Below are 72,089 nucleotides of genomic sequence, written 5' to 3'. Positions count from 1 at the left end.
TAATACTGAAATTGAAACAAGTTCAAATATATCTATTAGTGTGAAATCCTTTGTAAGGAAATTTGGATTAAACTCTAGAAAGTTTAGACTGTTAACAACATCAATAAAATAGACATATAAAGTCAGGTGAAGAAGAAAATGTCTCTGATTAACACATACAATGTTTTAAATATATAATGCAGGCAAATCTGGAGTCACTACTTAAATTATACCTTCTCATTTTACAGTAGATATAATCTATGTGATATATGGGTGTCCCTGATGTGTCTTTTCTAAATGTTACAGTATAGAAATTTTCAATCACGTAATAAAGAAGAGAGAATAATATGGTAAAGACTCATATACCTACAATCTAGTCTAGATTGGGCAATGGTTACAGTTTGTTATACTTATTCCTCTATATTTTCTTAAATATTTTAAAACATATTATAGATATCATAACATTTCATCCCTATTTCAATGTGTAACAAAAAAATTACTCTACATGGCCGAACTGTAATTTTCACAACCAACAAAGTTAAAAATAGTTCCTTACTATCATAAATACCCAATCCAAATTCAAATTTCCCCCATTGTCTTAATAGTATTTTACAGCTGGTTTTAGTTGGGATCCAATCAAGACCATGAATTCAATGTACTGTCATTTTTATGTCTTTTTAAATTTTTAACAATTGTTTCCTTTTCTCCACTTCCAGCTGTGACTGCAGAGATATGGCAAGTTGTCCTTTAGAAGGTACCGCTTTCTGGAGTTGTTAGATTGTTAACTCATGTTGTCATTTAGCATGTTCTTCTATTTTTTAGAAGAACTTAGAGAAGTTCTCTTTAGAAGGGAATTTAGACCTATAAGATAAATAAGATTCAGGTTAAACACATATGGAAATCTGACTTTATAGTTGGTGGTGGAAGCCAGAAGGGTGATAATTTAGGGGAGGAGGAACTACGGAATTGGCAACACTGGAGAGAGGGGGCAGATTCTGTGGGGCAGACAGTGGTCTCTTTTGTTTCTAGATGTTTGTTATACATGACTGTTCAACTTTGGGAACATTAATCAAGTTCATATCAATCAAGCTGTGAACTTTTAATTTTAAAATGTGCAATTTAAAATTAATTTTTTTTAAAAAAAAGAATACCACATATTCTTCTAATCTATAGCATCATATCATTATATACCTAATGCTTGGTTATCCTAATAGCATTTCTAAAATGATCACACTAGAGCTGTGACGGCCTTAACTTTCCTCTATAATGTTATATTTTTCCCCCTTAAGGACAGGCAGCTATTTGTGGAGTGATGCTTCAGTGCCCTGAAAATATCCAGCTTACCATTAGTCTTCCATCTAATAATTTTAGTAACCACTGATGTCCCTTGCCTAAATCTATTAATCAATTTATTCATTAAGTGTAACAAAATGGTGTTTATTCCCCTATAGTCTTTCAAAGTTTATACACAAATACAAAAGCAACTACAAGCCACTACTTGTATGTATCAATATAGAGAAAGGTACATCTTATTCATATGCATATGTACACATACAAGTGCATGTTTTACTTTCCCCCTTATAAAAATCCATTATATTATAAACTTTTTCATCTTGCATTTCTTATTTAATACACCTCATGAAAATCCCTCCAAGTCTACTAGTATAAAAATTTGATTCATTTTTTAATGATTCTACAACAGTATAGGTATACGATCATTTATTCAGCCACTATTTTTTTCCCATTTTATGTTCCTATCAAGAATCTTTCAATTTATATCCTTGTATGTATTCTTAATCCTTGAAGGGTTTATGTATTTTAAACATTTTTAGATATTTTCATCTTGCTTTCCAAAAAAAAAAATTAAGAACCATGTACATTTTCTCTATCAATGTTTGAGAAAAGCTCTGTATCTTATCTCAAATGGTACAAAATGATATTTGATTGTTACTTTGTCTGTCTAATAGTTTGAGAATCTTTCCTTTTATTTGAAGAATAGTCCAATATATTTGTTTGTGATTAGCCTGGACATATTCTTTTCCTTCCATTTCTTTTTTTTTTTTTTTTTTTTTAACATCTTTATTGGGGTATAATTACTTTACAATGGTGTGTTAGTTTCTGCTTTATAACAAAGTGAATCAGTTATACATATACATATGTTCCCATATCTCTTCCCTCTTGCGTCTCCCTCCCTCCCACCCTCCCTATCCCACCCCTCCAGGCTGTCACAGAGCACCGAGCCAATATCCCTGTGCCATGCGGCTGCTTCCCACTAGCTATCTACCTTACTACGTTTGTTAGTGTGTATATGTCCATGACTCTCTCTCGCTTATTTATACTTTTATACTCAGTTGACAGGAAATCACTACAAACAGCACTGGCAGGATATAGAACTCTAGCTTTAAAATATTTTTAATAATTTTTAAAGTCTTTTAATGAGTTTGTAAGAACCCATTTTAGTAATGGGAAATCTGATGCCTCTGATTTTTATACTATGTTACGTAACAGTTATTGCTGTTTTTCTTTCTGGACTCATTTAGAATTTCAACTTTATCTCTGGAGTTCAGAAATTTCACCAATATAAAAATATTTCAGTTACCTACTTTGTTCTTAAGATATGTTCACTCTTTTATGTAACAATTTTACCAATCTTTTAAAAATCAGCATTCATTCATTGATTCATTCATTCATGAATATTTATCAAATGCATGGGGAATGTATTGGGTGTAATTATACAGAGTGCATGAAGAAGATTTGTATCCCCACCTTCATGGAGCTCACAGAGGTGTAAATAAAATACTATATGCAGTGACACACAGTGATGCCTATTCTGATAGCTCATCTCAGGATAAGAGCATAGCCATAATGCAGGTGTGCAGCTGCAAAGTGAGAAACTATTATGTACTGATAATGCAGAGTGCCTGGGTCAGAGGGGAAAAGCTCACAAGACAACAGATAAGAATGCCTATGTGCTTGCTAGTTGATAAACCTCAGCTGGGTCCTATGTGTGCAACATCTACTAAGATGCTCAGCAAAACTGTAATTAAATACTGATAAGAGAAATGAGTCTCATAAGGGAAATCCCTAACATCACTGGAATTTCTAATTCTCTTCTACCTACTTGTTTCCTTTCCTTTCAAATAAACCACGCTTCCTGGTGATCTCTGGGAGGGTGGTAATGCCATACAATACTGTAGAAAAAGGCAGAAGAGAAAAACTGACACTGACAGGACATGAAGAAAAGTGTGACACAGAAAGGCAGGTTTTCAGAAGTGGACAGATATCATTACAGATAGAGAAAATAATGTAAGTAAAAACTAAAAAGGAAGTGATACAACGGAAACAGGAGAGAGGATGAAGATAATGTGTACAATAGGGAACAGCTGGGAAAATAATGAACAGAAATGGCTCCGGGACTTCACTTGTCTTAGTATCATTGCCCCATCCGCTCTCTAAACTTCCATGCCTTCAAAAGCAGGCGTGAAGAGGAGACCCCCAAAGCTCAAGTGCCCCTGCTAAGACTGCTCTTCTTCCAACTTCCATACCTGCATTGGCTTCTGAGAAGTGTCAAGGCTCCCAATGTTAACCATTACAATTCAGCAGAGGGTAATGGAAAGAACAATGATCTTGAAATGAGCTATGCACTGTGGTTGTAGCTGGGGTACAGAGCCTCTGAAATGGTTTCCAAAGATCCCCATGTCTTCATACCCGTGCCTTTGTGCAGTCCGCACCCCCATTCCCCCCTTTCCTGTTTACCCCATCAATATTCACAGCCTCTTCCATGCAACCTCCCTTAAAGACTCTGAACACTGATTGCATCACACACTCAAATCAATTCCTGACTGTATCAGTCGTCACCAGAAATACAATTGTCCCCAGTAACCCTCATCTCTTATCAGATTTTTATCTCCTGATCCCCAAACCCTTTCACTATGCACTCTGGATCTTACAGTTCATTATTAGAAAAATCTCCCAGATCTTCTATTGCTTCTGTGAGTATTCACTTCTCCTAATACCTGGCTCTTCCCTGAAGACAGGGCTTCCCTTGCAGCTCTCTCAATCAGAGGCTGTTTTCTCTTCTACACCCCTTATCCTACTAGGCCTGGAGGTGGTTTTCCCTTTAAAAACTGGAGGTTTGAAGCTCTAACCATTAGATTATCTCACCCACTATCCTTCCTTGTTGCAGTCCTCTGCAGACTTCAGTTCACTCCCTTTGTTCCTTCAAGACTGTAGCTTCTAATTTAATCTCCACAATCACTCTCATAACTTTGGTAAGTTTTCAATCATCATATAGATAGTTTTTCCAGAACCCCTGTCTCTGAATACTTTGACCTCCACTCCAATGATTACCTTATTATTCACAGTATCTCTACCCATCACACTCATGGTTATACTCTAGCCTCACCTCACACTGGTCAGAATGGCCATTATCAAAGAGTCTACAAATACACCAAGAAGAAAAGACAGAGAACGCAAATAAACAAAGATACATAACTGATACTGCAGAAACACAAAAAAACCCATAAGGGAATTATGAACAATTATGTGCTAAAAAATTGGACAACCTAGAAGAAATGGACAAGTTTCTAGAAACATACAGCCCACCAAAACTGAATCAAGAAGAAATAGATAATTTGAACAGACCAATCACTAGAAGTGAAATAGAATCTATAATTTAAAAACTCCCTACAAACAAAAGTCCAGGACCAGATGGCTCCACAGGCAAATTCTATAAAACATACAAAGAAGAACTTATACTGATTCTTCTCAAACTCTTTCAAAAAAGTGAAGAGGAGGGAACAACCTAAAGACATTCTATGAAGCCACCATCACCCTGATACCAAAAACCAAAGACACCACCAAAAAATAAAAATTGCAGCCAATATCTTTGATGAATATACATAAAAAAGATCATACACCAGACCAAGTAGGATTCATCCCAAGTTCACAAGGATGAGTCAACACAGGCAAATCAAAGTGATACACCACATAAACAAAAGAAAAGACAAAAACCACAGGATCTTCTCAAAAGATGCAGAAAAAGCATTTGACAAAATTCAACATCCATTCATGATCAAAAAAACTCTTACCTAAGTGGGTATAGAGGGAACATATCCCAATATAATAAAAGCTATTTATGACAAACCCATAGCCAATATAATACTAAATGGTAAAAAGCTGAAAGCCTTCCCACTAAACTCTGGAAGAAGACAAGGATGCCCACACTCACCTCTTCTATTCAACATATTATTAGAAGTCCCAGCTACAGCAAAAAGAAAAGAAAAAGAAATAAAAGATATCCAAATTGGAAAGGAAGAGTTAAAACTGTCATTATATGCAGATGATATGATACTATATATAGAAAGCCCTGATGACTCTACACAAAAACCACTAGAACTGATAAATGAATTCAGCAAGGTAGCCGGATACGAGATTAACATACAGAAATCGGTTGCATTTCTTTACACCAACAATGAAATATCAGAAAGGAAATGTAAAAAAACATTATCTTTTAAAATTGCACCCCCCAAAATAAAATACTTAGGAATAAACCTGACCAAGGACGTGAAAGATTTATATGCTGAGAACTGTAAAACATTAATAATAGAAATTGAAGACAACTCAAGAAATAGAAAGATATCCCCTGCTCTTGGACTGGAAGAATTAATATTGTTAAAATGGCCACACTACCCAAAGCAGTCTACAGATTCAATGCTATCCCTATCAAATTACTCATGACATTCTAAACAAAACTAGAACAAATAATCCTAAAATTTATATGGAACCATAAAAGACCCAGAATTACCAAACCAATCCTGAGGAAAAAGAACAAAGCAGGAACAAATCCTCCTAGACTTCAGGAAATACCACAAAGCTACAGTAGTCAAAACAATAGGATACTGGCACCAAAACAGATGTATGGATCAACAGAACAGAATAGAGTCTAAAAATAAACCCACACACCCATAGTCAATTAGTCTTCGACAAAGGAGGCAAGAATATACAATGGGAAAAAGACAGTCTCTTCAGCAAGTGGTGTTGAGAAAGCTGGACAGCCACATGTAAGTCAGTGAGGTTAGAACACACCCTCTCATAATACACAAAAATAAACTCATAATGGCTTGAAGACTTAAATGTAAGACATGACACCATAAAACTCCTAGAAGAGATCATAGGCAAAACATTCTCGGACATAAATCATAGCATTGTTTACTTAGGTCAGTCTCCCAAGGCAATAGAAATAAAAACAAAAATAAACAAATGGGACCTAATGAAACTTACAAGCTTTTGTATCGCAAAGGAAACCATAAACAAAACAAAGACAAGCTACAGAATGGGAGAAAATATTTGCAAATGATGTGACTAACAAGGGCTTAATTTCCAAAATATATAAGCAGTTCATACAACTCAACAACAACAAAAAACAAACAACCCTATAGAAAAATGGGCAGAAGACCTAAATATATATTTCTCCGAAGAAGAAATACAGCCAATAGGTACATGAAAAGATGCTCAACACTGCTAATTATGAGAGAAATGCAAATCAAAACTACAATGAGGTATCGCCTCAAAACTACAATTAGGTACCACTTCACACCAGTCAGAATGGCCATCATTAAAAAGTCTACAAGTAACAAATGCTGGAGAGGGTACAGAGAAAAGGGAACCCCCCTACATTGTTGGTGGGAATGTAAGTTGGTGCAGCCACTGTGGAAAACAGTATGGAGATTCTTCAGAAAACTAAAAACAGAATAACCATAAGATCCAGCAATCCCACTCCTGGGCACATATCCAGACAAAACTATAATTCAAAAAGATATATGTGGTAGTTCTATTTTTAGGTTTTTTTTTTTGGCTGCGTTGGGTCTTCATTGCTGCGTGCATGCTTTCTCTAGTTGCGGTCAGCGGGGGCTACTCTTCATTGCAGTGCGCAGGCTTCACACTGTGGTGGCTTCTCTTGTTGCAGAGCACAGGCTCTAGGTGCGCAGGCTTCAGTAGCTGTGGGACACGGGCTTCAGCAGTTGTGGCTCGTGGGCTCTAGAGTGCAGGCTCAGTAGTTGTGGCACACAGCTTACTTGCTGCACAGCATGTGGGATCTTCCCGACCCCGGGCTTTAACCCGTGTCCCCTGCATTGGCAGGCAGATTTTTAACCACTGTGCAACCAGGGAAGCCCTATTTTTAGATTTTAAGGAACTTCCATACCATTCTCTATAGTGGTTGTATCAACTTACATTCCCACCAACAGTGCAGGAGGGTTCCCTTTTCAGCACACCCTTTCTAGCACTTACTGTTTCTACATTTTTTGATAATGCTCATTCTGACCGGTGTGAGGTGACACCTCACTGTAGTTTTGATTTGCATTTCTCTAATAATTAGTGATGTTGAGCATCTTTTCATATGCCTCTTGGCCACGTGTATGTCTTCCTTGATGAAATGTCTATTTAGGTTTTCTGCCCATTTTTGGAGTGGGTTGTTTGTTTTTTTGGTATTGAGCTCCATGAGCTGTTTGTATATTTTGGAGATTAATTCTTTGTCTGTTGTTTCATTTGCAAATATTTTCTCCCATTCTGAGGGTTGTTCTTTTGTCTTATTTATGGTCTCCTTTGCTGTGCAAAAGCTTTTAAGTTTCATTAAGTCCCATTTCTTTATTTTTGTTTTTATTTCCGTTACTCTAGGAGGTGGGTCAAAAAAGATCTTGCTGTGGTTTATGTCAAAGACTGTTTTTCCTATGTTTTCCTCTAAGAGTTTTATAGTGTCCAGTCTTACATTTAAGTCTTTAATCCATCTGGAGTTTATTTTTGTGTATGGTGTTAGGTAGTGTTCTAATTTCATTCTTTTACATGTAGCTGTCCAGTTTTCCCAGCACCACTTATTGAAGAGACTGTCTTTTCTCCATTGTATGTTCTTGCCTCCTTTGTTGTAAATTAGGTGCCCATATGTGCATGGGTTTATCTCTGAGCATTCTATCCTATACCATTGATCTATATTTCTGTTTTTGTGTCAGTACCATACTGTCTTGATGACTGTATCTGTGTGGTATAGTTTGAAGTCAGGACACCTGATTCCTCCAGCTCTGTTTTTCTTTCTCAAGATTGCTTTGGTAGGGCTTCCCTGGTGGCGCAGTGGTTGAGAGTCTGCCTGCCAATGCAGGGGACACGGGTTCGTGCCCCAGTCCGGGAAGATCCCTCATGCCACGGGAGTGGCTGGGCCTGTGAGCCATGGCCGCTAAGCCTGCATGTCCGGAGTCTGTGCTCCACAACGGGAGAGGCCACAACAGTGAGAGGCCCATGTACCGCAAAAAAAAAAAAAGATTGCTTTGGCTATTCGGGGTCTTTTGTGTTTCCATACAAACTGTAAAATTTTTGTTCTAATTCTGTGAAGAATGCCATTAGTAATTTGATAGGAATTGCATTGAATCTGTAGATTGCTTTCAGTAGTAGTCATTTTCACAATATTGATTCTTCCAATTCAACATCATGGTATATTTCTCCATCTGTTTATGTTATCTTTGATTTCTTTCATCAGTGTTTTATAGTTTTCTGAGTACAAGTCTTTCACCTCCTTAGGCAGATTTTCTTTTTTATTGAATTTTTGAATTTTATTTTATTTATTTTTTATACAGCATGTTATTAGCTATCTATTTTATACATATTAGTGTATATATGTCAATCCCACTCTCCCAACTTAGGCAGGTTTATTCCTAGGTATTTTATTCTTTTTGTTGCAATGGTAAATGGGAGTGTTTCCTTAATTTCTCTTTCTGATTTTTCATTGTTGGTGTATAGGAACGCTAGATATTTCTGTGCATTAATACTGTATCCTGCAACTTTACCAAATTCATCAATTAGTTCTAGTAATTTTCTGGTGCCATCTTTAGGATTTTCTATGTACAGTATCATGTCATCAGCAAACAGTAACAGTTTTACATAAGGAGGGACACTACATAATGATCAAAGGATCAATCCAAGAAGAAGATATAACAATTATAAATGTATATGCACCCAACATAGGAGCACCTCGATACATAAGGCAAATGCTAACAACCATGAAAGGAGAAATCCACAGTAACACATAAATAGTAGGGTACTTTAACACCCCACTTACAGCAATGGACATATCATCCAAACAGAAAATAAATAAGGAAACACAAGCTTTAAATGACACTATAGACCAGATAGATCTAATTGATATTTATAGAACATTCCACCCAAAAGTGGCAGAATACACTTTCTTCTCAAGTGCACATGGAACATTCTCCAGGATAGATCACATCTTGGGTCACAAATCAAGGCTTGGAAAATTTAAGAATATTATAATCATATCAAGCATCTTTTCTGACCACAACACTATGAGACTGGAAATCAATTACAGGGAAAAAAAATGTAAAAAACACAAATACATATAAACTAAACAGTGTGCTACTAAATAACCAAGAGATCACTGAAGAAATCAAAGAAGAAATTAAAAATACATAGAAACAAATGACAATGAAAACCCGATGACCCAAAACCTATGGGACGCAGCAAAAGCAGTTCTAAGAGGGAATTTTATAGCAATTCAATTTCACCTCAAGAAACAAGGAAAATCTGAAATAAACAATCTAACCCTACACTTAAAACAGTCAGAGAAAGAAGAACAAAGAAAACTCAAAGTCAGTAGAAGGAAAGAAATCATAAAGATCAGATCAGAAATAAATGAAAAAGAAATGAAGGACACAATAACAAAGATCAATAAAACTAAAAGCTGGTTCTTTGGGAAGATAAACAAAATTGATAAACCCTTAGCCAAACTCATCAAGAAAAAAAGGGAGAGGATGCACATCAATAAAATTAGAAATGAAAAAAAGGAGAACTCACAACTGACACTGCAGAAATACAAAGGATTATAAGAGACTACTACAAACAACTATATTCCAGTAAAATGGACAGCCACGAAGAAATGGACAAATTCTCAGAAAGGTACAATTTTCCAAGACTGAACCAGGAAGAATTAGAAAATATAAACAGACCTATTACAAGTAATGAAATTGAAACTGTAATTAAAAATCTTCCAACAAACAAAAGTCCAGGAACAGAGGGCTTCACAGGTAAATTCTATCAAACATTTAGAGAAGAGCTAACACCCATCCTTCTCAAACTCTTCCAAAAAATTTCAGAGAGAGAAACACTCCCAAATTCATTCTACGAAGCCACCATCACCCTGATACCAAAACTAGAAAAAGATATCACACAAAAAAAGAAAATTATAGGGGCTTCCCTGGTGGCACAGTGGTTGAGAGTCCGCCTGCTGATGCAGGGGACACGGCTTCATGCCCTGTTCTGGGAAGATCCCACATGCCGTGGAGCGGCTGGGCCCGTGAGCCATGGCCGCTGAGCCTGCGTGTCCAGAGCCTGTGCTCCGCAACGGGAGAGGTCACAACAGTGAGAGGCCCGCGTACCACAAAAAAAAAAAAAAGAAAGAAAATTATATACCAATATCACTGATGAACATAGATGCAAAAATCCTGAACACTAGCAAACAGAATCTAACGATACATTAAAAGGATCATACACCATTATCAAGTGGGATTTCTCCCAGGGATGCAAGAATTCTGAGAAAACCATAATTCAAAATGAGACATGTACCACAATGTTCACTGCAGCACTATTTACAGCAGGCAGGACATGGAAGCAACCAAAGTGTCCACTGACAGATTAATGGATAAAGAAGACGTGGCACATATATACAATGGAATATTACTCAGCCATAAAAGGAAACAAAACTGAGTTATTTGTAGTGAGGTGGATGGACCTAGAGTCTGTCATACAGAGTGAAGCAAGGCAGAAAGAGAAAAACAAATACTGTATGCTAATGCATATACATGGAAACTAAGAACAAAAAAAGGTACTGATGAACCTAGTTGCAGGGCAGGAATAAAGAGGTAGACATAGAGAATGGATTTGAGGACATGGGGTGGGAAGGCGAGGCTGGGGCGAAGTGAGAGTAGCATCAACATATATACACTACTGAATGTAAAATAGTTGGCTGGTGGGATGCAGCCGCAGAGCACAGGGAGATCAGCTCGGTGCTTTGCGATGACCTAGAGGGGTGGGATAGGGAGGATGGGAGGGAGGCTCAAGAGTGAGTGGATACGGGGACATATGTATGTATATGTCTGATTCACTTTGTTGTGCAACAGAAACTTACACAGTATTGTGAAGCAATTACTCCAAGAAAGATCTATTTTAAAAAAAAGATTCATGCACCTCTATGTTCATAGCAGCACAATTCATAATAGCCAAGACATGGAAACAACCTAAGTGTCTATTGACAGATGAATGGATAAAGAAGACATGTTTCATATACACAATGGAATATTACTCAGCCATAAAAAAGAACAAAGAAATGCCATTTGCAGCAACATGGATGGACCTAGAGATTATCATACTAAGTGAAGTAAGTCAGAAAGAGAAATACAAATACCATATGATTTCACATATGTGGAATCTAAAATATGACACAAATGAACCTATCTATGAAACCAACAGAATCATGGACATAGAGAACAGACTATTGGTTGCCAAGGGGGAGGGGCTTGGGAGAGGGATGGAGTGGGAGGTTGGCATTAGCAGATGTAAGCTTTTATAAATGAATAAACAACAAGGTCCTACTATATAGCACAGAGAACTATAATCAATAATCTATGATAAACCATAATGGGAAAGAATATTTAAAAAATGAATATATATATATATGTATAACTGAATCACTTTTCTTACAGCAGAAATTAACATTGTAAATCAACCAATAAAAAATAAAGCAATCTGTGTTAAAAAAAAAAGTCTACGTATAATAAATGCTGGAGAGAGTGTGCAGGAAAAGGAACCCTCCTACACTGTTGGTGGGAATGTAAATTGCTACAACCACTATAGAGAACAGAGTGGATGTTCCTTTAAAAACTCAAAGTAGAACTACCATATGACCCAGCAATCCCACTCCTAGGCCTGTATCTGGAGAAAACCATAATTTGAAAAGATACATGCACCCCAATGTTCACTGCAGCACTATTTACAATAGCCAAGACATGGAAGCAACCTAAATGTCCATCAACAGATGAATGGATAAAGACGTGGTATATATGTATATACACAGACACATATATACATATACACATACATACATACATACATACACAGTGGAATATTACACATCCATTAAAAAGAACGAAATAATGCCATTTGCAGCAGTATGTATGGACCTAGAGATTATCACACTAAGCCAGACAGAAAGGCAAATATCATAAGATATTACTTACATATGGAATCTAAAACAATGATACAAATGAGCTTATTTACAAAACAGAAATAGACTCACAGACATAGAAAACAAACTTATGGTTATTAACGGGGAAAAGGGGGGAAGAGATAAATTAGGAGTTTGGGATTAACATATACATAATACTGTATATAAAATAGATAACCAACAAGGACTTACTGTATAGCACAGGGAACTATTTTCAATATCTTGTAATAACCCATAAGGGAAAAAAAATCTGAAAAGGAAGAAATATATATATAATATTGAGATATATATATAAACAGAATCACTTTGCTGTACACCTGAAACTAACACAACACTGTAAATTAACTATACTTCAAAACATTTATTTATTTATTTAGGCTGCTCCGGGGCTTAGTTGCAGTACATGGGATCTTCCCTGTGGCATGCAGGCTCTTAGTTGCAGCATGCACGTGGGATCTAGTTCCCTGACCAGGCATCAAACCCAGGCCCCCTGCATTGGGAGCATGGAGTCTTACCCACTGCGCCACCAGAGAAGTCCCCTATACTTCAATTAAAAAAAATAAAGGATCCTCCTCATTAAAGTCAACTTCATGCATTCCACTCTCTATCTCCTAACTTTCCAGCATACATCCTCATTCTCCACTGCCTTGATTCCAATAATTCCTTAGCCCTACATCTGCCTGATTTATTAACTTCTCACTGTCTTCGATAATACTTTATACCTTCTCTTTCCGTGAACCTATCTCTTATCCATCTTCATTTTCAGATGAAGACCCTTTTCATATTTCCCTGAAAATTAAAAACTATCAGAAGGAAACCTCCACACTCCCAGGACACCTTCCAATCTATCTCTACACTTGTGTTTCTAATTCCTATAAACTGCCCCCAGTCCCATCTGAAGCCAAACTCTCATCTCATGCACTCTCCCTGACTCTCTCTCAAGAGCTCTCTGTACCTGCATTGTTATTTTTTACTTTTTACCAACTGTCTTATCAACATGCAAATATGCTGAAATTTTTCTAATAAGAAACACTTTTTGTAAACCTTACGTCACCCTTCATCTATCATTCTTATCTATGTTTTATTTTTTAATGACAAAACTCCTTAAGAATTGTCTGTGCTTATTCTTTCCTTACTAGTCCACTGATTCACTAGTTCATGATCACCTATAACCTCTGTTTTGTTAAGTTTAGGGGTGATTCTCAGCCCTCATCTGACTTATTGTAGGCATTTAACACAGCTGATCCCCTGAGCCTTCTTGATCACGTTCTTTATATGAGATAACCCTTTTCTTGGTTTTCCTCCTGCTTAATGGCCATTCCTTCCAAGGCTCTGTTGCTGTCTCCCTCATCTGCCTGAGTATATTAGAATATCCAAAGGTTATTCCTTTCCCAGACCCTGTCCCCTTTATAGTTATACCTACTCCCTTGGTGGACCCACAAGTTCAACGGCTATAAATACATTCATGATCCCCATATATTTACCCCCATAGTCTTTTCAAACACACGAACCAGAGTGTTCCTTTTAAATATAAGCCATATCATGTCTCTCCTCTCTTAAAAGTTCTTAAACTTCCCACCATCTTGATACCCTATAATATCCTACCTGATCTGGCCTCCCTATTACCTCTCTGACCATGTCACCTACTATGTGCCTCTTTGCTCACTCTGCCCCAGGCCCATGGCCTTTGCGTAGTTATTCACCAGCCGTGATATTTCTTCAGGATTATTGTTTGCTATTCCCTTTGCCTGGAGTGGTCTTTTCAGAAATACTTCAAAATTCATTTCGCACCTCTCTAAGCCTTCACTCAAAAGCTAACCTCTCAATAAAGCCTTTTTAAAATACCTTTTACCAAAAAAAAAAAAAAAACCCTCACACACAATACTATAACAATCTCTACCTATTTTTACACTGCTTTGTTTTTCTCCAGAGTATTCTTTATCCTCTGTGTATGTGTGTTATTATGTTATTTTCCTTTACTTTTGTATTCCTCCCACTAGAATATGAATTCCATGAGGGTGAGGGCTTTGTTTATTTGCAGTTGTATCTTTAGAACCGAGATGCATGTCTGTCATAGAGTGAGTACATAATAAATATTTATCAAATGAATAAATGCATGCAAGAAAGATGGGATCAAACTGCACAAATTCTCACTTTGGGGAGAAAGAAATTTGGACTTTATTTAGTAACCAGTTGGTAGTTCTCATAGATTTTTTAAAATGTTGACATATTAGAGCACTGCTTTAGGAAGATTTACCTAGAGTGCTCTACAAGATAGCATGACAGGCAGAGAGGCTAAAGGAATAGGAAGCAGTAAGAAAGTTTTGCACTAGTTTATTGAGTAGGTAGAGATAAATAAATAGGTGGGTTATTCAAATATTAATATATTCAGGCAGAAAGATACTTCAGATATGATTTGAAAATCGTTACTGAGACTTTTGATACCTGTACTAATACATAAGTTTTAATGGATTTTTCAAAATTGCGTTTTACTTTTGAGATCAACACTCAGAGCAAACTCTTCCTGAAAATTTCGTGAAGATTAATATCTCCCTGAGTCCTATCTGGTTCAGGAGGTTCAAAGCATTTGATAAAATTATCTATGTATTACTTTCCTTAACAGATCTGCCAAGGTAGCACACATTCTCTGATTTCTCCCAGCCTGTGCCCTGCTCCAAGAGGCTCCAGCTGACCCCTTCGCTTCCTTCCACCCTCACGACCTCTATTTTAATTGGGTTTTCAGACCTGACAACAGACATCTGGTTCCCAGCCCGCCCATTAATCAGAGGGCTGCACTCCTAAACTGACAGACTCTAAAGCTCATCAAAGGGCAACATTTAGATGAAGCAACAAAAAAGCTTTTATTAAATAAGGGCTTGAGGGATCCCACTAAAAAGATAATAGAGCTGTCAGTTTTCTTGATAATTAATGCACTTTTCCATAAAAATCCAAATCCATATTCTGTTCATTTATAAACCAAAGCAGATATATACCTTATATGTATTTCGATTTCTCTCTTTCATTGAATTATCTTTGGGAACATAGGCTATGTGTCTTAGTGTCCTGAATATTTAACTTTTGTGATATACACCCTATGCTCTCAGGGGCTGTCTAATAAATGTGAATAAAACTGAGATTAAAAAAATGCCTAGCTAGGGAGGGTGGGAGGGAGGGAGACGCAAGAGGGAAGACATATGGGGACATATGTATATGTATAACTGATTCACTTTGTTATAAAGCAGAAACTAACACACCATTGTAAAGCCATTATACCCCAATAAAGATGTTAAAAAAAAAAGCCTTAAAAATGCCTATCCTATAATGTTAGACGTAAGTTATATTTAAAAGCTCAATCACTTTTCATTCCATATACAGTCACACAAATTATCCATAGGATAGAGTCTTTCAAAGAAGACACTAGACACAAAGAACAAATGGCACTGAATATTGGCTTCCTATCATAGTATGCGCCTTAATAAAATAAAAATAATTGTTAGCCAATTGTAATTTAACACAGGAAGGCTTCTATAACACCCTCCTTATTCATCTCAGTGCCACTTTGTTCAGCCCATGGTCTGCACTCTACTGGAAAAACGCCACGACTCCACTGCCACCCTCCAGCTTGCCTGTGTGGTTCCTTGACAGCAAACCGTCAACGTATGCCAAACTGACATTGCTAAAATGTGATCATGTGATCTTGTCATTTTCTACCTTCAAAATCTCTCAGTTCCTCCCTTGTATAGGTCCCAGAATACGAAAACTCTTTTGACAAGCATGTAAGTTTCATTTCTAGTCGTGCCAGTAAATATATAATGAACCGTCTTTGAAGATTTTTAAATGGCCCATACTGTTTTACGCTAACCCACATGCGGTTTTCCTTCCGGAATGTCCATTTTGTTTTCATTGAAGTATAGCTGATTTAAAATGTTGTGTTAGTTTCAGGTGTACAGCAAAGTGATTCAGTTATATTTATAAATATATAATATATATATTCTTTTTCAGATTCTTTTCCATTAGAAGTTATTATAAGATACTGAATAGAGTTCCTTGTGCTATACAGTAGGTCCCTGCTGTTTATCTATTGTATTGGTATATATAGCAGTGTGTATCTATTAATCCCAAACTCCTAACTTAACCTTCCCCCCCACCTCCCGTTCTCCCCTTTGGTAAGCTTAAATTTGTTTCCTATGTCTGTGAGTCTATTTCTGCTTTGTTCCCTTGCATCATTTTTTTAGATTCCATATGCCCATTTTGTTCTAGTTTAATTCTTCTCTTTTTGCAACACAGTTCAATGATCATCTCTTCCAGAAAGCTTTCCCTAACCCCTGAGGCTAATGTATGTGTCCCACCACTGAGCTTTGACAGCTTCCTGGGCAGATCTCCATCCCAGCACCTGTTAGAAATGTGGATTGCCTAATCTTGCTCCTAAGTGTAGCTGCTGCTTTATTCCCACATCCTAGCACAGTAACTGACCTATAATAACCATTAAATGTGTTTGTTGAACAATGACGGGCAATACACTGGTTGATTAAAGGAAAAACAAAAATACTGATAACAAAATTAAATGACACACCTTTCAATTAATTTGATTAACACTATGATGCTTTTAGAATGGTGCCTGGCACACAGTAAGCACACAATAAATGTTAGTTCATTTATTTTTTTTCATTGATTCAATACATATTAGTTATGTATGAAGCACTGCTACAGGTGCTAAGAATAGAACGATGGACAGCACAGCCAAAAAACTCCCTCACAGAACATGCCGTTTAAGAGAGACAGAAAGTAAGTAAAAATAAGCGGTCTGTTCAATGGTGACAAGGGCAAGGGAGCAACGTCGAATAGGAAGTGGCTTAGAAGTTCCCCCCTGAGGAGAGTGGCTTTATGAAAAAGTGAGGTCAGTGGAGAAGACATTTGAGCGAAACTGGAAAAGCTGAAGGGGAGCCCTGGGGATGAATACCTGGGAGGAACGATCCCGCCAGAATGAACAGCGAGGGCAAAGGCCCTGAACGTGGGGCGTGGGCACCGGGCACAAAAGCGGAACGTCAGCCATGGCTGAGCTGAGTGAGCCAGGGGTCCTTGGAGGATAAAGACCCAGGGAAGAGTATGGCGGAAGGGCCCAAGTCACAGAGGAACTTTGGGGCCAGTGTAAGGATTTGGGCTTTTCCTTCAAAAGAACTGGGAAACATTGAAACAGGGCAGCAAAACGATTTTCATTTTAAAAGAATCACGAGGGCTTCCCTGGTGGCGCAGTGGTTGAGAGGCCGCCTGCCTTTGCAGGGGACACGGGTTCGTGCCCCGGTCCGGAAGGATCCCACGTGCCGCGGAGCGGCTGGGCCCGTGAGCCATGGCCGCTGAGCCTGCGCGTCCGGAGCCTGTGCTCCGCAACAGGAAAGGCCACAGCAGTGAGAGGCCCGCATACCTCAAAAAAAATAAATAAAATAAAATAAAAGAATCACGATACTTACTAGTCTAGAAATATTATTACTAGTACTTGTGCCATCAGCAATATATACTTTATCAGGACAGCTGTCATCTCATTATAAAGGACAAACTCAGCTGTTTTACCTTTGAACTTAGAAGTCTCTCCACCGTGTTCTACTACCTCATTCGCGGCGACTTTTAGGTTTCCTTTGCTACTCTCCCTCTTCTCAAGCTCTACATGTTGGAGGGGCCCAGGGCTTACTCTCATCCCTGTGCTGGTCCTCTTCTCGCTGCTATTTGCACTGGTGATGGTCAACTGGCAGGTGGTTTTTCCTACCAGGGGATATTTGAAAATGTCTGAAAACCCTTCTGGTTGTCCCCACCAGACGGGAAGAGATGCCCCTGGCTTTCAGTGGGTAGAAGCCAGGGGTCCTGCTCTACATCCTTCGAGTGCACAGGAGAGTCCCCACAACAAAGAGTCAACGGGCTCAAAAGGGTAGTAACACTGAGTATGAGAAACACTCGTTTATACATAGCTCATTGATGTTCATATCCTGAGTCCCGCCCCCCGTTTAAATCCCATCAGTACCCTTACGTTTTCCTCATTTCTGTCTCAATCTTCAACTCTCACCTGTGCTCTAGACAAACGGAACTTATTTCCAAATGAGCATGTCTACAGACATCTCAAACTTAACACATCTAAAACAGGATTTCAGATTTTTCCCCCCAAGTCTGCTCCTTTTCCAGCTTCTTAATCCCAGTAAATGGCATCATCATCTTCCCCAAATCTTAAATCCAGGAGTCATTCCTGACTTGTTATTTCTCTTATACTCCACAGCTAAAACATCGTTAAGCGCTATAAGCTCTGCCTTTCAAATACATTCTTTTTTTTTTTTTTTTTTTTGCGGTACGCGGGCCTCTCACTGTTATGGTCTCTCCCGTTGCGGAGCACAGGCTCCGGACGCGCAGGCTCAGCGGCCATGGCTCATGGGCCCAGCCGCTCCGCGGCATGTGGGATCCTCCCGGACCAGGGCACGAACCCGTGTCCCCTGCATCGGCAGGCGGACTCTCAACCATTGCGCCACCAGGGAAACCCCTCAAATACATTCTTAATCCACCCAATTCTTACTGACACCACTGCTGCAAACCTAGTTTAAGTACCATCATGCCCTAAGAATAAGGCAATAACTTCCAAAGTGTCGTTTGCCTTCCATGCTTGTCCCTTGATAATCATCCCACACACACAGTAGCCAAGGAGATGCTTTCTAAATATAAGCTGGATCATCTTCCCCACTTGCTCAAAGCTTTCCTGTGGCTTCACATGTCTCTCAGCACCAAGTCTAATGCTTTCCCACAATCGATAAAGCCTTCCCTAGCCTGGCCCCTTCCCTATAGAGCTTAATCTCCTGCCGCACTCCGTCTAGCTCACTGCCACTGGGCCACAACTGGTTTTCTTGCTATTCCTCAAAATACCAAACTCAGTGCTGCTTCTTCAGGGGATGTTCACTTGCTGCTACCTCTGACAGGGATTCTCCTTCCTCAGAATGCCAACCCCGAGGACTTCCCTGGTGGTCCACTGGTTAAGACTTCGCCTTCCAGCGCAGGGGGTGCAGGTTTGATCCCTGGTCAGGGAGCTAAGATCCCACATGCCTCGAGGCCAAAAACCCAAAACATAAAACAGAAGCAGTATTGTAACAAATTCAATAAAGACTTTAAAAATGGTCCACATCAAAAAAATCTTAAAGAAAAAAGAATGAAAACCCCTGTCACCCTCTCACTTCATCCAATTCTCTCCTCGAAGGTCAGGTTAGGTGCTCTTGACGTCCACTTTCTGAAAGGGCAGCCCCGCCCGTCACTGCATCACTTTCTACCTCCTTCCTCTGCCTCGTTTCTACTCTTAGCACTCACCATGCTCTCAGGTCCTATTAAATATTTACTTGTTTGTTTCCTTCTTCTCCAACTGGAATATTAGCTTGCAGAGGCCAAGGACCAGCTCTCCTTCCTTAAAAATATTTCCAAAAGCTAGAACTGTCAGATCTTGGCACATTATGGAACTCAATGAAGATTTGTTGAAGAAATAAATGAAAAGGCATTGCCTTCAACCATTCTTGCTTATAAAAATAAGTATTTTATAGATGCCTTAATTAAGATTGTGTCTTCTTTTCTACCTTCCATAATTTGTATCTAGTGCTTTCTCTATGATTAACAGTAATCTTATTTTATATTTTAATCACTTGAAAAAGAGCAAACTGGAAATAGTACTTTATCTAAATCAAATCATCTTCCATCTCTCTCCCATGAGATCAGTCTGTGCTAAGTTCCATAGGGGATACCTGGATACTATTCCGTGACCTTAAATCACAAACTATTTTTTACTACATTTTAGCAATCAACTTAAATAAGATTAAATTAAAATACAATTATACTTTAATGTGAAAAATGGAAAAATATTTTTGATAAAGAAATTTTCTTATTAAGATAGACTATAACATTTTAATCTTATACATTCCCCAGAGGAATAGTTCCTTTTGCACGAGATACTTAGAATATCACATATAACAGCCACAGCGAGAGAAAATTAATTGCAGGCAAGATGAATGGGAGTAGTAGCACAGATAAAGAATTATTAACAAATACATCTTTTTGTAAGTTTTCAGAGGGTGCCTCACAAGCTTTTTGTTTGGTGACAACTAGGTCATAAAGTACACGTGGAAAGAGAGAACAGGAGGGGTAGTCAGTGAGCACGGCAGCACTCCATGTATTTTCCAAAGTTAGAACCTTTGATGAAGCAAATCAGACAGAGAGTTTTCTGCCATATTCCAATTTCCAAGGCCTGGCACTTGTAACTTGGTTCTGAAAGTGCTTAATTTGGATTGTATCAAGCATGCCAAAAAGGAGAGTTTTCCACTAGGCAATTTTCTATGAAACCGACTGCCTGAGGAGATCCATGAAATTTTTCACAAGTTAACTTTTACAGTTATCAAGAGCACATGTACCAGAAAGAAATGAACCAGTTTCCCAAATGTTACTTAAATTGGAAGCATGTGGAATATCTCTCACATGCACTTAAGTTTATTAGTACAACACATAATGACATTGCATTATGGTACTGTTAATATCAAGCTTGACTTTACAATTCATAAAGAAACAGTTGTATCAGAATAAATATTAATAAAATGCCTAGCATACGCTACGGATTGGTGTTGAAAAAATGAGCTGCCTAAGATATGTTATTTGCCCTTAAGGAACTCCTAGTTTAATATGCATATATAACCATAAGGTACTACCCCTAACCTTCTCACCAATCAAGATCATCACTACTACCCAGATATTACTCCAACTCTTCAGGAAATTAAAGAATGTTTTGACATCACTTGTAAATGTATCTCATGTGATCATGACCTTGCAGCTAAATAAGAAGAGCCAAGCAATAAGATCAGAAATGATACTGAACCCAAAGGTTAATCTTAAAAATTATCTGAAACTCAAATAATTTTACTCCATCTCATTTTATCTGAATTTGTCTAAAGGCAAAAGTGCGTGGATGTCCAGATAACTGCATGTCTATTGTTTTTAAGTCAATTAATTAAAAACTATCACTACTTCTTCCCATAACTTTTTTTTTTCTTTGTGGTACGCGGGCCTCTCACTGTTGTGGCCTCTCCCGTTGCGGAGCACAGACTCCGGACGCACAGGCTCAGCGGCCATGGCTCACGGGCCCAGTTGCTCTGCGACATGTGGGATCTTCCCGGACCAGGGCACGAACCCGTGTCCCCTACACTGGCAGGCGGACTCTCAACCACTGCACCACCAGGGAAGCCCTTCCCATAACTTTTTGATTATAGATTTTATTACCTCTGAAATAATTATAACTAATTATTTATTATTATTATTTATAATAATTATAACTAATTATAATTTATAAATCTATAAATTATAGATTTTATTACCTCTGCTTAGACAACCTACTTATGTGTATACCTAAGACAACTTGAGATTTGAAAACTCAAATGTTCCTATTGGTTATGGGAAGAGTAAGATAGTTCAAAGTTTTAACTGTTCTTTGCTTTGACAAGTACTTATCCGCCATACCCCAACTGGTGTTTTAGGTTTCTTTCATGCAAAACTCAAGTAGTTTTTATGGAGCATTTATCATATAACAGGCACTGACTTAGCTTCTGAGCAGATACTAGCGAGCAAAAGCCAAACAAAACAAAACAAAAATGCAGACGTATCCCCTACACTCATGAAGTTAACAGTCGACTTGAAGATGCAAATACTGATCAAAGACCCACACGAATACATAATAAGTAGAAAATAGCAACTGTATTAAGTGACATGAAGACAAGGTGACTGGGGAGAAATCGAGTGAATTGTAGAAAGCGTTTGTAGTCAGCAAGAGCCTTTAAGAAAATGAGCTGATATTCGATAGCAAGGTTAATCTGGTGAAGGAGGGAGTGAAAGTCCTAGGAAAAGAGAATAATATTTAAAAAGCACTGTGATAAAATAATGGCAGGTCATAGATCAAGAAGAGAAATAAAGCCAGTATGGCTAGAAATCAGACCGCAAGGGAGAACACAAGAAGGCAGGACATATAAGCAGGGACCAGTCCATAGAAGACCTTGTAGGCAAGTCACAAGAAATGCTTTTAGGGCAAAAGAATAAAAACCTGCTTGAGTCTCCAGGTCGAACAGATCACTGTGAGTGCACTGCAGAGAAGAGCAGAGTAGTTTCAGACTGACCAATTAGCAAGTTATTACAAACTAGAAGAAATGATTGGACTAGTAGTGGGCAATGAAGGTGGGAAGGATAATACATTAGAAGGATCTACAGAAAGTAAAATTTAGAGGATTTAGGGGTAGATTTGATGGTAAGCGGTTAAAGGTAGAGGAGTCTTTCAGAGGGCCACTAGATTTCTATCCAGAATAATTGTATCATTCACTAAGATCATGAGTTCAGGGCTGGACACATTAATTTGGAGATCTCTTCAAGAACTCCAAGTAGAAATCAAAGCAGGTGGTTGGGTATATGGCTCTGGATATCAAAGAAGAACCATAAATTAGAGATACGCATGAATCCATCAGCAAGACGCCCATTAAAGCCATGATCATGGGTCATATTTGTGGAGGAGTAGACAGTGAGAAGAACCAAAGGACTGTATCTGAGCTTTGAGGAAATTCAGTCTCGTAATGGTCAGGCCTAAAAAGAAGCAAAGCAGGAATAGTCAGCGTTGAAACGGAACATCCAGGCTAGAATTAGAAGCCCAGCTGAAGATGAGGGAAGAGAGCATGTCTTAGTCAGCTCAGGCTGCCGTAACAAGATATTATGGCGTAAACAGCAGAGCTTTATTTTTCATGGTGCGGGAGGCTGAAGTCCGAGGCCAGATGCCAGCATGATTGGTTTCTGGGCCCTCTGCCTCGACTGCATTTAGCAGCCTTCTTGCTATAGGCTCACATGGTGGAGACAGAGTGATTCTTTCTCTTCCTGTCCTTACAAAGCCACAAATCTCATCACAAGGGCCTTACTGTCATGACCCTATCTTCCCCTAATTACCTTCCAAAGGCCCCACTGCCAAATACCGTCACTTTGGGGAATTAGGCCTTAAACATAGGAATTGGGGGGGGGGTAATCTTTCGGTCTATAGCAGAGAACTTGCAATGAGAAAGCCTCAGTCTGTTGTAATGCTGTTGAAAAATTAAGTAAAATAAGATCTAGCCACAGAGAAGTCAATGATGACCTTGGTAGGAAGAGTCTTATTAGAGTGGGTGGGCTTGCCGGACATGCAGACGGCAAGGATATAAACCCTCTATAAGTGGGAATTCCCTGGTGGTCCAGTGGTTAGGACTCTGCGTTTTCACTGCTGAGGGCCTGGGTTCAATCCCTGGTGGGGTAACTAAGATCCCACAAGCCGCACAGAGCGGCTTGTTAAAAAGAAAAGCAAACCCCCAAACCCTCTATAAGTTGGTCAGTGAAGGAGGGGAGAGAGATAGGGCAATTTGGCAATGAGTGTCTCTTGTATTTGTAGAAAAACAGCTTAGAGGTGACTTGGGAAGTTATTGGTGCTTTGAAGCTTATAAAATCTGGTTCTCCCTAAAAACACTCTCTGAGCTTTGGCTTGGGATGAAACTTAGCCTCTTGTGACACATTTCAGGAACCAATTAAACCTACCAAATTATTTCTGCCTTCTACGTTACATCAGGGATCAAGGGGCCACATTTATAGGGAGTGTAGATAACAGAAACTTAAAGTGTAGGAGTGTTAAGTGACCTACTTAAAATCTCATAGCCAGTGAGTAGTAGTCCTGAAACTCAAACACTTTTTCCTCCTGATTTCTACTTGTGACAGAGTATGCTCTCCAATCTCTCCCCTCCATCACTCTCAGCAACTCTGACCTTCTGACTGGTCCTTTAGCGCACGAAGCACTCCACTGTCTCAGGACCTTTGCACTTGCTGGCTCTTCTTCTTCAGGTACTCTGCTACTGAATATCCAGATGGTGTACTCCTTCCCTTCCTTTATATTTTTGATTAAAGGTCACCTTGCCACGGGGACTTTCTCTGGCTACCCTAAAATTGCGAAGGTTCTTATTCTCATACATTCCTGCTTTACTTTCTCCAAAACATTTATTACCCTGTACTATATGCCCTTTACTTATTTTTGTTACCATTTATTGTCTGTACCGTACAACAACTAGAAAGTATGCTTTGTAAGAGCAGAATTTTTTGTATCGTTTTTCCTCACTATATCACTAAGGCTTTGACCAGTGCCTACTCCAGAATAGGTGCTCAATAAATGCTTTTTAAATACATGAATGAATGAAAGAAAAACATCCTTAAAATATGCACAACAAGGTTTTGATTAGGTATGACTTCTAATGCCTATCAATTTGACGGATGCGAGAAAAAAAATTAAAAGCAAATAAAAGCAATTCTAAGAGGAGTTAAAACAACATGGCCCAAATATTCATCACTATCATGGACTGGCTTGATTCACTGAATAAATTTAGAACACGAGTTCTTAATTGATGTGGATCTTCATGGACCTCTGAGGATGGATTCAGGGGTCGATACATCATGAATAAATGTATAAATTAAACAATATGCTTTTAGCATGTTTAGCCAGAGGAGTCCCTCAAAAATCCTGCCACAAGAATCTTTTTGAATATGTTTCATTGTGCCAGGTGCCCCTCCACCCCTAAGCCCCCCCCCCCCAAAAATACTGTTTCCACTGGCCAGGCTTGACGAGAATTGAATATGCCTATTACCCAGGGCCAGTCCTTCATAGTTTAGTCTTATTGTGTGCATTTATGAATGAAATAAAATACTATCTCTACTCTGATGGAAATGATGATATAGTTTATATTTATTTAAAAAATCCTAAGATGGGTAATTTTTAATATGAAGTAAAAGAAATATTCAACATAAACATGTCATTGACTTATTGGATATTATTCTTTTTATTTTACTTTGGTCTTTACCTGCAGTTGATAACATCCTAATTCATGTACGAGTATAATTAGCCCATTTTGCACATAAGTAAACTGAGGTTAGGAATGATTCACCTCCTTGCCCGAAGTCACACAGCGACATAAAACTAATACACTATATTGGATATTAAAATGAAGTTCTTTATAAATTTAAATTCTATAACTAGTTTAGCATTTGGTGTGCTTGTAAAAATCTGAATCAGTTGATGTGGCTATTTTGAAATTTGAGAGAAATGTGGTATTAGACTGCAAATAAAAAATATATTGTAGTTGTCTCTCTCACTTTAAAATGTAGTACTAGGAGGATTTAAATAGTTTTCATTTGGAGGATCATTTATTTCCCCGAGGTTTTTCTGAATTCTCAGTTATTATTACCACCACAATGAAGATTAAGACAGTGGGCTCCAGAGTCTTGGTCAGAATGGAATATTAAGTGGGTGATTTTCATAGAATTAGGATTCATTACTATCGATCTGGCTACTTTGAGTACTCCGGCTTATCACTCTTCACAATTACACATGACATAAGCCACAAAGCCTCCCTTGCAGAATGCTAGTACTTATAATATCTTACACTAGGTTTGGAATCATCAAGTTTTTAAAGAAATAAATAGAACGGGGGGGGGGGATGAACTGGGACACTGGGATTGACATATATACACTATTGATACTACGGATAAAATAGATAACTAATGAGAGCCTAGTGTATAGCACAAGGAACTCTACTCAGTGCTCTGTGGTGACCTAAATGGGAAGGAAATCCAAAAAAGAGGGGATAAATGTATATGTATAGCTGATTCACTTTGCTGTACAGCAGAAACTAACACAACACTGTAAAGCAACTATACCCAAAAAATTTTTTTAAAAAGAGAAATAAATAGAACAAATATTGTTTCTGGTGTTTTACAATTCTGTTTCCCCAGAGCAACGTACTTGAATGTTGACTCAGGTGGGCCTGAGAGGCTGTGAATTTGATGTGTGATCTAACGAAGTATCTATCGCACAGTCCAATAAAACACCGCCACTGCTGGAGGAAGGGGACCCGCACAACCCTGATATCAGAGCATCTGAACCGCCTCAGGTGCTCGGAGACCAGGAAGAGCTGCATCCTTCAGAGGAAGCATATGGAAAGCCTGCCGCTGAGGTCAGGCATCCTGTTGCGAGGCAGCACTTTCAGAACCATCTGTGTCCATATGTTTCAAGACTATGTCCCCATACTACGAGTTCTACAGAAAGGTTTGTGGAAATGAAACGGTAAAGTTCAGGGACAGAAAAATCTGCAAGGTGTGGATTACTTCTGAATCGCCATCTTGCAAATAATGTTATGTTTTTTTTGTTTTGTTTTAGCTTACTGCTACCATCTTCCTTCTCTTCTGGAGTGAGAACAAATGTACACAAGTGAATAAAACTACCTGTTCTTTGCAGTCAATTAAGGAGGACAAGAATACTGAATACATTTGAGAAACATTTCCAACAAAAATGGTTACATATTAATAAATAAACTGATACTTGAATACGACTTACCTACTTGCCTACCACATGTAGTCTTTCTTGCATTGGGGCTGTGGCATGGCTGTCCATGTAATTAGGCGAGTAACCGACCAATTACTACCGAGTAACCGACCAATTACTACCGACCGCTAGGAAGTTTAATCCAAGCCTGTATGGATTTACCAGAGAACCCCTAACAAAGTTTACTTTTTCTAGGGATCAATGCTATCTTCTCCAGGATTAGTACACAGGGTTGAGCTGGTTAATTTGCTTCCTTCTAGTCCAAATATTCTAAAATTATGTAACTTCAGGGAGCAAAAACAGTGAAATTAAATTGCTTAAATAAGGTATTGGTATAAACTATTCTTAGCAAATACGTTTTTAAAAATGATTATTTCGAAGATTCAAAATACAGACAGAAAACACCATCTGACTGCTTGCTAAGTAATCAACATTAACAAATTCATCAATTTAACCTGAAATTATCAAATGGAGATTATGATGATTATGGACTTAGTGAAGAAACCAAAAAAGTCAATGTGATCTTTGACACAATTGGGAAAAATTCTTACTCTGTACTTTTAAATTATATGTCAATAAGAGTGGTTACCAGGCAAATAAAATTCTTTTAAATGTCATGTTATTGCCCAATTCCATTAGACCACCTGAGATATTTAAAATAAGCCTGAGGCAAGGAAGGAGCAAAATTAAGTCATTCATCTTTTGACTAATTTGTTCATGAAACAGACGGACTCATGCAGGACTCCTTTCAGATAAAGTACAACAAATGCTTTCCTGATGTCCAAAGTCGCTTCAATCTACATACTTTCTGATTCATAATTAACTGTCAAAATTATGATATTTTAATGGACCCCTATTGAAGAAGAATCTTAGGTTAGAAATTTGTTTATTTTCAAAATGAATTTCCACAGTGCCATGATAGATCATAGCATAATACCTTTGCAATCAGAGCTACACGTCAGCTGTGTTTAATTGCCACTAACAGTTTGCTTTATTCACTATCGAGTGGAATCTCCATCCCTATTTATGACCATATATAGATCTCTGGAATTCCAACTCTAGGAATAAATGTCTGCAAACATAAAATTTAGGATGAGAAAGGATGGAGAAAGTGTCATAACCTTGGTTTTGGTCTGTTCTTGCTAATTTGTGGCTGTTGGGTGTAAATTCTACTAAAAAAAGATAATTATAACCACAAGATATTACTTCACACCCACTAGGATGGCTGTTATTAAAACAAAACAAAATGAAACAAAATAACAAGTGTTGGTAAAGATGCAGAGAAATTGGAACCCTGTGCATTGCTGAGGGGAATGCAAAATAGTGCAGCAACTGTGGAAAACAGTATGCTGGCTCAGCAAAAAAATAAACAAACAAACATAGAATTACCAAATGATCAAGTAATTTCAGTTCTGGGACTCAAGCAGATATTTGTACACTCACGTTTACAGCAGCATTATTCACAATGGCCGAACAGTGGAAGCAACCCAAGTGTCCACTGACAGATAAATGAATAAATGTCAGATAGACACACACACACACCATGGAATATTATCCAGCTTTTAAAAAGAAAGATATTTGAATAGATGCTACAATATGGACGAACCTTGAGAACATTATGCTAAATGAAATAAGCCAGTCATTTAAGAATTTTTTATAATGTTCCTAGAGTAGCTCAAGTGATAGAGACAGAAAGTGGAATGGGGGTTACCCCGGGAGCAGGGTGTGGAGGAATGGGAAAGGAAGTTACTGTTTAGTGGACACAGAGTTTCTAGTTGGGGAAGATGGAAAAATTCTGGAGTTGGATCGTGGTGATGGTTGCACAACCACGTGAATGTACTTAATGCAGTTGAGCTGTACCCTTAAAAATGGCCAGAATGATCTATTTTATGTTAAGTATACCATTACAGTTTTTAAAGGGAGAATTATGGCTCAGAAATTGCAAAGTGCTAAAACAAAAACAATAACCCCCTACAACATAAGCTGTTTCTGGTACATACAGCATTTCACTATCTTAGAAATCTAAACATTATAGGTCTTTCAGATTCTTTAAAAAAAAAAAATTAAGCAGAAAAATATCTCCCTCCTTTTAGTAACAAGGTTTTTGTTTTCTTCATTTGAGCTTACAGATAGTGCCTCCAAGGTGATCTTTACATTTACTAATCTTTCTAGATGTCTTTTTTCTTGCTCATCCCAAGTCTGTGAACATCCACTATGCCAAACAACGCACAACTGAAACATCCTGTTCAATCGAGGAAACGTGGATGGTTTTCTTTGGCAGTGCCAGTAACCGTCCGCTCCAGATTAGTCTCTGCATGGAGTGCTTTAGTCTCTGCGTGGAGAGCTATTGCCCTCTTCTTAAAGTTTATCTTCTGATTTGAAGAGTAGATAATGTTATCTAGTTAATTCAGAAATATACTGAATTTCCCTTTACTTTATAGTTTGAAGAACTGAAAAGCAAAAATATTGCAAGGTAGAAAATCCTTTCCCCGCGTAGGCATATTTTATTGCCTGCAAGATGAAAAGGAACAACTGTTTTTTTCCTTGCGGCACATCTGATTTTTCTACATATGATGAATAACTAAATCTAGATAAACAAGCATGTTCCAGAATAACTGGCTTTATCCTTTGCCCACCAGATGTAAACTACACTTCTAGTTTTCCCTGTTCCTTATTCATTATTGATATAAATGTTCCATAGGGGTTTCAATCCTTTTCCCAAGTTTCTCTTTTATCATGTTTCTAATTACCTAGCCTAATTGCTCAGAACCTTTAAGAGCCTGTGAAGTTTTTTAAATGGTTTTCATTAATTATGATTCTTTAGTGAAGAAAATGCTGCTAAACAAAAGTTAACAGTGAACACTGAATATCTGTGTTCTAGAAATAAAAAGGAAAATAAACATTTGCTTTAAAAAATAGTCTAAGAATACTGATTTGTCTAATGGTCTTTGACAGGCTGCCTGACACTATAAAAGACTCAAGATTCATGGTGATCACACTGATGAGAAAATTCATACAACAATATACATATAGCCTGTTCCTTTTATGTTTTCATACTTTGCACATGCATTCAGTGTCAGAACAGTAAGACAAAATTCATTGAATATTTAAGATAGGTATTTTTCTGCCCCGTATAGAAACTTAGAACCCTACTTAAATTCTTAAGACAAAGACAGTGAACATCGGCAGTAGGTACGGTTGACACCTTCTCAGTAATTAAATTACTAACTGGACTCAAAATTGTTTTTAAAAAAAGTAATTGAAACCTCTGTAAAAAAAAAAAATGGTGGTATGGAAAAACATTATTTGATATGCTTGTGTTTTTTAAAAGATTTTAGTGAACAGAACTATATCAAAAATTATTTTCCCCATAGTATAAACGAAACTGTGTAGATACAAGCCAGGTATTAGAATCGGAATTTAGTTTGTTACGGGATGGCTAGACTGGAAGGCCATATTTATTTCCAGAAATTCTGATAGCTGGAGGGTCAGGAGGAGATGCAGGGATGCAGTTGAGAAGAAGCACGTGACAGTGTTCCTTGAGGTATCAGCATCTGGGAATGGCAGCCCAAAAGGTAAAAGAGAAGGAGATGTGAACTTGAGTCGAAAAGCAGGATGAGACTGTCTGAGGCAGTACAGGTGGGACTCAAGGCATCTTATGAACAAATTTGATAAGGGAACAGAGTAGACACGTGAGCTGGAGGGGTCCGGCAGCTAGTTAAGATGCAGTTAAGGCGGATTAAATTGTGGGCTACCAATGGGCTGAGGACAGGTCAAGATACCAAAATAGGGTAATGGATCGCACACCCTGAAAATCACTCTGAAGCAGAAGCAACAAATTGCCCATAGTCATACCGACTTGGACTTGCGGCCTGAGCAGGTCCTAGGCTTCTCCAGCAACCAGGAGCATCTAACAGAACATCACGCCCCGCCCGCCAGACCCCGCCCTACAAAGGCAGTGGAGCAACCTTCCGTTTTGCCTTCGGGGGGTACGGTCCCCATAGGTAAATTAGGTCTTGTGTTTAGGCATATGCCTGTCCCTCAAGGGATTGCTCCGGTGACCCGGCATCTCCCTGCCTTTGCAGAGTTGCAGGTCCCAGCCTTCCCGCAACTGCACAGCCCGCTCATGCGCAGTACGAGCCCCTTTAGCAGTCCTCTGCGGACAGGGCTCCGAATCTAGGCCTTCAGGGCTCCGAATCTAGGCCTTCAGGGCTATGTCCCTGCCCACACCTACACAGCCTGCAGGGTGGAGGGTGCCCTCACCCCAAAAACCACGCCGGGGCGGCAGATGCAAATTAGCAGCCGTAAGTCCCCATTTGGACGTGCTCCCTGAATGGCTCCCAGGTATCTCTTACTAGAGCAAGGCCAGCACACGAGCCCCAGTCCTTTCAGGGCAGTGGAGTAGCCTTGCGTTACTGCTTCCGGGAGAACATTCCCCACTAGGTAGGTTAGGCTTTATGACTGGGCTTACTCCTTTTTTCAGCAAATGCGCGCTTTTCACCAGCTTCTCCCGACACTTGCTCTGTTCCAAGCCCCTGCGAACGCCCCCCCCAAAAAAAAAAAAAAAAAAAAGAGCTGCAAACGCATGCGCAGTACGCACCTCTCCCGGAGATCTTCGGCACCTGGGCCCTTCAGGCCTGTGGAGCGAAGGCCCGACTCTTCCCTGGCAAAGAAGTCAAGTTCCCTTGCGTTTTGCCTTTAATAGGAATAGGCCCCACTGGGTAGGTTAGCGCTTGTGGCTACACATGCACCCTATTCCCGAGAGCCCGCTCCCGGGAGCCAGCGTCTTCCTACGTTTGCCCTGTTCCAGGTTCTGGCGCCCTGACCTGCTCTGCACGCTCAGGGGCAGTAGCACCCCTTCGGCAGGCCAAGGGCACCCCGAGCCCTCCAGCTTCTGAAGTTAGGTCGCGGCCCAAACTCCAGCACAGACTCCAGAGTGGAGGGAGTCCACCCAAGGAAAATCTCTCTGAAGCGGCAGAGAAAAAATGGCGACCATCTCTCCTCTTGTCCCCCAAGAGCCTGTTCCTGTGACCCCTTTTCCCTTGACTTTTACCTTCTAAAAGGTCCCTAGCTACCCTGTCCTGCACGCGCATCCGCAGGACTTACCTGGTTAAAGGTCCTCGGGCAGCGGGGCCCTCCAGGCCTGTGGAGCCAGGTTCAGGCTCCAAACACCGGCAGAGCCTCCACGGTGGACGCCGCCAACACGCCGAAAATCATTCTGACGCTACAGCTGCAAACTGACAACCGACAAGCCTCATTTAAACCTCCTGCCGGATCAGGGCTGGGAGTTCTCGCGAAATTACGGCTCCAAGGAGTCTCTTATGGGGCAAACCCTGGCGAGCCTGCGCGGCCCCTCCCTGAAACGGAAGTCGAGTACGCTCGCGTTTTGCCGGAGGGGAAATACTCTCCACTGGGTAAGTGAAAATCACTGTGAAGCGTCAGATGCAAATTGGCGACCTTCAGTTCCCCTTTGAACTCCCCGCCTGACTGGGCTCTGGGCTTCCCAGCAACCAGGGCTCCCTCCCCGCAGTCGCTTGGTTACCTGGCCAGGTATTTTCCGTCAAGGCAGTACAGTGCCCACCTGCTCTGCCTTAAGGATGATCACGTGCACTTGTGTAGATGAGGGTTTGGAATTAGGCAGAAGCCTTGTTTCCCTCAATACTCCGCTCCTGTGCGCCGGCCTCATCCAGTCCCCGGCCCTGTTGCAAGTCCCCGGCTACCCTGGGATGGGCAGCGTGCACCTTTTGAGCCGGCCTCGGCAGCTGTGGCCCTCCGGGACCGTGGAGCCAGAGCCCGGCCCCCAACCTCCTGCATAGCTACCAAGTGGAGGGCACCCACCACTCAAAATCACTCTGACGCGGCAGTGGCAAACTGGCCACTGTCAGTCCCCATTTGGACTTGCCGCCTGATGTGGTCCTGGGCTTCCCATTGCATTTTGTCTTCAGGGGGAATGGGTTGAGAGGTCTGGGTTTGCGATTACACATGCTCCTTGTGCTTCAAGAGCCGGGCCCTGTGACCTGACGTCTCCAGTTCCCCGGCGAGGCTGAACCGCACTGGACGCGCTTGCGCAGTACGCACCACTTCTGCCTGCCTTTTGGCGACCCGCGCTCCAAGCCTTTGGAGCGAACTCCAAGCTCCAAACGCCTGCATAACCTCCAGGATGAGCGAGCCCACCCCCTCGAATATCACTCTGAGATGGCAGTGTCAGATTACCCCCAGCCCCCATCTGGACTTGCTTCGGATCGGATCCCGAGCTTCTCTAGTAAATAAGGCTCCCAGGTGTTTCTTATTGGAGAATATTCTAGTCAGCCAAGACCGTCAAGTAACCTTGCCTTTTGCCTATAGGGGGAATATTCCCCATTGGTTAGATTAGGCTAACCCCTTGAACCCCTAATGCCTGGTACTGTGACCGGGCTTCTGCTGACTTCTGCGCAATTCCAGGGCCCTGGCTACCCACTGCTGCCTGGGGCCGCATGCGCATTATGCATCCTTTCAGCCCTCCTTGGGCCCCCCAGACCGGTGGAGCTATCGAGACCTCAAACACCTGCAGAGGCTCAACACTGGAGCGCACCCACCCTCCATAATCACTCTTGAGGCGGCAGGTGCAAATTGGCAACCATCAGTCCCCATTTGGATTTGCTGCCTGATATGGTCCCGGGCTTTTCCAACAAAGAGGGCTCCTGGTGTCTCTTATTGAAGAAAATACTGGAAGCTACTTGCCTGAAAGGCATCTTTGTGGGACACGGCAAAATGAGCCTGTGCTCCGCAGACACAATTCCATGGATGTGTAATGGGAGTGGCACCTTTATGCAAAGCAGAAAGAAAAAGCCCCTCCCTAGCGTGGACGCATCTCCACAGCAGTTGGTCAAGGATGATTCCAGAGGCCACAAGGCTTCTTGCCCTGGTGTCTTTGTGCAGTGCTCACCAACTAACCTGCTATGGACAGTGCGGTGTTCCTGCCTCAGGCACCATTCCTAAAAGTGGCCTATAAATGGGATCAACAGAAAGAAGAGCTTCATTCTTCTGTCCTTTGTTTATTCATAAATACATATGGAAAACCTGACCTGTTCCAGGCATTGTGTTTGACTATAATCCAGACATTACTCACAGCCCCACTTCAAAGATAATAGCATAGGTCAGACTGAAGCTGAAAAGGGTAGGTGATCAGACAGACTAGCTTGTGGCAGAGTAATGCCCCATCCATCTAGCGCCACCAGGAAATCTACATACACCTCCACATATAAATGCATTTCTAGAAAAAAGTGAAAGCTTATCTTTTAAAGAATGAAAACATTTCAACTTACAAATTTGAGGTAGAATTTTTTTTTTTTTTCTTTTTTTGCAGTACGCGGGCCTCTCACTGTTGTGGCCTCTCCCGTTGCGGAGCACAGGCTCCGGACGTGCAGGCTCAGCGGCCATGGCTCACGGGCCCAGCCGCTCCGCGGCATGTGGGATCTTCCCGGACCGGGGCACGAACCCGCGTCCCCTGCATCGGCAGGTGGACTCTCAACCACTGCGCCACCAGGGAAGCCCCTGAGGTAGAATTTTTTAAACATGCACTGTCAGCAACCCCATAGGTAGACTAAATATGTTTAACCTCTTCTTGGTAACTAGGAGTACTTTTATTAACATACATTACTATAAAAATTACTAGGTCCTGACATTGTCTCAGTTACTGCTTAGCCATGTGAACAGAAACACCATATTTCGTGTTCTTAGATCTCGGGAGATGATCTGTAAATTCTCATCCAGCTTTGTAGTTCTCAGTTTATAAGCTCTGTTGGTCTATGTAATGTCTAGATGAGAATTAACATACAGCAGTTACCATGTGACACTGTTCTTAGCAGTTTATAGTAACAGATTGAATCCCCTTGAAATCCCTAGGAAAGGGCCACTTTTATTATTCCAATTTTACAGCTGAGGAAATTCATGGAGAAAGTGGTTATCTGACAGCTCTAAAGTGACAGAGACTTGCATGCAGGCAATGCTTCCTCAGAGTCATTGCTCTCTTTTTTTTTAAACATGTTTATTGGGGTATAATTGCTTTACAATGGTGTGTTAGTTTCTGCTTTATAACAAAGTGAATCAGTTATACATATACATATGTTCCCATATCTCTTCCCTCTTGCGTCTCATATATACACTACCAAACATAAGGTAGATAGCTAGTGGGAAGCAGCCGCATAGCACAGGGAGATCAGCTCGGTGCTCTGTGACCGCCTGGAGGCGTGGGATAGGGAGGGTGGGAGGGAGGGAGACGCAAGAGTCATTGCTCTTATCCAAGATGCTACTGCCTATCAGATTTCTCTAGCAGCGAAAGTCTTATCCAAACGTCAGCTCAAGTGGAATCCTAATACATAAAACAAGTCAATGCTGAGATGCTTCAGTAGGAGATGGGGTACTGGGGTGGATGAGGCAGAAGCCCAGACTACTTGGCCCTCTCTTCTCCCCCTCCAAATTCTTCCATTTTAGGAAGAGATAAAAAAATTACTAACAAATTCAAAATACATGATCTCTGATTCTTTTCAAGTTCCAATATTTTGACTCTATAACTTCAGAGAGCACAGGTGTTCACTTTTGTTTAAAACATACTTATTGCCTTTTAGAGATCCATCCAGAAAGTAAAAAATAATAAATCTTCTTGTACAGAAAAAGATGATTTTGCAGATTCTCCTTGTGAGCAGGAAAGATGAATGTTATCCTGTAGTTGTGCTTGCTACATTGCAATTACTTTCTCAGCAGCATATTAATTAGTCAACTCCAGTAGTCTAGAACTCTTTGATGCTAGATAATGAGATTAATAACAGATTCCTATCAAGCCTCCCAAAGCTACTACAGGCCAGGCATCACGTAGTTCTAATCTGTATTGCCTACACATGGCATGAAAAAGCTCTTCAGGTGTCCAGGGCTAAGTGGGGACCATTTGGGTTCAGCACCTCACAATATCCAGTGCTTACATGAGTAACATCTATGAAGACAGCATTGCAATATTCCACTACACACCTGGTGTAGAATGCATTGGCTTGTTCAAATTATGCACATAACGTGCTTTCTCTGTCGGAGCGATCCGATGCTAGCTCTAGCCTGATGGATGAAAGCCTCTAAGAAACAAATGGCCTGTGGATTAGGGGGTACTAGACACACAGCAGAGAGTGTGTGTTGAGAAACATCTACTATAAAAAATATATATAAAGAATTTTCCTTCTTGAGGCGTTCATCATTTTCTGAACAGAAGACCTGGGCATGGAAAGAAAATAAGGAATCATATATATGTATAAAATTTAAAAATTAAAGCTGGACTGTGTATTGTCTATCTTTAATATACACGTACACATAGAAATGCTCAAATGCACACTTACCATGTGTATAGTTTTTCTGCCATGTACAGTTCAGATATATTCTTTTCCTTTTTGTGTGTCTCAGCACACCTGTATTTGGCCTGTGAAATGCTTCCACGTGTCACCTGACAGGCAGAACTTCCTAATCATCACCTCAGAACCTCAGTGGAGCTGCCTCCTCCTGTGGCCCCTCTGAGGAAAGACCCCCTAGAGGAAGTGGAAGTCCTTTCTACACGCTGGATTATATCTTATGTTTGCTTGGAGCATAAGCATTATGAACATGAATTTTAAGGCTTTTTTTATTTTCATTTCCTTACCAAAATGTGGGGTAATATATATTTGCGTTGGTGGTACTTTCAGCTGTATCCAGGTAGCATCTCTAGATATAATAATTATAGAGAATAAGTATTAGTTCAAGATTATATTCACTGGCATATATATATATATATATATATATATACAATTTATTAAAAATGAGTTCATTCCAGGAGATGTTTGGTCAGATTCCCATTCATGGGCCTAATGCTTCCAAATGCTCATAGTGTGTTCAGATTCTTCTCTCTTGTAACATAAAAATATAACACACATGGGGGTTGCCTTTTCTTCACACTTATGGTTTCCTTTGCTGTGCAAAACCATTTAACTTTAATTAGGTCCCATTTGTTTATTTTTGTTTTTATTTTCATTATTCTAGGAGGTGTGTAAAAAAAAGATCTTGCAGTGATTTATGTCAAAGAGTGTTCTTCCTATGTTTTCCTCTAAGAGTTTTATAGTGTCCGGTCTTACATTTAGGTCTTTAATCCATTCCCTCAGAATGGGAGAAAATATTTGCAAATGAAGCAACTGACAAGGGATTAAACTCCAAAATATACAAACAGCTCATGCAGCTCAATATCAAAAAAAAACAAACAACCTAATCAAAAGATGGGCGGAAGACCCAAATAGACATTTCACCAAAGAAGACATACAGATGGCCAAGAGGCACATGAAAAGATGCTCAACATCACTAACTATTAGAGAAATGCAGATCAAAACTACAATGAGGTATCAACTCATACCGGTCAGAATGACCATCATCAAAAAATCTACAAACAATAAACGCTGGAGACAGTGTGGAGAAAAGGGAACCCTCTTGCACTGTTGGTGGGAATGTAAATTGATACAGCCACTGTGGAGAACAGTATGGAGGTTCCTTAAAAAATTAAAAATAAAACTACCATATGACCCAGCAATCTCACTATATACTGGCATATACTCTGGCATATACCCAGAGAAAACCATAAATCAAAAATACACATGCACCCCAATGTTCATTGCAGCACTATTGACAATAGCCAGGTCATTGAAACAACCTAAATGCCCACTGACAGATGAATGGATAAAGAAGATGTGGCACATATATACAATGGAATATTACTCAGCCATAAAATGGAATGAAATTGGGTCATTTGTAGAGATGTGGATGGACCTAGAACACGTTACACTACCTTCCCTTTCTTCTACATCTACCCTTTAACATGGCAGTCATATTATTGCCCTGTAAGATCAGACTGAGACAGTTAAATTAAAGAGAAAACTGAGGCCACTGTTTCAGAGCTGACTTTCTAGTGTATTCTACATTTATTATTATGTGATTTTATTACTGAAATTTGAATTTGGTGCATTAAATTGACAATATTAAATGCACTAGAATGTTCTAAATGTCTGCTAGGTTGCCAAGACAGAAAGAGACCTAAAAAACTTTCCAGTCAGGGAGATTTTAAATGCATTTCCAGAAAGAACGGGTTTTATTATCAAGTCACATTCCTGAATTCAACAAAGATCCTCTTTAATTGTCATCTGAGCCAGAAGTTGATCTTTTGTAAAAGGTTTTTTGTTGTTGTTGAATTCTCAGCATGGAGGTGTTCCCTGATGTCAAGTACACTCTTTCCCTGTGCTCTTTAGCACAGCATAAAGGGTCCTTACTCACCTGACTGGGTGCATGTTTGCCAACCAGTAGCACTTTGCCTGGGATTACAAGGACTTGATAGAAGGTTCTAGAACAATATCAGGGCCTGGAAAAGCCCTTGTTTCCTTTATATCTTGCCTAGTGATGGCTGATGTTCCTCTGTTTTATTTGATTATTTGCTTTAAGGCAAGGATAAGAAAAAATTTTGTATTATTAGAACCTTAAATATGAAAACACACTTTAAAAAGCTCTAAAAATATGAATTTTGTTCAAATTTCTGTAGTTCATTATTTTAACTGTATTTTATCTATAGAGAATCCTTTTTTAAAGGATATATAGATTAATATCTCTTAGAATACTGGTATTCTGAAATCAGAATTTGGGAAATTCTTGTTTAAGGCGTTGGCCCCTGTTGAATGCAAATGAGATAGCACATTAAACTTTACCATTTTACTAAGTATAAAATCTATTTGTCAAATATTTTCTTAACAGATTTCAAACATGAGGACCTCAGTGTTGGTGAAAAATTAACCTTGGCCTAGTGCACAGTTTTGTTGAGGCACATTCTTGAGCATATTGTGGTCAGAAGACTATATTTTACATCAAGGTACAGAGCATTCTGATTCTACCTGGGACAATGGATATTTAGAAGCACATTTGAACAGATCATTTGTTTATTGAAATCAAAGAATTCAGTGATTTTCTCTATGTGGTTTATCAGTATTTGTGTTAGTCACCTTTCTGATTATTAACATTGTTATATAATATTTATGGAATAGATGGATAATAAGTACATTATAAAATTTTTCAAGTTAAATTCAAGGAGTTTTAAAATTATGATGGTAAGTCACAACTATTATAATACTGGTTTCTCAGTTTTTATGACTATTACCATTATTGTCTCCTCAGTACCATAGCTACCACAAAGTCTCCTTTGTTTTCACGTGATCACATAGTTGGTGGTTGTTAGGCAGTGAATTGTGCCCCACCAAATTCTATGTTGAAGTTCTAACCCCCAGTACCATAGAATGAGACTGCATTTGAATATAAGATCTTTAAATAATTAATTAAAGTTAAATGAGGTCATTAGGGTCAGCCCTAATCCAATAAAGAGGTAATTAGGACACAGAGAGGTGACCAACATGAGGACACAGGGAGAAGGCAGCTATCTACAAGCCAAGGAGAGAGGCTTCAGTAGAAACCAAACCTGCTGACACCTTGATTTTGGACTTCCAGCCTCTAGAACTGTGAGACAAGAAGTTTCTGTCTTTTAAGTTACTCGGTCTGTGGTTTTCTGTTACGGCAGGCCTAGCACACTAATGCAGTGATTATACAGGATATTTTCTATTTACCCTCCTCCTGCGTTATGGAAGCTGATATTTATAAACTCTGATCAGTGGTTTCCCCTATACAATGACATCAAGTCAGTTTCAACGAAAGGGAAGCCTTAGCAGAGGATCTGCAGCCAGAAGGAGAGTGAAACATGGCCATTATTCTCCTGGCTTCTTCTGGCTGCATGTCTTTAGATATCCTTAAAAACCTCAGCTCCTGTCCAGCAGCCCTCAATCACAGTGTCAGCTACTGGCTCAGGGTCCCTAACCTCACTCCACTGACCCTTCAAATCTAAGGCTCATAAGACTCCTGTCTGTTACTCCCCAACTTGTGGTACTGTCCTATACCATGCCCACACCTTCATACATCACCCTCTTCTTAGCCATCCTCAGCTCCCCGTTTTGAGCCTGCCTGCTGCCTCTGCCAGGACACAGAGGAAGCAGTTTAGTGGATGTGAAGGAAACAGTCTATTCTTAGCAAGACCAAATCAAAGAGTCAACGTTACCTGGTTGGAATATGTACTTTATGTTAATACACTGTCTCGTTTTTCCTTTTCCTTTATATTCAATCAAACAGTACCTGAAATAGATGGTGCGACCGATGAGTAATTAGTGAGGGGCTATCTTACAATACCTTTTAAAGATGTCATCTGCTAGAGTTGATGCTTTTAATCTCCTAAACAGAATTGCAGGTTGCTCTGAGGCATCTAAGAGGCAGAATCAATGTTAGCATTTCTTAACTCATATGGTCTCAAAACTTTTTCTCACTCAACCTCACCCTATTTAGCATTTTCCTACAAGAGTTTAAAGGTGTTCACAAATCTAGGAATTGAAAAAAGTGAAAAATTTAGTTCAATGAATGTATTGTATATTAAATATCATTAACTGTTATCTATATTGAGGTGTAGTCCCTTGAAATTAAAAGTGTGAACATTTTTATACCATAAATAATATGAAATGATTACCAAACATACTCTAATACACAAATCACTTATCGATTTTAACCTTATGTAATTTCTTCATCAGACTTCAAGATTTTTAAAGTTTTCTGTTTTTCATGAGCAAATTGTCGAGTGTGCTAAATATTTATAATTGTACCTCTGCTGCCACCTAGACGTTAAGAGAAAGCATTGCGTGCAGATGAGTTGATGCATAAAAAAGAAATGATGCATTAGAGAATTATCTGACAATATTCAGTTGCATTCTTTTTAACATACTCTTGCAAAAAAATTATCAGAAAATTACAAACACATCAATTTAATTATTACATAGTGTGATGTACCCAAACTTACTTTGTTAGTTACCCTCTAATGGAAGAGGGAAAAGAGGGTAATAATATATATGTAAATTGATGAAGTAACTCATATTATTTCAAGACGTTTTAAGTAGAACAAGCAACTCTGTAAATTAACATGATCAATTAAGGTTATAGCACACGTATTTACTCTTTTAACATTGATCTCTGCTCAACTAAAATTAATCTACAATCATTAATTGTTCTTTTATATTATATCTGCACTCATCCATGAAATATTCATGAATTTCAAGGGGAAGCATAGAGTGAAGCTATTTAATGTCAGACTCTGGAAAAAATCAGAAACAGGTTCAAATCCCACTTCTGACACTTCCAGGTTATGTGCACTTCAGCAAGTAGTTCAGCCTCCCCAGTGTCATGTTCCTCATTCTTAACAGGGAGATAATAATACCTTCTGGGTAGATGTGCCTTCAGGATTAAATCCGATGTCACAATACCTGTGCTGGACACAATGTTCAGGACATTTTACCTATCAGACTAGATACCATCTCTCTCAACACTCCAGCCAGGAGTCTCCCTTAATTCCCTAAGGACGTTGTAGTCCTTCCCTACACAACCAAGAAGATGTGTCAAATATTTATCATGTACCATCTTTGCTGTTTTATTTTCCTGATTGGAAACTTAACTCACGTTGAATTTACAAAATCCAGACTCTGCAGAAATAAAAATAGATCGATAGATACAGATGCTCATTTCCTCACAGTTCCACCCTCTTGTCCTCCTAAAAAGACATCCACTATCAAGGTACAATGCACATTGTTCTCTTCACTTTTCTTTTCTGTACATCTGCTGCCATAGATTTTGTTATTTTTACACAGATGAGATTATTCTATGCATCCTCTTGTGAGCCAGCTCTTAACTGTGACTCCCCAATCTGAATTCCACTCAGTTTGGTACCTATTCCGGCATGTTTTCACATCTAAGAATTAGATTAGATTTGAGAAACACTGAAAAATAGCGCAAAATATTGCTGGAGATTTCTTGGGGAAATGAAGGTATCCCCAAAATACCGCTCACTCCAACTGCCGTGTCTCTCTTGCTTTGTCTCCCGCCTCCAGCTTCTGCAGGCCCCAGGCTTTAGCTACCCACTCCCTCATTCACAAGTATCCCCATTGCCTGCCGTTTCTTTCCTTCCTTAGAGCAATTTACCTCTCTCATGGCTTATCTCATAAATAGAAGATTTTCTGTGGATTCTCTTCAAAATGCCTAGAAGGGTTGAAGGGTCAAGGGTGGTTAATTCTAAGTAACTTTTTTTTGTTTGTTTTCATTACATTGCTTTTCCACAAACTTTTCCACTTACAGATATTTCTTGGCCATTGTAACAACCAAGGTGTCAGCAAGAAAAACATGGCAGACCCAAAGGGTTTAACTGAGGAGCTGTGTGTTACGAAAGGAACATTTACAGAAGCCTGGAGAGGCTTGAGGGAAGCTTAATGGTTCACTCGCCCAGGGAATATCAACAGTGGGAAGCCATTAGCAACCTTAGGCCGGCAGAGGAGGCAAAGGTGTTAGAGGCGCCCCAAGAAAGCTTCAGGGCAGTTCTTTCTTCCGTTCTAACCTCAAAGCTTAGCCAGAACCCCGGGCTGAGGCAGAAGCCGGGAGTGAATAAAATCCCTGGACTTCCTCTCACTCTACCTTCCCTTAAGCAGAACCTACCTGGACAATGGAGCACAGAACAGTGCAGAGAAAGAAGATGGATGAAGGAGGAAGGAAGAGGAAAGGGGGGAGAAGGAAGCTGACAATAAAGATTACACCTCACAGACTTCCTTCAATCCATGTAGGATTTCTTCTCAGCAATTGGTTCCCCTAGGGCCAGGTGGCAGAAAATATGTAGTCTGTCTTCCACTTCTTTTTCTAAAATTTCCTCTTTAGTGAGCTCTAGATTATTTAAAAGAAAATGAATCTGTTTCTTAATGACATGGATTTATTTTATATCTACTAACATAAGCTTAGTATAATCTGAGAGCTTGATAAACTGAATTGGATTAAGATATATAATATAAGTATAAAGAATTCCTGCATTCTTAATAGGCACACAGTTTTAAGCATAGGTCTATCCCAAATTCTTGAACATTTACACATGCAGATTATTGAAGGTAGGTAGTGTCTGCTGCATGGGACTCTCTTTGTTGGTACATAGGTTTACATCCGTTTATTTCAAAGTCCACGCTGACGGAATTGTTTTTAAGAATGCCTTTGTGAGCTACTGTTATGCATCTAAGCCCATCCAAACTTAGTGGCTTAAAGCAAGCACAATTTATTAACTTCTCATAACTCCGTGAGCTGTCCATCTGGGAGTTTCTTTATCTGGCCTTGCTTATCATCACTCATGTGACTGCAATCTGATGGCTAGGCTATGGCTGGAAGCCTCACTTGCATGTCAAGTAGTTGTTGCCGACTGTCATCTTGAGTGTCCTTGTTTTCCTTCACAGGCCCACTTATCCTACAATAGACTAGACTAGACTTCTACACAGCATGACAGTTTTGAGTTCCAAGAGAGGGAAAATATCTAGCCTGGGCAGTAACTCTTGGTCACTTCTACGTTCTACTGGTCAAATCAAGTCAGCACAGATTCAAGGGGAGAGGAAGTAGACTCCATCTTTTTACGAAGTAAGGAGGCAACAAAATCACATTGGAAACAGGCATGCTTGGCAGAGAAGTTATTGTCACCTTCACAAAGGGTCTGCCACAAAGACTTTGCTGGTCATTTAGCAGTATTACCCAAATTGACCAGTTCTGGTCAATTCTTTTATAAAGCTTAGATTGTTCCCTGCTCCTGTAAGATCACATGAATCTGTGCATATAGGTCAGTACTGACCACCATACTCTAAACTCTTAATAAAATGATGAAACGCCTTTATCTTTGTAATACGAAGTCTGACTCCAGTTTTTGGCATTTGACTGTCATCAGTATTTAAGTCTCACCCCTTCCCCTTTTTCCTCTCTCCCACATCTGGCAAGAAAACCTAGGTGCTCTCTCCTTGGGTGCCAATAGGAATTTAAACCACACAAATCTCTACTGACACAGGAAATTTCAACCCTGGCCCCATCCCCTAAACACCATAAACATCTCAAGCCAGTCACCTTTCTCTACTTTCTCAAGTCATTTTGGACCAGCTTTGGAAGACTGCCCTGCCGTGTCAATAAATCTTCCTTATATAAGTAACGAACGCTTTTGTATTCCCGTGGTGCATGTGCATTTGTTGGGTGGGGGTGAGGTGAAGGGGGGGGTTCCATAAGTTTTGACAGCTGAACCAGATTTTGAGTGGAGGCCCATGCTCTGTCTTAACAGTGGCCATGACAACTACGGCATTATGAGCAGGACGGTCTAGACTATGGCAATCCCCACCAGTGGTCTTTCTCTCCTGGTATGGCCTGCTAACTGGCTCTGCTGCCTGCTGACGACCAAGCACTTTGAGCTGTGCTGCTTTGTGCTGCACTTGCTGAGTTCTACCAAGCCTCTGTGACAAATTTAACTCACCTAAGCTAGCATTTTTAATTACTAACATTTAGGGGCAGGAGTATGGGATTGGATCCTCTTTATTGTGGCTCTGGATCACGTGTCTATTCCCAGACTTTTCTGTGTCTTGGATTGAATCATGTGTCTTGATTTCCCATAAATTGAGACTGTTACTAGACCCTAAGGAAAGACCCTTCTTCTGGGACCAGCTGGTTATGCATCTCACAGGTTGGCCCGTGTTTCACAGAGTGCTCTGTCCAATACATTGGACAGTTGTCCAATGTGGAGGATGAAAGCACTATTTGAGAAGTAATCATGTGAAGGCTTGACTTACTGAGGCCTGCGGTCCCAAAGGCTGATATCTCAATATGATTCTACACAATGCCTTTGCTGCTACTGCTGCCTATACCTCTAATTCCAGAAAACATCCTTATCCTCAAGGTTATATGGAGAGACAGACACCTATGGCAACTCTGGGGCACAACCAATGGGTTAAACGTTTCCATGGAGGATACCCTTAAACCTGATGATGCTGATGTGAGACTCTCTGGAGGGATTTACAAATAATAGGAGGGTAAAAGGAGTCTCCTGAAAGTTCATCCAGTAACCACCAAAGAAAGAAAAAAAAGAAGAGAGAGAAAGAGAGCAAGAGAGAGAAAAGAAAAACAGAAACCTGCATAGGCAAATGAGGAAATTAGAAAAAAAAATTGAAACAGAGGTCCACAAATTGACTGAGTCAGAAATCCAAAATTTACTAACATAATTTCTACAACAAAAAATGAAAGGGCAATGATTGGCTTGGGCACATCTACAAAACAGATCCTGAATTAAGATGTTAAATCTGCTGAAAGGCACCAATTGGAAAAACTTCATGGCCTTAATCATTACTGAGGCACAAATTACAGTTATACCGAGATTCCACTAAATTTAAACAAGGTACTACCTGTAGTCTAGGGGGAGTTCCCAAGTGTAAAATAAAGGATAAACAAGTATGTCTCACCTTAACCACTGGAACTATTGTCTTGCCTAAATTCCCAAGATCATAACATCCATAGCCCTAAAATATTGCATAGTGGATGTGGACAACATGATGCAATGAGTAATAAATTAAAATCAAATTAAGTTTTTGGCAACTTACAAACTGACTAGACACAATCAGACTCCACGGACATACCTACCTCCTTGTCCTCCATTAAAGTAGTTAACACAATCGAAAGTAAAGTAAAATACTATTTTCAAAAATTGAAACCCATTATACAAGACCTAGTGAGAAAAGGGGTGATTATCCCCACTAATTCTCCATTTAACAGCCCAGTTTAGATTGTTGTTTAACTTGGAAAGAATAGTGACTCAGAGTGGATAACTAAAATTGTAACGCTGTCGCCCCACCCATTAAGGTCCCCATATGGTTCCAGAGGAAGCCACCGCTCTCCTTAGCCCCTTGTGTACCTGGGTAGTCCCTTGGGATAAACTGGGTGAGCAGCAATGAGAATTCATGCAGTTGACTGACGGTATCAACACCACGCTCACTGGAAAGCTGCTGCTTTATGTTCCTCATCACACGACGACCCTGATAAAAGACAAACACAAAGGTTAGCACAATTGGCCAAATTTCAGGTAATCATCTTAGCACTGATCCCCTGGCTAAAAGTCAGCCTCATCTGTACACTTTTACTGACTCTTGGGTTATTGCCAATAATCTCGCTGTCTGGGCTGGCCAGTATCATCAATACAATTCCTTGTCCAAGGTTGCCCACTTTGGGGTGAAGAATTCTGGGAATTTTTTGCATTATAGATCCTTGACATATACATCAAAATTACATATATCTCTGTACATATTAAAGTCACAAGACAAGTTCTCATCAAGACACTCTTTACTCTCTTTGGAGTTCCATGCATTATCAATAGTGACTCACTTCGCTTCCCAGAATCCACAGTGCGGGGCTCTTGAACAGACATTCAACAGAACTTTTACCTCCATTACTGGCCTCTGGCTTTAGGCCTCAAAAGCACAATAATGACATACTTAAACAAGTTCCTATTCAGTGAACTAAAATATAGTACATAGTAGTCATCAGTCAAACATCAGGAGTGAATGAAGAGTCTGAATCCGTTTTTTGATGTTTGAGTGCTGCCACGTTTGAAGCTTCCTACTTCCCTTTTCCTCTGTGGCTGAACATCTTGTCAGGTTGATAAGAAATCTTGGGTACTCCCTCCTTTACTGCCTGTGGAAGTTTAAACTCACACCAGCCCATGCCAGTGTGGGAACTCTCACTGCATTCTCACTCCCTAAACACCATCAAAACTCCAAGCCTATCTTTTTTCCCTGCTCTGTCAAGCCATGTTCGGACTAGCTTTGGAGGCCAGTCCTGCCCTCCCATGAAAGCCTCATCACGTAAGTAATAAGACTTTTCATTTCCTTTTGGTGCCTGTGTGGTATCATTAGTCTTGACAACCAGATCGAATGTGGGGTCCAAGCAGGGTCTATCCTGCTTCTTCTGAGAGAATATAACCATCCTTTTATCTTATTTTTAGAAAGACAGTTTGTTACAGTGAAACAATATCGACTTTGAAGTTAGACAAACATGGGGTTTTATTTCTGAATCTAGCTGCATAGTATGTCTCAGACTCAGCTTACAAGATATGAACAAGTATTTCCAAGATCAAAGAGTTTACACCTGATATGAAAGGTACACTCATGTAAATAAGGAAGGACTCAAATAAGATTCTCCCATTTATATTTTTTTTCACATTCATTTGATGTTTACATCCTAAATTTGTATGCAAAGGTGGCCAAACTTCCAGTGTCAGGTTGAGAAAGAGATTCCATAGAATTAACACTCTTATCTTCACACGGTCACCACCTTGAAAAAGTTTTCTTCTTTCTGGCTTTCGTATTACCTGTCTCATTCTCTTTCCTTGTTGTCAGGGCTAGTTAATCATTTCTATGCTTTCTTTTTATTCCTCAAACACAATAGACACCTTTATTAACTTTTTTAACATTGTGTTTTTTTTTTTAACATTGTGGTTTTAAGAGAGTGCTTAACTCAGGGGACTTATGTGAGTGGACTAGGAAAATTTATGGAGGTTATCTATGAGTTACACAAGTTAGTCAAGAGTTACACAAGTCTTGTGGTGGTAGAAGAAAGCTCTTCTAACTGATGTATGGAGACATGTCAAACCATGGACACATCCCTTTGGTAACATTCAAGAAGGAAGAGTTTGTTGATTAGGAGATAAGACAGTATTTTAATCTTTGTATATCTCCTTATTAGCTAAGACTGAGGGTAATTTACTTAACTCTTTTAAACCTAGGTTTCCTTATACATAAAATAAGGAATATGATAGCACCTACTTAGGGCTGATCTGAGAATTAAGTGAAATAAAGCACCTAAAGTGTTAAGAACAATGACCAGCAGACAATAAGAAGAAAATAAATATAAGCTGTCATCACTACGTAGTGTAAGAATGCAAACTCCCCCCGAAGACGTGTATGCCTTCCTAGATTTCCTGCTATGATACTGTATTTGAATAATGTGGCGGTTGATTATTCTATACACACACATCTAATTGCATCAGAAATACAAGATTAAAGTTACTTTCCTTCTCTAGCTTGGATGATATACAGCTTTGCCAGGCATAGGCTGAATACAGGTAAGATTTGATATACTAGAAAAACAAGATACCATGGAATGTTCAACCTAGTAGCCTTGACGGATGATCACTGTGACTGTAACACATGGAATGGGTCTGGTGGTTTTAAAAATGTGCCCACAAACACATTTTTATGCCTCCCTTCAAGAGATGGAGAATAAATTTTCTCCTCTTGAGTGTGGTCATTTCTAATGAATAGAATACAGCAGAAGAGATGGTACGTCACTCCTGAGGTGATTAGCATATACAAACATTGCAGCTTCAATCTGGGGTTCACTCACTTTTTACTGAATCACTTACTCCGGGGAAGCCAGCTGCCATGTCATGACAAGCAGCCTTTGGGGAGCCCCATGTGTGAGGAACTGAAGTCACTCAAAATTAGCCAGGAAAGTAGTGCGAACTGAAAACCACCATGTGAGTGAGGTTAAAAGGGAATCTTCCACCAGTTGAGCCTTCAGATGAGACAACAGCCCTGGCGACAGCTTTACTACAACCTTACAAGACAACATATGCCAAAGGCACTCAGTTCTGCGGCTTCCTGACCCATGAAACTGTGAAATAATAAAATTGTGTTGTTCTAATTTGCTAAGATTTATAGGTAATTTATTACATAGCATTAGATACCTAATATATAATAGCTAGAGTAGAGGTTGCTGGATTAAGTATGAAAAAACTAGATATTTGCCCAAATAGGGGCACTGAGAGTGGATAGAAAATACCTTTTATGAAAGACTAGAAATAATCAGTATATATATATATATATATATATATATATACAGATAGATAAGTATATCCTAATATAATACATATTATATTCATTATTAGAAAAAGTTATTAGTAAACAAATTAATTTTAGTGTCCAACTAGATCAAGTAGAGGTATGGATGCTAAAGTTTGAACCTAGAAGAAATCACAATTATGCAAATTGCTGACCCAACATTAACAAAATACAGCAGTTCATAATTTCACACTGTGCCAAATTAGTATCTCCAGTGATATGGGCAGCAACCTTAAAATTTGTACTAAGAATAATATATAGCAAATTATAACCATGAATTTGTGAACAGATATACCCCATACAATAATGACATTTTTCGTTCACTCACAGACAGGGGACATTTTTGAGGACTCACTAATATAACCTTTATCTGCCTGTTTTTAATGAAAAAAAAAAAGTCCTGGAGATTTGACAAAGGTATTTCCATGTGTGAAAGTTATAGAAAATTACGAGGATAATGGCCATAGAGCAAAAATTCAGGTTCTGTCAGAACATGTATGGAAACTTGACACCATAAAACTATAATATGAACCATAAAACTTTAAAAGGAGTAACTTCTAATGAGGAATGGAATACTCAGTTCATAAATTTTATGGTTCTGCAATTAGGTTGCGGTTGATAGAGCAGGGTAAAGTTTAAAACTATGGGCTCATGACACCTGAAAACATGAGAAACTGCAACTAGTATTGTTAGGACATCCCCCTTAACATACACAAGCATAAAATGTCCACATTCAAATACGGGATTCATCATGTTTTCATGTACTGGATAATCCATAACCTAGAAAACTTCATATTTGTTCCTGGACAGACATCATTGTAAAAGTTTGCTGTATCCCTGAAGTCTAATTTTTCAAATGAGAGATTTTTAAGGACTCATACTCCCAGCAACTGCCAGCTTCTGGAGCAAAATCCTGTGTACATAGTGCTGCAGATTTTGCCAAGGTAATCCTACAGTCCAAGACATAAATTAAATGTCCTGAAAAAAATACCTATTTATCTACACATCGTTGCACATCATATTTTAATTCATCCCATAAAGCTATTTTCTCCATTGCACAATTTTCTATGTGAATTTCTTTTTCTGAAATTTAATCTCTGTCAATACTGCTTCCAGTTAATATGTAATCAAGATGGTAAATGTTGGCATTTTTCGGTAAATGTTGGCATTTTTTTCAAGGACTTTGTGGAGCCATTGGAATCCCAAATTGGACTTGTTTGTGATACAAATATGGAGACTTTATGTAGCATTATAGGAAGACCTACCTAAGGTTCCAGAAACCTTAAAATCACACTATGTATGTTCCTTCTTTTTTAAAAATCTTTTGTTTCTCAAGAAGAAATATAATAAAAATCTATGCAATGAAAAGTACCTTTTACTCATCTTCTTGGGCTTCTGGTACATCACTGGTTCTGTTAGAAATTTTGAATCAAATGTTAAGGGAAAAAGAAAAAAGCCAAACAACATAAGGAACTGTCGCAGTTACCGAACAGGAATAAATCAGGTTGTGTATGTAGCAAAAAAATAAAGGATGGAAAGGTGAGGAATTTAGCTTTCTCTTCTTCAGACTGGGGTTTGAATTCCGGTTTCTCAGCTAAACACCACCATAATCTTGACTGATTTTAGCACATTATGAACTACAGTTTCTTCATCAGTAAAATGAGGATATTAAGAGTATTCACCTTGAAGAATTGTTGGGAATATTATGGAAGATAGTATATTTGAAACACTTAGCACAGAATCTAGCTATCAGCACACTGCTGGCCATAATTATATATATATATTATATGTATGTATATATATAGAATGTGTTCACTATTTTATTATTATCACATTAGTGACATAATTAATATTTTCACAGTCATCAATACTACAGATATTATTATTTATTTTGAATTTATAAGGAAGTGAAGGTGCAGAGAATTTAAGTAATTTGCTTATATTTCCACCCCTAGGTAGTGGCAGAGCTACAATATGATTTTAAGTTTCTTGACACAAAACTCATGCTCTTTTAATGCATAACACTTCCATCTCTCGTTTTAGAGGCAGAATAGAATCCATCAATTCCTCTAGTACTGCATAGCCTAGCTAGGTTGATGGTGAGGTTGTCAGAATAGATATAAATTACTAAGACAGTTATCTTTTACATAGAGAGACTTTGAACCCCCTTGAAGAGTGACCGTAAAATTAAGGTAGGATTGTATATAATATCTCTATGTAGTTTTTAAAGTCAAATGAATGACAGGCAAGATATGCCAATTGTTGCACTGACAAAACAGAGAGTATTATGGCAGCTTAAAAAATCCAGAATATATATTTATAATAGTCTTTTTCACCATCTGTCAAACTTGCTTAAGTGACTGATATGCATGGCTGGTGACAGGCTGCTGTGATCCATCTGCATATATGCCACTTGCAGTTGTTTGACTGGTACTAATTTAAGAAGCCTATGCCCTAAAAATACTCATTTAGTGGTTAATAAGTATTTATTCACTGATATGTGTGCGTGTGTGTGTTCAAAATGTCTCATATAAAACAGTGCCAAAAAAAGAAAAAAGAAAAAAAATTTTAAAAGACAGTGCCATTAGGAGAATGAGAGACTAGAATTTGAGTTTTCATTCTTACTCCTTGTAGCATATGGTTCTAACTATTGTAAGCACGATTTGTTCATTTGTAAAATAGTAATAATAAACTTTCCATTGGATTGTTGGATTCAATGACATAACACAAGTAATTCGCTAAGAATTATGTTTTGCACATAGTAAATTCACATTAACTACCACTATTATTTCTACTACTACTTTACTACTACAGCCAGTACACAATGCAAGAAAAATTAATTATTTGTGATAGGAAAAATAAATAAAGTCAATTAGAGGCAGTTTAAAGAGTCTAATATACATAAAATGGAACTAGAAGAAAATAAGGATGTTGTAATCTAAATTGCATAGCCTTTTAAGCATTAAACAATAGGAAAAAAAGTCAATAGAAATGCAAGTATGAAAGACAAAATTTCTGCACATCAAGAATTATCAAAAATTAAATAAGAGGAACAAACAAAACCTACTGTGTAAAAATTATTCACAACAATAAAATAAATGATTAATACTCTTAATATGTAAAGATCTTATCAATCAACAAGGAAAACACTGAAACTGCCATCTGCAAAACAGCAATGAACAGACAATATACATAAATAGTAAAAATAATTGTTAAAAACAGGAAAAATGTTTATCCTCATTAATAAGTAAAGGTAGTCAATTAGCGCAATGATAAGAATTTATTTTCACTTAACAATTAGAAGCTATTGTCAAATGATGTTAATATTGTTTAGGGTACAGTAGATCAAGTCGTTAATATCTGCAGGGTGTGAGTATAAATCTGGCAATATATATCAAGACATTTTAAAAAATTAACCTAGTAATTTAACTGGTACTAATCTATCCTGATTTAATAGCAATTCAGACAAATGTCTGTGTTCAAAATATTGATTTTAGTATTCTTTTATATCAAAAACCGAAAATAAGTATCCTTGAATAAGACACTTAACAAATCATTTCATGTAAATTTGTATTATTATATTACATTACAAAATAAAATTGTTAATAGTCATGAAAAATTATGTGACAAATTACCGTAGTACAAAATTGCTAGGAAGAATTGTAAGTTTGACAATAGGGTTAACTCTTTGTTTTTCTGCTTCTGGCAGGACAAACAATTTGGTCAACTCAACTCATACTCAGCGCTTGTGATTCAGTAGTGCTCTGAAGAAGTGCTGATGGTGGAAATAAGGATGCAGGTCCTGGCTCTGGGGAGAAATACTCAGAGGTGCTCTGTAGGATGTGTGGAGGGCAGAGTTCAGGGCTCCTAGGGCCCAGTTACCAAAACCTCCCGTTCCACCATCTGTCAGCCCAGACTCCATAACCCCCCATGGCTTTCTGCAGTCTGGACTTTGTGTCTTCAGGCTTCATTTGTGGCATTTCCCTGTCTTCACTGGGACTCGACCCTCACTGCCCAGATCTGGCACTGGGTACCCTGTGCAGGCACTCTTGCCCACTGCTGCTCTCACTGATAGTGAATGTGGAATTACAGAGGATGTTTACTTGTTTACTTTACATTTATATATTTTAGACTCTTTATAAAGATTACAAAACTGCTTTTATAATGAGATTATAGTTAGAACAATGCTGCTTTAAAAAGTTCATGGAGGCTATGCAATCAAACCTGGAGTGTCATATAAACTCTGTACATTAGAGATACTTTTTAAAATTGATGTTGATGATTTCTTACTGTCCAGGTTGTCATCCTTCAATGAGTAAGACTCTACAGCCACAGGGGAATGAGTAGTCAGAAGGCCATCAAACAAGGACAGGTATATACATCCTCATTTGTGTCCAGTGAGAGCCAACTCATCTCCAGCTTGAATGAAGAGAGACCACTGATTTCCTTACAAAGGTGGAAATAGAAGGAAATCTTTGACTATTTTTTGTTTGTTTCTTTCTGAAAACCAACATAATGAATTGTTTGATTCTGCTATGCTGCATAGCAATTATACCCGGTGACAAATTGTCTCTTGAGATGGGTTCTAGGTGCTGCACTTGATGCGTAATACAGCAAGTCAGAGAAGAATGAACAGTTTTCATTTTTCATAAGGGTTATGTGAACCAAATGATTAGAACATCTTAAATCCACTTTCTCTCTCTCTCTCTCTCTCTTGCTCTCGCTCTCTCGCTTTTTCTCCATTTAAGACAGTTTAGTCCTGACGCATTTTCCTTTTTCCAAGAAGAAATGTGTATGCAACAGCAACAAATGAAAACAATTTTAAAGATGCGGTTTTTAAAAAGGCAACAGTAAATGACACTTATTCTGTTTCAGAAAGAAAATAATTGCTTTAGGTGGAGGAAAGTGGAAGGTTCTAAAGGTTTATAGTAATTGAAAGCAAAAACAGGCAACCTGTGATCAAAAGGAACTACTATATTAGGAACAATCAATGCCCACTGTGAAAAATATGATTAGATAAGTAGGTAGGTACATACAGATATAGATATAGATATATACACATACACACAGTATATATAACTATATCTATATACACACACTAATTCATATGTATGTATGTATATACATAAATGTATTTCCTTGATATGCATATATAATAAATATATATTATACTATACTGTATTATAACTTCCTTGATCAGTGTTAATACATAGGAAACATTTCGAGAACTATCTTAAACTCACCATTTTATAATCCCTGGGGAGGACAATTATATGGTATAAAAGACATGTGCTTAGGGAATTAAAAAGATAATTATCTCTCTCATTTCACTGCAGCATTCACCCTTTACCAGGTTGACAATAAGACATTATAGCATAGTTGGCAAACTAGGGGAAAACTCTTATTGGTAAAATTTAAGGAGAAAGCACTAGACTATGACTTTCATACTGAAACAACTTCATGTAAAACATACAGTTTATGCTGTGAACAGTAGTGAAAAGAGGAGGGGGAAGAGAAAGGAAGGGGACTAGAAAGGAAATTTCTTGTGTCTCTCTTTATACATTCATTTTTATATTCTGCAAATATTCATGGAGCTCCTAGTATGAACTGGGCGCCCTTTCAAACACCGTGGGACATGCATGTGAAATAAAGCACCCAGAAGTAACTGCTCCTCTCTCTACTTTGCTTCCTCTTCACAGATCGACAAAACCCATATAAAATTCACTCAGATGTGTTGATATGGAATTTCATCCTTTTAAAAATTCTATTCATATTTAATTTATTCTAAAACAGAAAATGTGTTTTTTAAATCTTCGTTCTACTCCATACTATACTTAGCCAGTTAGTGTTAGAACACTCTGTATGGATACTATCTAGCACAATGAAAAGTTTTTTGGTGGAAAAGGAATGATGAGTTGTTCTAGCCTTCATAGATGCCTCAAACACTTTTCCTGGATATAAAATATTTAGCAATAAAACATTCAAGGAAGTTTGAGTATTTTCTCCTCATGTTTCTTTATTTTTCTTTTCTTTCCTTTTTAAAAAATCAAAACCTTGGTAGATGAAGGAGATGACTGATGTGTGACTTAAAAAGTAAAACTTAAAGATCCTTAAAAAAATATTACTCTGAAATACTAAGTACCTCAGACATTTATATCTAAAGTAGAAAAATCTTCTCTACTAATAAACTTGTATTGCCATTGAGAAAGTTTTTGTTATTTTATTAAAGGCTAACAATATTTTAGTTAAACATTTCAATGAGAGCTCAAGATAACCAAGCCTCCTTTGTTCATTTTTATATTAATTTACAAATATATATATATATATATATATATATATATATATATATATATTAGTTCTTATATCCTCATTAATCTTCTAGGACCTGGGAACAGAACTTTAAAAAAAAATAAATATAAAGTCACTGTCTTCTACTTGGGAAGGGACAGATAATAAACAGTATAATAAATAGTATATTTCAATTAGTGGTAAGTGAGGAAATAGGGAGTGCTGGGGTTTGCTATTTTATACAAGGTAATTGGGGCTACAGCACGGCTAAGGGGATATTTGAGCAGAGTTCTGAAAGGAGTGAGAGAGCATGTTTTGGGATTCTCTAAAAGAGACCATAATGGGGAGAGGAACAAGGGCAAAGTCAAGAGTCAGGAGTGTCTTTGATGTGTTTCAGATACAGCAGGGAGGCCAGAGTGGCTGGAGTAGAAAGAACAGGGATAAAATTGTGGGTGATGAAGTCAGAGCGACAGGTATTTAGGGTTGAGTACAAATCATATACAGTTCTTGGTCATTGTAAGGACTTTGACTTTTACATGGTAATAACTAGAGTTATTTTGGACAGAGAAGTGACATGAACAGACTGTTTTGATGACTGTAGCTTTGTAGTATAGTCTGAAGTCAGGGAGCATGAGACTCCAGTTTTATTCTTTCTTCTCAAGATTGCTATGGCAATTTTAAGTTCTCTGTGGTTCCATATAAATTTAGGATTATTTGTTCTAGCTTTGTGAAAAATGTCACAGGTATTTTGATAGGCATTGCATTGAATCTGTAGATTGCTTTGGGTAGTATGGACATTTTAACAATATTAATTATTCCAGTCCAAGAACACAGGATATCTTTCCATTTCTTTGTACCATTTTCAAATTCCCTCATTAATGTTTTATAGATTTCAGGGTAAAGGTCTTTTACCTCCTTGGATAAGTTTATTCCTAAGTATTTTATTCTTTTTGAAGTGATTGTAAATGGGATTGTTTCCTTAATTTCTCTTTCTGAGAATTCATTATTAGTGTATAGAAAAGCAAAAGATTTTTGTATATTAATATTATATCCTGCAACTTTGTTGAATTCATTTATTAGTTCTAATAGTGTTTTGGTGGAGATCTTAGGGTTTCCTATATGTCAAGTAATGTCATATCATCTGCAAATAGTGACAGTTTTACTCTTCCCCTCCAGTTTGGATGGCTTTTATTTCTTTTTCTTGTCTGATTGCTGGAAACACAACTAATCTTTGTGTATTGATTTTGGATTATGAAACATTCCTGAAAACTTAGTTCTAATCATTATTTTGAGGCTTTAGAGTTTCTTACATATAAGTTCATGTCATCTATGCCCACCACATCCATGGCAAAATACTGAACTATTCATTTTTGGGGGAAAACTAAAAACCAAATTGAAATCTGAGCTACTGCCCACCACAGGCATGGCAGAGTATGCTATTAAAATCTAACAAGTTAATCAACTGCCAAAAGAAAAATGTTAGCTTTAGAGGCATATAAATGAATCCACAGTCTCTACTACATGCATTTACAATGTCTAGGATACAAAAAAAATAAAATAAAATTGTGACTATCCAGGAGAAAGCAATCCATCCTCAAGGAAAAAGACAAACAGATCCCAACCTAAAGATGATCCAGATGTTGAAATTATCAAACAAGGACTTTAAAGCAGAACTTATAACTATGCTCAATGATGGAAGAGCAAATGTACTGATAATAAATAAAAATACAGAAATTCTTATTAGAAAAACATGCATCTAAATATGAAAATAAACTATATCAAAATGTTGGAAAATTGAAATTTTGAAATTGAAAACAATACCTGAAGAAAAATTAATTTGATGCTCTGAATAAAAATAAAATGGGTATGACAGAAGAAAAAACTAGTGACTTTGAAGATAAATCAACAGAAATAATACAACTAGAAAAAGAGAGAACAAAAATATTTTAAAATTGAACAAATCCTCAGGAACCTGTGAACCAATAGCCTAAAGGTCTAACCTATGAGTATTTGGAGACCCAGAAGGAAATGAAAGGCAAAATGTGCCATAAATAAATATTTGAAAAAATAAGGGAGTAAATTTACAGATTCAGAAAGCTTAGTTAACCCCAATCAGAATAAATGCAAAAAAAAAACCAGGTCTAGGTACCCCTTAGTCACACTACTGAAAGCCAATTATAAAGATAAAAATTATAAAGTAACAGGAAAAAAATTTCACATTACATAAAGAGAACACTGGAGCAAACAAGTATAGAGTTTTTATCAGAAAACATGGAAGCCAGAAATCAGAGAATGAAGAAAAAATTTTTGAAAAATTTCACATCTATTCATTATTAAAATTCTAAGCAAACAAAGAAAAGAAGGGAACTTCTACAATCTGAAAAAGGACATTTATAAAATATACAATGACAACTAGTAAACACTCTCCTTCCCCCAAAGATTTTGAACAAGGCAAGGATGTCTGATATCACCCATTCTATTCAATGTCATACTAGAGGTTTTAGTCACTGTAATAAAGCAAGAAAAAGAAATAAAAGCTATAACAGCTAGAAAGTAGGAAGTAAAATCTTGTCTATTGGCAGATGACATAACCACTTAGAAAGACAATCTTAAGAAATCTATACTAAGAAAACAACTTACCAGAACTAATATGTGAATTTAGCAAATCACACGATATGTTTAATATATAAAAATTAATTGCTTTTATATAGAAGAATCTAATGATTATAAAATAAAATCTTAAGCCATCTGTTTTACATTGGTTTCAAGAGCATAAAATCTTAGAAATATATTTAACAATGGTGTAAAAAACCTTTTCACTGAACAGTAGAGAACTCTGCTGAGAGAAACTGAAGAAGACCTAAATAAAGAGATAGGCCATGTTCATCAATTGCAAGCCTCAATATATTAAGTTATCAATTCTCCACAAACTGATCTATTGATAAAATTCAACACCAATAAAAACTTGAATATTTTTTGTAAAATTAACAAATTGATTCTAATATTTATATAAAAATTCAATTTAGAATACCAAAACAGTTTTAAAAGAAAAGCAAGAATTGAGGGACTTCAACTGTCTGATTTCAAAACTTCCTTTAAAGCTGTAGTAAGCAAGAGAGTATGGAATTAGTGAAATGATGAACATATAGGTTAGTGGAATAAGAAATAATCCAAAAATTAATCCACATATATATTGACTACTTATTTTCAACAAAGGTACCACAGTAATTCAGTGGGAATATAAAAGACTTTAAGATTTGTACAGGTTTTACTTTATACATATAGATGGTACTGAAATGCTTTGTATAGAAAGAAATGAACATCAGTCCTTCCCTCATGCTATACACAAAATTAACTCAATTATTAACTTAAAGTTAATTATCTGCTGACCTTAAAATAGGAGATTATCTTGGATTATCTGGGTCAGCCTAGTGTAATTACAAGGGCCTTTACATGTGGAAGACGGAAGCAGACGTGTTAGCATCAGAATGATGCCATATGAGAAAGACTCCACCAGCCACTGATGGCTTTGAAACATGGAAGTAACCCATGAACCAAGGAAGGTGGACAGCCTCCAGAAGCCAGAAAAGGTAAGAAAATGGATTCTCCTCTACTGCCTCCACAAAAGGATGAAACCCTAATAATGCTTAAATTTTAGCCCAGTAAGACCCATTTTGTACTTTGACTTCCAAAACTGTACAATAATACATTTGTTGCTTTTAAAAAATAGATTATAAGCCTAAATGCAGATGATAATACTATATAACTTCTAGAAGAAAACATAAGAGAAAACTTTTCAGCCTTGGCGTCAGGTAGCATTTCTATACAGGAATTCTTTCTCAGAAATCCTTAGTATATGGCTTTTTCTCCAAATTCAAAAATTAAGAAAAATCAGTTGAGAGATTGGAAAAATGTGAAAAAAGTATCATAACCCTGAAAGTATTAAATTTTTCCAATCAACATAATGATAAAACGAATAAATCCACTAATATCAAATTGAGAGATAAAATGGAAGACACTAACACATGGGCATGAGGTTTAAAGTCACCATTTGTGTAAACTAGATCAAAAGCATGTGAGAAGCAGTCACTATGGCAACTGCTATAAGCATGGTGAGTGCTTCTCACACGCTGATAGCAGCTGCCATGTTGCATGTGTGAGTTTGTGGTTCTATCTGCTGCTAACAAGAATTCATTGTTGCAAGTAAAATAAATTTTAATAAGTTTAAGTGCATCATGTGCTTTTTGAAAACCCTATGAGTGGTGTTCCAAGAATTAATATATTTGGTGAGAATAATATGTCTTCAAACTGGTAATTCCAGCAAGTAATTTTGTATAATCTTATTAAACTTTCTAGGCAATCCAAATGTTACATTATTCAAAAATCTACCTAATAATGTCCACTGGTGTTTTCCAGTATTTGAATATTTACTATAGCCTTTAATTCTTTGTAACTACTTTAAAAGAAAATATTTCGAAGAGAAAAATGTGGATATTATTGTGGAATTGTCCAACATGAAATCAGAAACTCATCAAAAGTGATATTAATTTTAATGGCAAAGCCAAATCAGAGTAAGCAGATAACACAGTTTCATCACTTAAAAAGGAAATGTTTATGTATTGGGAGACAACGTCCACTGGTTTCACGTATGTAGGCATTAACGCCCAATTTGCTCCAAATGGCATTTTCAAGTATGTTTGTATAAGCAAGCCATCAGGGGAGACAGAAATGTCTCCAACCCCGAAGAGTTTTCTCTCTGTCTCTCTCTCCCTCCATCCCTTCCTCCATCTCTCTCTCTCTCTCTTTTTCCTGCCCCCAATAGATTTTCTTCCATTCCAGGATGATAGAAACAGTATTTCCCTCAAGGCTTGCATATATGCTTACATTACGGAGTAATAAACATAATGTTCTTCTCTGGACAGAAGGATGGGCAGATTTGCTAGCAGCTTCCTGTATAAGATTGGGGCTTCCTAGTATCAGCATTCCTCTCCTGTGACAGTCTACCGTGCGTAAAGACAGCAGCCAGCTCCCATCACATCACCCTTGGGGGATTAGGGGCTGGGGTAACTGCTTCTCTGGCTATTGCTGTTGTTGTGAGTAATAAACTGTCTTTTGTCTCTGACCCTGGACTCACATGTCTCCTGCCAATATATATGTAAAACTGGCAAGCTAATAGTTAAATTGTAAACAATAAAACTCTCAGATCCTTTGCATGTTTTCGAAATATAAAGCAACATGTATTTTAGATTCTTTGTATTGTTTGTTTTAAAATGAAGAAGATAATTTGAAAAGGAGACTGAGAAAGAATAGCCAGTGAAATAAGAGTTTCACCAAAAGAGAGTCACACCCTAGGAAGTCAAGTTAAATGAGTTGTGAAATGTTGCGGGCAATGAAGTGAAATATGGATGGAGCCCTGATCATCAGATTTAGTATTACAGAGGTTATCTGTGACTTGGGCAAGAGTTCTCTCAATGGAGTGATAGAAATGAAAGACTGATCAGTGTGGGTCAAAAAAGAAGGGAGGGAGACAGAGGACATAACGAGTATAGATATTCCAATTTTAGAGTTGAGGATTGAGGATCAGGACATTTAGAAAAAATTTACTCCCCAAAACTTTCCTATTAACTAATGATGTCGAGAGAATCCGGTTCTGTCAGATTCTTTCCATTGTAGCATGCAGCCTACCATACAGAATGTTAGAGATGCCAGGGTCTTAATTTTCTTGACAGATGAGAATTTAGAAGTCATTTGTGAAGTAATAGCACAATTCTTAATTATGATTGAGATGGACTCTGCACTGGCTAGCTATACATTTAGATTAATGAAGATATATTAGATTTTAAAATGATGGCTAGGTGATTTACATTTCAATTGACTCTGGGACTTTAGGGTTTATTGCCTGGGGAAAACCCTAATTCTCATAAAGTATGATTGACTACTCCATTGTTAGGGAGATCTAATTTAGTTTTAGCAATTTTACAATGCAATTTACAATAGTTTTTCTCTCATTAAGTTTCTTTCTTTTTATATATATTCTTTCATATATATATATATATATATATATATATATATATATATATATATATTTTAACATAGAGTAGCATCTATTTTGGTGCTTGCATGAATTACGTGCCAGAATGACCAACTCAAATTTCACAGCTGCTCTCGAATTCCAGGGAGTTTTGGTTAATGCAACATCTGCCCCGCCTGTCTTGTGCTCGCCCATGTATTAATACCCAGATTCCTGCAGCTCAAAGACTCTCTCAAGCATATAATAAATAAGTTCCAATGAATTAGAACCTTCTGCTTCAGCCGATATTAGAAAAAGTTTTAGCTGTGGTGGTTGTTTTGATTTTCTCTTTTGGCTAGTTTAAAATTTCTCTTGTTCTCTCAGGATGGCTCAAATAGTCAAGGATTAAAACAAATTTTTAAAAGTGTAGAGTTTCTTTTTTAACCCAGGACATTTCAGCATCCCCTTAAAGGAAAAACAACTGGTTTAGAAACAATTTTAGAAGCTAGATATTATGAGTTTTTGTCACATCACTAAAAGTGATTTCCATTTCATAGTGATCTGGAATACACTATATTGAAGTCATTCTAAACATCAGGATTAAATTTTTAAATTTTGATGTATTTTGATAAGTATATATTTTCTTACTACATACTTTAAAACAATTGCAAAACAAAAATATTTAAAATGTGATTTTCCCTTAATGGGGTTTCTACCCAAAGAGGAACATAGTAGAGAAAAAGGAATACAGTACTAACTTTCATTTTCTATAAGACAGATGACATGTGAGCATTACATTTTTAAGGTCTATAGGAAAAATAAATGAAATATTACCATGCCAGGATAATTCATGGACATACTAATTTCTACTTTTTTTTTTTTTTTTTTTTACTTTTCAATCATATATCCTTTTTCCTTTTCCAAGAGTTCAGTTAAACACACGGAACTCCTTTGCAGCAAAGCTTTTCGCTGTATGCCAAAACACAGTTACCGATAGACAACATTTCAACCCAGCTTTTGCATTGCAGCTTTCCTGTATCTTTGCAAAAGCACGCTGGAATAAAGGGGGGAGAGGCTAAGGCATTCAGGAAGTGAGAGATCCCATAATTTTTCTAGAGATGCGGTTCTGTAGATTCCTTTCCTTTATGCTTCCCCAGGTTGGTGACAGTTCTTTCTGGTGGGGAGAAGCTTGTATGAAGCGCCTAGGCTGGCTGAACCCTAAGGTATGGGGATCCCCAGACTCAGCAAAGATCATGAACTATAAGCAAGTGACAGATCTTCCAATGTCAAGTAAGCAGTCTTGAGTAATAAGTATGTCAGCATAGAAGATCTTCACATAACCTTGGGGGTTAAAAAGGAGTCCCAATAATGACAAATTGAATTTCACCAGTTAGAAAATATAATGGCTTGGAGTCTGATACAATGTGATTTAAGAAAAATAAATATTAGTCATAATATTTATGACTTCCTGTATAAAGTGTATCTAACATGTCAAGTAATATTTTGATAATTGCTATTGAATTAAAAGTTTAATTATGCATACCAAAACTTTTATGTAATAGAAGATCTAATATTTCACACTCATTTCATATAAGCTTCACAACAATTGCATGACTATAGACAATATTATTCTCCATTTTCAAGATTCATTGATTGATACTCAAAAAGTTAAAAGGTTCATCTAAGAAGTGAAGGAGGAAGATTCAAATTCTATCCAATTCCAAAGTCTTCCCATTATATGCTCCAGTTTCAAGGATATAATTTTATTTTAGGGAATAACAACTATATGTCATGGCCTCATGTAGGAATTCAGTTGAAATAATAATGTTGGCTTTTCTTTGAATATTTCACTCCATCTTCCCCCCTGGGTGGAGATAGAGGCTTCCCTCTATGTTTTCTTTTTGAATCAGCCATGCTACTATAGAATATACATTTTTTTTTGCCACTTCACATCTTAAGTTTCAGGAGCCATCTGTTCAGAGACCATGTGGTTTCTCAGCTCTGACTGTGACCAATGGAAAATTTAGTTCTTGGGTTCAGAATTAGGAAGTCCATGCATATCCAATCAATTTTGATTTTTTTTGGTAATATAAGTAATATCTGTATCTCTGTCTTTCAAAAACATGTGCTTCTTTCTCAATTTGTTCTAAACTCATGGAAGTAGAAAAAGATGCTAATTTTGGTTCCTGTCAGGCTCTACCAACTGTGTTTATGTAGCACTTTTCAATTTCTTATACTTAAACTCATTCAGTATGTCTTCACGTGAACTTGTTAGGCTGCAAATGGTAGAAATATAAGCCAGTTAAACTTGGTCATGAGAAAAAGTTAATCAAATTGCAAGAGATTCTGGGATCCAAGTAGCTATAAGGAACACTGAAATAATGAACTTGAATATTCTAGTCTCTTATCTCTGCTTATTTTTATGTTGCTTTCATCATTCTCACTGTACCATGACTTTCTCCACGGGGAGGGAACCATGGCCACCACACTTCTGATGCTTACTTCTGTACTCCTATCTTATAGGTGCCATAACTGCAGAGTAGGTAATAATAACAACTATATTTATACTTTCAATGCCCTAAAAACTTTAGATACAGTAATTCTTTTTATCCTCACAACCTGCTTACAAGATGTTTCTAACATCCTGACAGTTCATAGTGACACAGCCAGTATTGGGAAGCAGGTCTGAATGCATTCAGAATCGACTCGCTAACCTAAACTACTTATACTTCTTTCCTAATTCTATACTTCCTCTTTTGATTTGGTTAAAAGTATAAAATTAACAAAATTTGGGCATTTTTTTCTTTTTTCCTAACAATATTAATTTCTAATATGCATATAGTTCTTTACTGCATGAACAAGTAACTGTAAAATGAAATGTCACCTCTAGTTACATGTACAAATTAATTTGATTTTAAAACATAATATTTAGCAAGGAAAGCAGTATTTTTGATCATTTCTTATTTTATGAAAAATTTGCTCAGGTTGAGTTTTTCATTCCCCAAAAGTTACGTTGTTACAATGCAGACTGTTGTTTCTTGGAAAATTCATTGGCTTAGGTTATGAAAGTTTTCTCTCTGAAGCTGGAACCCACAAAAAGCAAAACATACAATTATGAATGTGTTTAATGGAAATGCCACGATATATCACTTCTTTAATACTTGACAGTCTATCATGAAATTCAGTTTGGAACTGCCTTAAAATTAGAACTTTGGCATTTCTGATTATAACAACTGTTAGCAATACGTCTTAACTCTTAGTGGAGAAATGTAGTTGAAGGAGAAAGAAGAAAATTTTGTTTTAAATAGGAAGGTTCCAAAGCAAGATCATGGTTATAAAAATAAAGTCCATCCTTTTGTGAGTATTGTTATCTCTGGCAGAGTGAATGTGTTTTGATAATACAAATCAGGAAATATGAATTGATAGGTATAAATATACTTAAAATGAGGACTCTCATGTTTAGAATATTTAGTTGCTAAATCAAGTTGCATTTGATTATCTACCAAGGTTTAATAAAAAGATTACTTATGTTCTGGTCTTTCACTTGAGATGGAGAAAGGGGCATTTAAATCTCTCAAACTAGTAAGGTTTTGAGAAGTAAAATGCTTTTTTAAACTAGTGTTTTCTTCAATCTTGGTACTATCAGTTAAATGTGACCATAAAAAGCATTAATCCTAAACAAACTTTTTTTTTTTGGTTTCAACAGTTTTCCAGCTTGTGCCACTGCCTATTCAAATGAGGATCTCTCTGTCAATCTTGTAATTCATTCTCCTATTCTGTGCCTCCCACAAAGGTCTGCTATCATGGAATTATCTTTCTGTTAGAAATCATAGGAAAACAAGCAAGAAAGTTATATAGAAACGAGATTCCCCTTACATACCCTATTGAATGAAAACGCCAAAGTGTGCTCTGAATATTTCCACAAGTAAACAAAATCTTCCTGAGCTCTTTCCTGGACATCCACATAGAGGCTTTAATCCTTGCATGAAGAAGAATTTACAATATCAAGGCTTTTAGTTCACATACTATTCCTAAAAATGGTCATAAGTTTGTAATTTTTTCTCGCTTCAGCTCTCTGTATTTTAGATATGTGCTGAAGATGTAGTCAATGTTTCTGTGATCTAACCTGGAACAAATGATTTGAGGTTGAGTTCAGGAAACATCAATAATCCTGTCATGCCCTTTTGACTGTTTCAATCTTTAGATCGTGTTAGTATGTCACTTAGCCTTGAAGGAAGTTCCTCAATCCATTTCCTTTAAGGAGGTTACTCGATGTTGCACTAACTAGAACTGATCTCGCAAGTAATATTTTCATGTACTTTATTTAGAAAGTGCCAGTCCTACTTTTTCATTTATGCCAGGGCCATGGCTTGGGGGTTGGATATTCTTCAATGAAGAGTAGTGGGGTTGGGTGCATCAGCACCATTTAAATATTGCACTGGTGCCTCCAGGAGTAAAATGCATCCGTTTTTTCACCACCTAGGACTCTAAAGAGTAGAGCTGTCTAGAGTTCGTGCAGGACGTTAGGAATAGCTGGAACAGACCTATAGGTACTGGAAGATATTTGCAGAACTCAATGAAGGTTAATGGCTCAAAAGATTTATTGCTTCATTCATTTATTGCATATATATTGACTGAATGTCTTTTCAGGTTCAAGGATAAACTCTGTGGCAGGGAGTGGGGTAAAAAAATTAATGAACTATAATCCCAGTCTCACATTTCTTAAATACCGCTAAGTAATTTGTACAAAAATCAGAAAGTAGAATTTTAGGATTTATTTTATGGTTTCTAAAATGGTACGTTACAGGTCCAAATGACACACTTAGTCCAGACATCTCAGAAAGGGCAAAGGAGATCTACCTGATGCACCATACCAGGCATTGGAGGATGAAGTGCAGTTGGATGGGTAAGCGTGGAAGGGGTTCAGATCTTGTACTAAATGTGTTAAAAATGTAAGGCATCACTATGGAAACAGTATGGAGGTTCCTCCAAAAACTAAAAATAGAGTTGCCATATGATCCTGCAATCCCACTCTTGGGCATATCTGGAAAAACTGAAAACTCTAATTGGAAAAGACACATGCACCACTATGTTCATAGCAGCACTATTCACAATAGCCAAGACACGGAAACAACCTAAATGTCCATCAACAGATGAATGGATAAAGATGATGTGGTATGTGTGTGTGTGTGTACACACACCACACACACACACACACACACACACACACACAGTGGAATACTACTCAGCCATAAAAAAATTAAATAATGCTATTTGCAGCAACACGGATGGGCCTAGAGATTATCATATTAAGTGAAGTAAATCAAAGAGAGAAAGACAAATACCATATGATATCACTTATATGTGGAATCTAAAATATGACACAAATGAATTTATATATGAAACAGAAACAGACTCGCAAACACAGAGAACAGACTTGTAGTTGCCAAGGGGGAGGAGGGGTGGGGGAGGGATGGAGTGGGAGTTTGGTGTTAGCAGATGCAAACTATTATATATAGAATGGATAAACAACAAGGTCTTACTGTATAGCATGGGGAAATATATTCAGTATCCTGTGATAAACCATAATGGAAAAGAATACAAAAAAGAATGTGTGTATATATATGTATAACTGAATCACTTTGCTGTACAGCAGAAATTAACACAACATTGTAAATTAACTATACTTCAATTAAAAAATATGTAAAGCACCAATAAAGTTTGGAGAAAATCTGAAACAGACTGTAAAAAGAATTCCAGTTGATCAGATAGTAGTTCTTAGAAATTGTGGCAAGATGCAACAAGAGAATTCAAAGAAAAGCAGTTATTATTAAATAATTTCAGCAGAAATCAACAATGTACCCATAACCATGGCAACTGGAAAATAAAGGCCAGGAAATATTCAGAGATCCAACTAGGCAGGGAGATGTCTTTCAGCAGAAAACATGGTCTTATGTACAAAATTTGGTATCAGGGGAGACTCAAACCCCTAGGTAAGGAGATTGACTTGGACAAGACAAGACTACAGTCCTAAATATAAGAAATTAGGCTGATTTTCATCATACATACTGAAATATGAGGGAATAAAAAATAAAATATTGGAAGGACTTGGTAGTAAAACAGAGATGAATCTCAACAGAATTCAACAGAATCCTGGATTTGATGCCGTCTACTACTCCACTGTGGGACTCAGGGGAAGGTGATCTCATTCTCATTTCTAGGAGTAGATATGAATTAGTTGAAGTCAGTCAATTGATGGCAATCCCCTGAAGGTTGTTATCAGTCCAAAGATGAGCAAATGATCTAAATAGGCCCAGTTAGTTTACAATAAGGACTTGTGTTCCATGCCTGGAGGATATATTTTTCTGTTCTACTGTGACCAAGAAAGCAAGCCATTATCTCTGGCAGTTACCTGGTAGCCATAAGAACAAGCCTTGGGATTAATCAAATATTCAATACAGTAAAATGCTAAGACAGGAAAAGAGATGGCTGCTTGGTTACATCATGCAACCATCATGAAGAAAGTCACCCAACCTCTGGACTTCTAGACACAGGAGATAAAAAATATCTTTATTGCTTAATCCAGTTTGTTTTTAGTATATACCCTTACTGTTTAAGGCAGTTTGTGTTGGGGGTTTCTATTCTTGCAGCCAAAAGTAAGAGTAGAAGTTTTATTGGCTATCCTGGTGCTTAATTGTAAATAGTAATATTTACATTATTTATCTTCCCTTCCTGGATCTAAGATTATGCTCTCCCTACACCATTATTAGTGTCACTCTGGCCACATGGCCAGTTTCTGAGAATATTTTCTCCAGATATTAGGACAATTTTTTTGTACTTTACTTAGAGATTCAAAACTGCAAATATAGGGCTTCCCTGGTGGCGCAGGGGTTGAGAGTCCATCTGCCGATGCAGGGGATACGGGTTTGTGCCCTGGTCCGGGAAGATCCCACATGCCGCGGAGCGGCTGGGCCCCGTGAGCCATGGCCGCTGAGCCTGCGCATCCGGAGCCTGTGCTCCGCAACGGGAGGGGCCACAGCAGTGAGAGGCTCGCGTACCACAAAAAAAGAAAAAAAAAAAAAAAAAAGGAAATATCTTTGAGGGCAAGGAAAGTAATGAAAATGTTGACATTTGCCAAGGGTAAGAGAATAGGTCATATTTTTCAGACTTCAGTTTGAATTCAGTTGGCCACAACCAGCCCTTTTAAATGAAAGAATAGAATAGAGTAGGATAGGATAGGATAGAATAGAATAGAAATATCAGAATATATTCCATGGATGTAGTAAGGATAAGTACCGTTTTGTATTTATGTGTGTGCACATGCATGTGTACATCTGTGTGCCAGGGGGGAGGGAGAGAGAGAGAAAGAGGAGTATGTGTAACAATGTGAAATATGTGTCTTATATTGTGAGCAGCTTTCAAATTTTGAAACATGCTGAAGCAGGTACTATATGCTTCATTTAAACACATTCAAATTTAAAACAAAATAAATAAAACGCTGCTCTAGCCAAAGAAAATACATACGTTGGTAGAACTCAGCCTAGGTACAACCAGCTGGTGATGCCAAGTTGAATTTTTCATGTATAATACTAATTTATTTTCCAGTTAAATAAGATCAAGAATTAATATTTTGGAATTAAATTACTTAAACTGAATTTACCAGTGCTTGTTAAATTTCCAGTTCATTCCGATCTGATTGAGGTGAATATAACTCTGTTACTCAGTCATCTTAATTTTCTCGGCTCCATTTCTCATTTCTCCCTTAGTAGTTTTCAAAATCTTGTCAGCAGGTAACAACTTGATAATGTCCTGTCAAAACGCTATCTTGTGAAACATGAAACATCAGAATTTTTAAACTACTTTGAAGGCAAGGTAACTGTTAAATACGTGTTAAGATATGTTCAATGCAACATTATATACCCAAACTTCTTGACCTCCTGAATTTTTTCTCCTCAGTGCATAAAATGGTTTTCTTGCCCACAGGTAATATATTCCTTTTTCTTTAAAGGAAAACAATATTCATTCAAAATATATATGAGATATCTTTCACAACCCAAATTCTGAAACTAATCTTTCATAAGCATTGTAATTGATGACTTTTATTGGAGATAGCCTTTTAAATCAAATATTCAGAATATCTAATAATAAAGAATTTAGAAAAATTCTTTAAATGCAATCTCTAAATCTGCTCCTTTCTAAAGGATAAGGTACTTGAAATAAGGAAATGAAATATCCTATATTAACTTCTGTCTTATAAAACTTTTTAAATTAGGAGAAACAATAACCTTGAGGAACAAAACTAAACACAGCATAGCAAACTATTGGGTTGGCCAAAAAGTTCGTTCAGGTTACAGAAAAACACAAACGAACTTTTTGGTCAATCCAATATTTTTCTCCTGCTCATAACAATTAACATTTTTTGCTTTCTCATTCATAGTCAATACTCTCATTTTAGTAATTCTCTCTTTCTCTCTCTCTATCTATATCTTTTTAACACTTTTAAACATAAGTGTGAAATTCAAGAGACTAAAATAGGTAGATAAATTTAGAAGCCAAAAGCATGGAAGAAAACATCAGTCACCACATTTTACAAATGATGAACTCCTTCTCTGGTCATTCACCTTGATACACAGTATCCCAATACCCCATGCCACTAGGTCCACAAGGTCTTCCTTTAGGATTCTGAGGCAATCAACCACCATATTGTCGTAAACATGGGTCCTGCAACCACCACTTTGGCCTTCAGGTGGGACCCATCCACAGTAGTCTGGGTCATCTCTGGATATTTGAAGAAAAGTACTGATGGAAATTCGCTTGGACTGGAACCTCCATACTGTTCTCCACAGTGGCTGCACCAGTTTACATTCTCAACCATTCCCACCAACAGTGTAGGAGAGTTCCCTTTTCTTCACACCCTCTCCAGCATTTATTATTTGTAGACTTTTGATGAAGTCTACCATCATGTTTCTAATTGAGTAGATGGTGGTGGCACAACGTGAACTATGGACTAGAGGAATATATGTGTGTTGAAGGAAGGATGATGGGTTCATATGCTTGTAAAACAGCCAGTTAGACATATCCAACAGGCATCTGGAAATAAAAGTTAACAAAAGAGGTGAGGCCTAGAGATAAGATTTGAGAGACATCAGCATATATAAGAGCTTGAGCTACTTCTGGGAGAGTCTGTGGGGTGAGGACAAAGTGGGGATCAAAAAAGAGAAGCCTGTAAAACATCAACATTGAAGAGCAGAGAAAGAGGACCCAACTAAGACACAAAATGTGTAACAGATGAAATAGGAGAGAACCATCAGTGTGTAGTTTTAAGAAGGAAGAAGTAATTTATGGTGGCAAATGCAGCAGAAAGGTCCAATAAGATAGGGTCCCAAAAGAGCCCTTTGGGTTAGGCTTTTATAATATTTATACATTGTTCTAAATTATCAGGATATTTCCTGCTTTTCTTATTTTCTCGTAAACCCATTATATGACTCCACTAAGAAATTCTTCACTCAAAAACGTGGATGAGAACGAATAGCCAGCCAGGCCTGAGGAAACCATCTAAGGCTGAACTTTCAGTACCCACCAGCCACATGTGGATATTAAACACCTGAAATATTGTTAGTCCAAATTGAGATGTGCTATACGTGTAAAATATTTACTGGATTTCAGAGCATTAGTATAAAAATGTAAAATATCTCATTGATAATTTTCATGTTGATCACATGTTCAAACCACAGTATTTCGAATATACTGAGCTATACAAAGTATATTAAGTTAAATTTCATTCGTTTGCTTTAACTTTTATTAATGTGACCACTATAAAATGGAAAATTATGAGGCTAATTATTAGAGAAATGCAAATCAAAACTACAATGAAGTATCACCTCACACAGATCAGAATAAAAAGTCGACAAATAACAAATGCTGGAGAGGGTGTGGAGAAAAAGGAACCCTCCTACACTGTCAGTGGGAATGTAATCTGATGCATCCACTATGGAAAACAATATGGAGGTTCCTCAAAAAAACTAAAAATAGAGCTACCGTATGCCGCTACCATATGATGCAGCAATCCCACTCCTGGGCATATATTTGGACAAAACTATAATTTGAAAAGATAGCTTGCACCCCAATGTTCATAGCAGTACTGTTTACAATAGCCAGTACATGGAAATAACCTAAATGTCCATTGACAGATGAATGGATAAAGAAGATGTGGTATATTTATAAAATGGAATATTACTCAGGCATAAAAAGAATGAAATAATGCCATTTGCAGCAACATGGATAGACCTAGAGATTATCATACTAAGTAAGTAAGCCAGACAGAGAAAGACAAATACCTTATGATATCACTTATATGTGGAATCTAAAATATGACACAAATGAACTTATCTACGAAACAGAAACAGACTCACAGATATAGAGAACAGATTTGTGGCTGCCAAGGAGGAGCGGTGGAGGAAGGATGGATTGGGAATTTGGAATTAGCAGATGCAAACTATTACATATAGAATGGATAAACAACAAGGTCCTATTGTACAGCATGGGCAACTGTATTCAATATCCTGTAATATTCAATATCCTGAAAAAAAAAAGAAAATTACCTATGTGGTTTGCATTTACAGCTGACATTATTATTTCTAGTAGACAGTGCTACTCTATCTAGCCTGTGCTCATTTCCCCCTCTGCCTGTGCTTTTCACAAAATCTGAAGCAGCTTCATTTTCTCTGTGAATCTTATGTAACCACTGGAGGCCCAGCTCAAAGCCTGCATTCATTGGAGCTGACTTCAGAAGTCCGTCCATAGTGATCCATCCCTTACCTAAATGCCTTTTGTGTACTGATTACAATTAGGTCATGATTATACATGTACTATAATATTCTCTAATTTAATACAGATTGTTCTTGTTCTCTATTTTCAATTGTTATATTTTAATTCTCTTCTAACCTTATTATGTATTATGTATCTATGAAAATATGAAATTCTTAAATCCATATATTGAAATAATAGAATCTGGTAAAGGAAACCTATTTTTGTCACCAAAACTAAAATAAATCTAGGGTCGAATATTCTTGGCAGCCTTATATTCATGCCCTGACTTGTGATTATTGAATCAGGATGATGATGATGATTATCATTAATGGTTAACTTTTCAAACAAGGAATATATTTTTAAGTTGTATAATGTTTAATGACATTAACTGGACTGAATGGTTGACATGTTTACCTAATTAGATTCATATGTCCCAAATGCATAGTAAATCAGCAGAAAATAGAGCTTTTCCATAAT

This window comes from Delphinus delphis, chromosome 1 (assembly GCF_949987515.2).
Source record: "Delphinus delphis chromosome 1, mDelDel1.2, whole genome shotgun sequence".
In the NCBI taxonomy this organism is placed as follows: Eukaryota; Metazoa; Chordata; class Mammalia; order Artiodactyla; family Delphinidae; genus Delphinus; species Delphinus delphis.
This window is presented reverse-complemented; position numbering follows the sequence as displayed.